The 70,927-nt window shown below is 29.8% G+C and overlaps 10 protein-coding genes across 10 annotated transcripts; 4 read left to right on the top strand and 6 right to left on the bottom strand.

Moving 5' to 3' along the window:
• The first annotated feature begins 4,372 nt into the window (after nucleotides 1–4,372).
• LOC101488294 (uncharacterized) lies at nucleotides 4,373–6,773 on the top strand. The gene is made up of 2 exons (XM_004496391.4): nucleotides 4,373–5,290; nucleotides 5,818–6,773. Exons 1-2 carry the CDS (start codon nucleotides 4,966–4,968, stop codon nucleotides 6,537–6,539), a joined length of 1,047 nt encoding a protein of 348 aa, XP_004496448.1. The 5' UTR covers nucleotides 4,373–4,965; the 3' UTR covers nucleotides 6,540–6,773.
• An 11,085-nt stretch (nucleotides 6,774–17,858) lies between these two features.
• LOC101494272 (uncharacterized) lies at nucleotides 17,859–18,461 on the bottom strand. Its single transcript, XM_004496764.1, has one exon. The coding sequence runs from the start codon at nucleotides 18,459–18,461 to the stop codon at nucleotides 17,859–17,861; it is 603 nt and encodes a 200-aa protein (XP_004496821.1).
• Nucleotides 18,462–19,137: 676 nt separating this feature from the next.
• On the bottom strand, nucleotides 19,138–19,898 carry LOC101515541 (uncharacterized). The gene has a single exon (XM_004496390.4). It carries the CDS (start codon nucleotides 19,831–19,833, stop codon nucleotides 19,309–19,311), a length of 525 nt encoding a protein of 174 aa, XP_004496447.1. The 5' UTR covers nucleotides 19,834–19,898; the 3' UTR covers nucleotides 19,138–19,308.
• Nucleotides 19,899–22,666: 2,768 nt separating this feature from the next.
• On the bottom strand, nucleotides 22,667–26,936 carry LOC101515218 (protein S-acyltransferase 8-like). The gene is made up of 5 exons (XM_004496389.4): nucleotides 26,597–26,936; nucleotides 24,623–24,808; nucleotides 24,153–24,449; nucleotides 23,811–24,047; nucleotides 22,667–23,562 (listed from the first exon to the last, which is right to left on the bottom strand). The coding sequence occupies exons 1-5, from the start codon at nucleotides 26,636–26,638 to the stop codon at nucleotides 23,056–23,058; spliced, it is 1,269 nt and encodes a 422-aa protein (XP_004496446.1). The 5' UTR covers nucleotides 26,639–26,936; the 3' UTR covers nucleotides 22,667–23,055.
• Nucleotides 26,937–31,150: 4,214 nt separating this feature from the next.
• LOC101514893 (histone-lysine N-methyltransferase ASHH1) lies at nucleotides 31,151–36,194 on the top strand. The gene is made up of 10 exons (XM_004496388.4): nucleotides 31,151–31,400; nucleotides 31,545–31,609; nucleotides 32,559–32,715; nucleotides 33,271–33,357; nucleotides 33,508–33,592; nucleotides 33,676–33,769; nucleotides 33,908–34,106; nucleotides 34,544–34,578; nucleotides 35,013–35,463; nucleotides 35,874–36,194. Exons 1-10 carry the CDS (start codon nucleotides 31,398–31,400, stop codon nucleotides 36,141–36,143), a joined length of 1,446 nt encoding a protein of 481 aa, XP_004496445.1. The 5' UTR covers nucleotides 31,151–31,397; the 3' UTR covers nucleotides 36,144–36,194.
• A 1,713-nt stretch (nucleotides 36,195–37,907) lies between these two features.
• LOC101514570 (phytosulfokine receptor 2) lies at nucleotides 37,908–39,361 on the top strand. Its single transcript, XM_004496387.4, has one exon. The coding sequence runs from the start codon at nucleotides 38,049–38,051 to the stop codon at nucleotides 39,177–39,179; it is 1,131 nt and encodes a 376-aa protein (XP_004496444.1). The 5' UTR covers nucleotides 37,908–38,048; the 3' UTR covers nucleotides 39,180–39,361.
• Nucleotides 39,362–42,272: 2,911 nt separating this feature from the next.
• LOC101514256 (peroxidase 12) lies at nucleotides 42,273–43,954 on the top strand. Its single transcript, XM_004496386.4, has 3 exons — nucleotides 42,273–42,566; nucleotides 42,831–43,025; nucleotides 43,100–43,954. The coding sequence occupies exons 1-3, from the start codon at nucleotides 42,309–42,311 to the stop codon at nucleotides 43,718–43,720; spliced, it is 1,074 nt and encodes a 357-aa protein (XP_004496443.1). The 5' UTR covers nucleotides 42,273–42,308; the 3' UTR covers nucleotides 43,721–43,954.
• Nucleotides 43,955–53,055: 9,101 nt separating this feature from the next.
• Nucleotides 53,056–58,135, bottom strand: LOC101513918 (probable serine/threonine-protein kinase At1g54610). Its single transcript, XM_012714645.3, has 7 exons — nucleotides 57,416–58,135; nucleotides 56,331–56,615; nucleotides 55,929–56,246; nucleotides 55,263–55,484; nucleotides 54,894–54,988; nucleotides 54,584–54,683; nucleotides 53,056–53,593 (listed from the first exon to the last, which is right to left on the bottom strand). Exons 1-7 carry the CDS (start codon nucleotides 57,824–57,826, stop codon nucleotides 53,243–53,245), a joined length of 1,782 nt encoding a protein of 593 aa, XP_012570099.1. The 5' UTR covers nucleotides 57,827–58,135; the 3' UTR covers nucleotides 53,056–53,242.
• A 1,044-nt stretch (nucleotides 58,136–59,179) lies between these two features.
• On the bottom strand, nucleotides 59,180–61,955 carry LOC101513041 (light-harvesting complex-like protein OHP2, chloroplastic). Its single transcript, XM_004496382.4, has 2 exons — nucleotides 61,349–61,955; nucleotides 59,180–59,442 (listed from the first exon to the last, which is right to left on the bottom strand). Exons 1-2 carry the CDS (start codon nucleotides 61,759–61,761, stop codon nucleotides 59,328–59,330), a joined length of 528 nt encoding a protein of 175 aa, XP_004496439.1. The 5' UTR covers nucleotides 61,762–61,955; the 3' UTR covers nucleotides 59,180–59,327.
• Nucleotides 61,956–63,238: 1,283 nt separating this feature from the next.
• On the bottom strand, nucleotides 63,239–67,766 carry LOC101512715 (uncharacterized). The gene is given in 4 exon segments (XM_012714735.3): nucleotides 63,239–63,662; nucleotides 63,665–63,710; nucleotides 66,135–66,756; nucleotides 67,618–67,766. Coding segments are annotated over 3 exon segments (708 nt in total). The 5' UTR covers nucleotides 66,689–66,756; nucleotides 67,618–67,766; the 3' UTR covers nucleotides 63,239–63,554.
• Between the last annotated feature and the right edge of the window lie 3,161 nt (nucleotides 67,767–70,927).

Genomic DNA, 70,927 nt, shown 5'->3' with positions numbered 1-70,927 from the left:
ATTTAATATATATATATATATATATATATATATATATATATATATATATATGTTAAAATAATATCAAAAAATTTTAAATATTTCGTTGATTTTTTTTAAATAAAATTATTTTAATATGTTATATTAAAATATTAGTTGATTATAGACCATTGGATACAAAAGGATGAAGCATATTTTTTTGGTTGTGGTTATAACCTATAGTTATCTTGTTGATCACCTTAAAGTTTTAGTCTGTAGTCTGAGGCTTGTTAGTTTAGGATTTTCTATAGATAAATCCCACATTCACACAATTAAAAATATAAATTTCATTTTGATTTTGTTTATTTAAAATATCAAATATAAATATAGACAGATTAACAAACTAAGTAATCTATCTTCTTATAATGAATTAGAGTACAAAGTACTTTTATATACTAATAATTCATTTAATTTTGCTTACTAAAAAAAGGCCAGCGCTAGCTTACCCATCTACCGGATTCATATGCCATTGTTACTCAATTAAAACTCCCAAGGTCAATTAGGCAGTAATTACCAAACTTATAGGTTTACTAGTGTACGTAGTTGTTATACTTCCTTATTATATGATGAAACGCATTTTGATTGGTGAATGAAAATTCATCATTTGACAACGAAATAAGTTAAACTTAAGTGATTAATAAAATTTAGGTAAATGTAAATCATTATGAAGAATCTGAATTTAAATTGTGATTAGATTTTATAATCACATGCTAGATTTTATTTATTTTGTGACCTTTTGCTTAGTAATTAGATAAATAAACCAAATAAACAATCCAATCTTTAGCTTATATCAACCCTTTAATTTATATATCAATCATTTGGAATAAAACACTTTAGATATCAATTTGACAATTGTGTATCATCTTTAAGATATATTTTTTAAATGATTATTTGTCAATCTAAATATGGATAGTACTCATAGATTGATCATATATTTTTAATTTAATTAATATTATTGATTTTATTAATATTAAATTTTTTAGTCTCATGCATGTAATAAATGTGACTCACTAATTTTGCCACTTAATTATTTTTTTATAAAACTAATCAATCATGAATACTTTTAATATTTATAACTAGTTGCACAGATCCAATCGATAACAAGTTAATAATTGTTGTGAACAAAATCAATAATTGAATATTTATTTTTATTTTAATTATAGTTTTGGTTCTCTTATTTTGGTCCTCTTATTTTATTTTTCTTTAATTTTGATCTCCAAACAAAATCTTAATCTAAAATTTGTTGAAGTGTCATTTTTTAAAACCGCACTACACAATTTATAATTATAAATTTTAAATACAATTGTTCCACTATAAAATTTGAGATACAATTACTTAAGAGTTTTCCGGAGGGTAGATAACTAGCATAGCAAGCGAACATGATTTTTTTGTTTTTTCCAACAAAATACACGTGCATGATTTCAATGTTATCTGGCTACGTCCACGTTACATTTTCATTCATCATTCTTTTTCTGCATTCATCTTCATTCATTATCTGGGAATATTAGAGTTTGGATGGGTATAATATCTAATAATCAATAATAAAAAGTTTAATACTATTATTTTATATCTAATCATTTGTAAATAATTACTAATAATTTGCTTTTATCTTGAAATGTTGGAAATTTTTTACATTTATATTTATTTTGACGGATTATCGGATTATCAATATTTTATATTAAGTATACGATTGTGAGATTTTAATTTGAAATTGTAAACATCCAACTTAAATATTTATCAATTAAGATAAAATTTAAGAATATATCAAATAATATCAAAATACAAGCATTCAAAAACTTTTTATCGAATATAACACACACAAATATATATATACGCAAATAAATTTTACACCGTCAATTAATTAAAAATATCATATAATTGAAAATATAATTCTTTTTAAGATTGTACATGGGTCAGTTATTTAATTACCCACTTTTGAAAAATATATATAATTGTCTAAGATGGACCATCATATTTTTTCTAAAAAATAAAAAACAACTTTAATTATTTCAAAAAGAAAAATAGTGTAATCTATTTTCACTATCTTTTTTAGCAGCTAATATATAGAAATAAACAATTAATGAGAATATCAAAATCATAAAATTGATCATAATATACTTTCATCACAAACATCAACATACTAAAGTTGTAAGGTTCTTAAAAATATAAAAAATAGTTGTAAGTATCAACATAACTAAAAGCCAACATCTTAAAGTAATCAAATAATTTCTAAGAATTGTCACCTAAATAAAATAGATTGAATCTAATTTTACCTCGTATTTAATTTTTGAGTAATTTGCTATTTTATAAAACTATGATCAACCTATTCAAAATCACTTACTCGATCCAAACCATTTTTTGAGATCAATCCGAGTTGAGTTGACCCAACCCATATACCTAATTTCATTACAATAACTTCGTCATCTCACAAAAGATTGATTGTAATTTATTTTTGAATTTTTTAACTAATAATATATCAAATTAAAATTAAACATATAAATGTATGGAAGGCAAAGTCGAAGGTGAGGACTAAGTAAGGATGGGTCGGGGACCGTCCTTTTCTTGTTCAATGATGGGTATGGTAAGAACCGGCCCCACCGATTACAAATAATTCCAAGCAAAAACTAAAAATAAAATATAGTATGTTATTTAATCTAGTATTTTTAATTTATTCTGTCAAAAATAGTTTAATATTTTGTATACTAACATCGTTTCTAAAGGAATTATTGTTTTGAAGGAAAATGAATTTTTTATTGTGACCCTCTATACTTATTATTTGTACTACCAATTAAAAATTAAAAACTTCAGTTAAAATAGAAATATAAAATTATTGATCACTTCATACTATTAGATGCATAATTTTTTTGTCAGGAAAATATCAATGGATTTAATCAATGATAAATGCATAATCTATATATTGAATAGGATCGAAGGACAATAAAAACAGCACATAAAGAAACATGATTGCGGTAAGTATACCAAAAAAACTTGAGATAACTTTTGTCATTTTTTAATTAACTTACTCTGCTGTATTTTAAATTTTCTACCTAGTGCTAATGCTGAGTCACGTTAATTTTATAAAAAAAAATAGGTGATGTGTTATATATATACAAAAACCGTATATATGTTAGAAAATGAATGAACAATGTAAATTGAGATCATGCCTAACTCACCATGTGTAGTGTTTAGATTTAACACTTACCCTCCCCTTTCTCTTATTCTAGTCACAAGTGGTAGCACTTATAGTAGAGACACTAGGTCAAATACTATACTATATTTTGTTTTGTTTAAATTTAACAAAACAGTATTGTTGATCAACTACATGAATTTGCCCTCCCACTCTTAGAGCCGTGTATTGACCTCCAAGCTTTTCCGTTTGATATAAGTACTAATCTTAACTAAATATTTTAATTTCAGTAAAATTAATTGAATTTCAAACGATTCTTTCGCCTTTTTTAAATGCAATTTGCTTTGACAAAGACAAACTCAACATGAACACTTCAGCAAAGATTATTATTCCCAACCTAATCCACAACTTTTTACGGCTTAAGCCTTATCTTTTATTTTTAATATTTAGTTATTCGGTAAAAAAAATTGATTATTAATAAATTGTTCTTATTTAATGAAATATAAGTAAAATATAAAATAATTTGTATTTAAATGTATTTATGTGATACTCGTTGAACAATTCAATTTTTAAATCAAAAAATTTCTGATTTTGAATTAAAATCATTTTAATTTATTAAAGTGAATGTTTAAAAAATATCAAAATGATGATACAAAATCACAATAAACTAGAAATTATACTTCGAAACTTCAAAAAAAATAATAATGAAAAGATTCTAAATTCATGGTGACGATTGTGCACTGCTAAATTAAATATATACTAAAATAAATAAAATAATTAAAGATTATTCCATTTAAAATCAATTTTACAAACCTAAAGAATAAAATCGAAAATAAACTTAGGGATATTTTTAATCTGAACTCACTCGTCACATATATATTATGGCTTACTTTTGGTCTTTTTATGTAATTTAATTTTTCACCGTACCTCTATTAAATATGAAGAAAAAAAAAGGGTGGACACTTAAACACTATTTGACATTATAAGATAAACAAATAAATACAATAATATAATGAATACGAATATTAATAACGTGTAATAAAAGAGAGAGATATAGAAAAACTTAATAAAATATTAAATGAACGTATACAATTAAATATCTTCAAATATAGATTATTTGTTTATGTGCTAACTCTAAAACAATTAAACCCAGTCAAAATCAACATATTAGTACGTGTGTGTGCACATATTATATCTATTTATATAAATGCTTGTTTTTGACTCTTTATGGGTGTAGAATTCAATTCAAAAACGATCACTGTTTCTCTTTCTCTCTTTCTTTGTCCACTATTTTAGAAAAGAAAAAACGACAATAGTAAAGGATTTGCAGAGAGGGTGGTACTAGTTAGTTCCAACTTTGCCTCCACCATTAATTTTCATTAGAAACGTCTTTAGGTGTGTGAATAATAATTTACACACTCACGCCAAAATCATCAAACACTTTGAAACCTTATATATGTATATTTATTTGTTTAGATATTTTGACTTAGATATTTTTGGTGGAAGCTAGGAAAAAAATTATTTGGGGGTATAACAAGAATATTATTTGTGGTGAGTCTATTTAATTATACGATCTTGTTTCTCAATTAATTTCTCAAAAATTCGGAGTTGATAGAGTTTGTTACACATTAAAAAAAAAAAAAAAACAGAGTTTAGGTTACATGTGTTTGTTGATATAAAAAAAAAAGTTTATAACGGTGGCGCATCAAAGGGATTCAGGAAAGTTGGTGAGGTTGAAGGAGGAGTATGATGGTGGTGACGTGGAAGAAGAAGGTTCGAGATCACATGGATTGAATCAACGGCAACATGGGAAGGTGGCAATGTCTTATCCTCTGGTTTCGGCACCGACTCATGATGGATTGGGCCAGGCCCAAAATGAGTGGGTCCAAGTCCAACAAGGTTATGTCCCTGTCTCTACTTCTTCTAATTATTCTCCTCGTTTGTATTCTTCTACTTCTATTACTTCTAGTTCTAGTCCTAGTTCTAGTTCAAGTTCTTGGGTAGTTGGACATAAAAGAGGGCGTGAAGATGATTTTCATAACACTCGTCAAGTTGCTGCTTCTTCTCATCATCAAGATTTTACCTCAATTCATACAAACGTTGCTGATTTTAGATTACCTTCTTCTCAAGGACCCTCATCATCAGGTTCAATTGCTTTTATTTTCCTTCCTCTTACTTACTCTATTGCATTTTCATCTTCAATTCCATCCATTTTCTGTAATTCAATGCTACTAGAAAATAACTAATTATTCTTTCTAAATTTCTATCACCTAATTTATGTTTTTTTAGTATATTCATGCAACTTATTATTTTTTTAAATATAAATAATACTTACAATCTATAAAAGGTATTATCAATAATAATCCCTTAAATTTCACAAAACCAAAACATGATATTTTAAGTGTAACAATAATCTATATGAAATTATCAACTAAATTCTTAATTCCTTTCTTAAGGTATTAGCTCAACTACCTAAACAACAAATTATGTAAAGTTTTAATTAAATTAGGTTCGCATTGCATATCTATTATTGCAAATCATGAACTCAAAGCACAAAAATTGATCTCATCTTATATTGCATACACATCTTACAAATTTGATTAACAATATAAGAATGAAAATGAAAAGATATAATAGTAACATTTGTACAATTGAAAAAAAAACATTGACAGAAGCAAGAAGAAGAGAGTCAAATGAAGAAGAAAGTGGAGAGAGAAGAAGAAGATACAGAGGAGTGAGACAGAGACCATGGGGAAAATGGGCAGCAGAGATTAGAGATCCACACAAAGCAGCAAGAGTATGGCTTGGTACATTCGAAACTGCTGAAGCTGCAGCAAGAGCTTACGATGAAGCTGCTTTGAAATTCAGAGGTAGCAGAGCAAAACTCAACTTCCCTGAAAATGTTACTACAACAATTAGCCCCACTTTTCCGCCGAATACTTCTTCAACCGTTTCTGTTAATCCGGCAACTCATTATTCACCTGCACCACCACTTCAGATGCAACAACCACCGTTTACACAGTTTCAAGGTTCTTCTGATTTGTTGAGAGATTATTATCAATATTCTCAGATTTTGAAAGGTTCTGCTGATTTTCAAGGACTTGAACAATGGTTCTATGAATCTCAAATGGCAGCTATTCATTCATCTTCTTCAATGTTATCACCATCGCCACCGTTGCTTTCTTTTTCTTCTTCTTCTTCTTCATTGCCAACCACTGCATTTTCACCGGCTACTCAATTATCCTCTGCTTCGCTTCCTCTGTTTCCTGGTCAGCAAATAGAGTTTTTCCGGCCGCCGGAAGATCACTCTCACGGCGAAGATGTTGGTGGTGGGTCTGGTTTACCACCTTCAACATGGTCAGATACCAGTGGCTATCCTCCTCCTTCGAGTTGATAATGAAAATATACAGGCTTTGAATTATACACAATATTGCAGCTCAATTATTCGGATAAAATTCATCGTGTAATCTGAATCGTTTGATTTTGAATCAACGGACTAGATCATTTACGGTATGAAATTGCATGCTGCTGGAACTACATAACTTCTTTATTTTTTTTAAATACTATTTTTTTATTTATTTTAATATATATTTACAAAGAACAAATAAAAAACAAGGTCTTTCTTTTCTATAGGCTTCTGCATTTTGAATTCGGTATGTAGTTTTGGTTATTTGTTTCTGTTATTGGGGTTAAATAATGAAGGTTGGGTGATGATAAAATGTAGTAGGATTGAAGGGTAGAAGAACTAAGTTAGGTAACCTGTTTCCTGGTCTAGGTTTGGGACTAGTTAGAATTATTAGCTCAATAAATAAATTCGATCAAAGTTTTGGACTTGGATCGAAGTTTTTGAAAGTCTTTTTAATTAAATGTATTAGGTTCTAAACTATTCAAAAGTCTTTAGTTTAGACTTTGAACCTTTTCTTTTGTATACATCAATCTATTCCTTAAATACGGAGTATATTACAAGACCATAAAAATCTAAGATATAATAGACATCTTGTCAACAACAAAAAAGATAAAATAGACATTGTATGTCTATGTTTTAATGGTCAATTTTTTATTTTTATGATGTACTAGTATTTTTTTTTCTCAAACCTTTTTCATGTATATATTATGGTGAAGTCTAAATTAAATTGCCTTTAGAAAAGTATATTAAATTATCTACGATGAATTAAAGTCAACTACATATTAAATTATCTACTATGAATTAAAATCAACTACATATATTTTACTAACTATGTCATACTTATGCGTAAAATAAAGTTAGATTTATTTAATTAAGTATTTACAACTTTTAGATTTTCCGAAAATTAGATTTTTATTAATGATTTAATTAGTAAATTTAATCTTGACAATTGTTGAATAGAGTAACCCCATATTGAGCTCCATCCAATTATTATTGTTATTTTGATATATTAATTTATTGGTATATTGCCTTAAAGTCATCTATATTTACTAACTTGTTTAAAAAACAAAACATGTTAAACTTATATAAAAACTCGAGTCAATGAACCATTTAAATATAAATTGTATGGTCTGCGTAGAGTTTAATTTAGTACAAAATACACTTCTAAATAGTTTTTTGAGTGAGCATTTATAGACTTGACTGGTTTTTTAAAAGTGATCTTATAGTTAACTTGAATTTAAAGTAAATTGATTTAAAAATAAGTTTATGAAGAAATTTAAGATTCTTATTTCATAAAAAGAGGATTCTTAACAAAATAGATAAATAAAAATTTAACACGAATATATAACCTATCAAGTTAATTCGGATCACAAACGCTATTTGCTTTAGAACTAAAAAATAAAATTTTTTTATTAACAAATAAGCAAAATTCCTATTTGCAACTAATCCAAATATATTTAAGTTTATCTTTTCTTCATCATCTATTACAGAGGAGGTTGGTTTAAGACTATTATTTTATTTTAAAAATCACTCACTTAAGTTATTTTATCTAAATAAATGATTTTTTTTTTTACAATTTTTGTTTTTTTTTTTTTCTTTCTAATTTCGTCATATGAGTGTGTCCTCATGTTAGTGGGTCAATTCTTTGAATATTTTCTCATCTCATTATGAGATTCACTTGATTCAAATCAATAAAGTAATTTTGATTAAAATTTCAATAAATAATTTATGTGTCGTCAATATTACAGATCTTGAAATATATATATATATATATATATATATATATATATATATATATATTTTAAATACTTCAATTTTGTCATATTTATAGGTATATTGTCTTTTTTGTATTATATTTTCGTTTTATGCTATTAAACTTGATGTTGTGATTTTTATTTGCAGATTCATATATTTTTTTTTATTTTAGTAATTTTGATTTTGTATTGTATCAATATATTTTATCATTTTGAATGCATGATATCATATTGTTTTAGTCAAAAAAAATTATTTAATAAAAACCTCATATTCTATTATTTTTAAAATTGAAAATAATAAAAATTTATATAAAATTAATATTATCTCATCAAATATTTAATCGATCGACTTATTATCAATCGAAAAAGAAACGCTACACAAAATCAGTTACATTAACTTAATAAATTATTTTATATTCTAAATTTTTTTAAGTTGTTTTTGATTTTTTTATTTTAAAAATCAATAATTTTATTAAAATGTTTTAATTTTCAAATTCGGTTAGACTATTTTTATTTTTGGATTGGCTTTATTCTTAAGCAAGTACTGACATTGGGGGATTCATTTATTATTTAAAGAAAAATTATAACAGGTGCCGCCGCAATGTTAAATATTAAATATTTAAATTTTATATAAAAAGTATATTAAAAATTATGTAATTAATTTTTTAAAAATCAAAATTTATTTTTTCATTATAAAATTTTTATTTAAGTGTTTTTGACAAGGGTTATTGGAGTATATATTAGGCATCCATTGACCCTAATTAAATTGTAAAATAAATCAGAATGTTCATATCAATCAACTTTAAAACCTCCAAACCTAGTTTAACCTATTCACACTCCCAACTAGATAGGGTTAGATAAAAAGTTAGGTGTGAACTAAGCAGCATCTAAGTTTGAAGCTGAAGACATAGTTAAAGACAAAACATCATTTATGTTTTAAAGTTACTTTTCTCCAATATCTTTTAGAAAATTGTCCGTTGGACACCATACAACCGCAACATAATTAAACGTTATCTAATCACCGGTTCATATTTTCGACGATATAGGTCATATATAGTTATATTTATTAAATACAGATAGTAACTTTTATTACATGTTTTATTTAATTAAGTAATATATAAATATACTTTTTAGTTGGAACAAGTGTTCTACAAAATGACACTAACTTCAGAGTTTTTGTGTGAAACAGTTTGATTTAAGTAGTGAGTTTAACTATTTGAATTGGATAAATGTGTAACGATGGACAAAATTAGATAATATTTTATTACGAATCATTATAAGAATTTTGTTATATACTAACGATTTTTTAGTGATACACATAAATATTGTATTGTAGGTATAGATATAATATATGCTAAATTACATTCGTGATCCTTTAACTTAATTTCAGGTAATGTTTTAGTCCTTTATCTTTTTTTTTTTCCGACTTGGTCCTTTATTTTAATTTTAAGTGACAATTTGATATTTTATGTTTTAAAATTTCAACAATGATATCCTTTTTTATACAAAAATTCAAAAAGAATTTCAATCAAAACTCATAAAATTAATTATATTCTTCAATATAATACAAATTTCATCAAATTCGTAATGTAAATCTTCAAATAAACTCATATTTTCATACTTTATTTGATATTTTTAGGAATAAAGGACTAAATCAAAAAAAAAAAGATAAAGGATTAAAACGTTACCTGAAATTAAGTTAAAGGACTACAGATGTAACTTAGCCTATAATATATTAACAAACATCAATCAAGTCGTAGTTATAGATAAGTATCTAGCGATAGAGTTAAATGGGTAGTATAAACATTAAACAATACTTACTTTATTTTACTTGAAAATAAAAAATTTCTCAAAACTATTCTATTTCATTTCATAGTCCCGCCTCAAAACAATAATTTTTCATTTTCGCTGCAAAATCCTTCAAACCCTCAATTTGTTTGCGAGAGTTGCTTCAAATACTCCATTTGTTGTCAACCCCTTTGTCTAACGCCGACACGTCTATCCGCAAACCGCGAGCAACCTTGTCGTCCATCGTTTGCAATTAGCTCCACCACTAACTCCTTCCTTCAACGAGCAACCTCATCGACCGCCGCCAACAATCTCATTCACATGCAATCTTCACGATACCACCCTCCATTTATCTCTTGAATCAAGGTATACATCTTTCTTGTTATTGATCTTACTTAATGTTTATCAACTTTTTTCTTCAATTTCTTTCTCTCTAGTGGGGGGTTTGTGTTTTTTGTGTAACAATTTTCAGATTGGAGAATGATCCATTTACAACATATATTTTTGCTTAAAAATCTCCAATTTTTGTTTAAAACCCTAACTTCTTCTATCATTTTTTATTTGGAAAACTGCTCATTTGGTGAAAATATTTTCTTCCTTCCTCTTGTTTATTGTGCGACTCTCTTCATTTAATTATGTTATTTGTTCAGTTCATGTAAGTGATTTTCCTTCTTAATATTTATTCGTTTTATTTATCGTCTTCTCTAACATATGTTTCTAATACTTTCATTGATTTAGTTGTTCTTGTTCTTGGTATGGTTATTTTATTTTTATTTTTAATTTGAACATTTGTTGTTCTAATTTTTTTCATTTGAACTTTTCTGAATTTGACTTAGAGGTTTGTGTGGATAATTCTTTTAAAAAAAAGATTAATAAATATTTTTATCACTTCCAAATAGCAGGAATAATGTCAAAATATAAATTAAAGAAATAAAATATTAGGAAAAATAAAGACTAAGCTGACAATTTTATATTTTTCTATAAAAAAAATCGATTTGAATCGAAATGTTATATTCAAATATAATTTTATTCAGACTAATGTAATGTTGATTTTTTATAATTTATTTTAATATTACATAGTTATTAAACTAATATAATCTTAAAATTAAAACTAAAACTAATAAAGGACAAATTTTATATTATTATTTTTTCTTCTTAATCATAAAAATCAGATCAACATTTATAAAATAAAATAAAACACAGGAAAAAAATCCTAATTGTTAATTTTATTGATTTATTAAGCATGCTATTTGTTTTTATTATTATAAAAGCAGCGTTTTCTTTATGCCTTATATGGCATGGACGTAGGCTAGAGCCATGGGGTGCCTTCCCATGTGTCCATCAGTTCATCGCTGTATAGATCTATCTAAATAAAACACAAACATAAAATTATTTAATTTGTCTATTAAAATTTGTGAAAATTAATGATTTTATATAAATATAAAATTATTTAATTTATTATTGAGATATAATAAAAAAACATTATATGCATTTTTATTAAACATCATCAATCTTATGAATCTTAATAACATATCAAATGATTTTATATTTGTGTAAAATTTTATATATATGATCTATATAATATAAACTTTTAGTTTAACGATTTTTTTTAAATAAAAGTAAAATTTGAACTCTATAATTTTTATTGTGAAATTTTTTTTAAATTATTTGAATATAAATCTCCTTCAATCATGTTTATTTTTTTTTATTTTTTTCAGATAAAAATTATATAAATTTAAAATTATACGATAGTTATTAAGACTTATAACAATTAATAATCTTCAATAAAAATGTATAAGACGTTAACTTTGATATATCTTAATAATATATAAAATGATTTTAAATTTGTATAAAATTATATATATATATATATAATTTATATAATATAAACTTTTAAATAAATTAAAAAATTAAAAAAATTATTAAAAAATAGATAAAATCACAAGAAAAGAAAATGATAAAATCTACTGGAAAAAAATGAAAATCTTATCCAAAGTATTTTTTGGTAGAAAAATGTCATCCAAAAGTTGAGTGGTCCTACGCGTGAGTTTTCGGGGCGTGGGTGTTTGGTCGTTTACCTTCTATTTTGGGTAATCAACGAGGCAAAGTTTGGATGCACTAATGGTTGGATTTGCAAGTGTCATTTACCAAGTGTAATAATAAAATAAGTGTTTATTGTAACGAGCTAAAAGGATAAGTATTGTCAGCACAAAAAAGGGATAAGTACAGAATATGATGTGCATCTCAAATTCTCAATTAGATGTTACGTGAGAATATGTGTTGATTTTTTTGTTGGTATAATAGAAATGAATATGTGTCAAAATGCTTAGGTTCAATGACATCAATAATTGGAATATAATGAAAGATTTGCCAAGTCAGCAATAGTGCTCTTTCGAAAAATATTTATATTTGAGTGTGCATATAGAATACTAAATTTACCAAAGAATACAATTAATTTTAAAGTGTAAAATTAATACATTTAATTTTATTTAAAAGATTAGAATAGCTAGGGTACTATAAATGTAAGAAAGGGAGTATCAATAATAAAGAATTATCTAAAAGGCTTTTAGGAGGCCCTCCCGTCGAACGAGATTTATTCCTTGCTCTCTTTACTTTGTGCATTGTATTATCTTACACAATTAAGTTAATTTTAGAATGCATTTTCATATAAACGAAAAAAGACATTTCATTTTTTTTTGAAACATAGCCATAAATTTTAAATTGCAAATTACTCATTTGAAAATATTATATTTTTGCAATCAAACTGACATTAATCATGTAAATGAATATCAATGTTATTAAATATATTTAATTGAATATTTAATAAAATTTAAATTAATCCCAATATTATTTAGTGTATTAGATTTAACTATATTTAATATTACTTAACAACTTTAAATTAAAACTCAATATATAAACTCGATATTTTTTGTAAATAGGAAATTTATACATTTAGTTTCTATCATACTTATTATAATTTTACTTAACTATTTAACCAAATATTTACTTTTATCTCATCATAAAAAAATTATCTTACGGAAGAAAATTATTATCTTAAATATTAATAAAATTTAAATATATATTTTATTTTTTATTTAATATTCATTTTGATTATTTATCTTTTTTTTGTCATTTATCTTTTATAAGTGATGTATTTTAAATATTTTTACCATAACTATTTAAAAAATATATATAATTATTGTCATAAATTATAGCGATAAAAAATGAAATCAATTATAAAATAAAGTGTGCAATTTTAATAAGAATAGATTAAAATTACAATAAACTCTAATAAACAATTATTAAATAAAAAATAAATAATTAAAATTATAATTAACTCTGTTAATATTTATAGAGAACAACTTAAATGATAAATTATAACGATAGATTAAACATTTTGGATTAAAATCTACAATTATGATTTAATTTTTGTTTACTCACTTGATCTGGAACCACATGTCATCCATCACCCATATCCTATAATAGATAGGTAATGTATTAATACAGAATACTAAATACGACATTTTATTGATAAAAAAATTAAGTTCGGGTACATCAATAAAAACATGAATTTTTATTTATTTAACTTAACTAAGACAATTAAATTTACAATTCATGATGCATGAATATAAATATAATATCAGGGTATTAGTCCGAGAATACCTTATTTCAAAAAAAATCAAGGTACAAGTAAGTATATAGAAACATAATATTTTTTTTATATAATTTAATTAAAAGAGTTAAATTATTTAATTTACAATATAAAATCACACGAAAAATTTAAAAAATAAAATATTGTATTCGATTACGATAATAAATAAATTCAAATAGACAAATAAATTTTTTATTATTATATTAAAAAGGAAAGCTAATTTCGTTCGTAATTAAATAATAGGAAAAAAAAAGTGAGTACCCACAAGTACAATCAGAGACAAATTCAGGGTGGGCGGTGGGGCAGACATGGGCCTCGGCCCTTCCCTCATTATATTTTAGCTAATAGTTTAATTATTTATTTATTTTTTTGTTTTTGATTTGATCTTAATTTAATTTTAAATAATAATTTGACTATTTATATTTTAAAATATCAATAATAATTTTTTTTTACATAAATCCAAAAAATTTATAATATTTTTCAAACAAAACTAAGAAAATTAATTACCATCTTTAACACAACTCAAATTTTCATCAAATAATTAATTCAAATCTTAAAAAAAACTCATATTTTCATCTCCAACAACAACATCAAATCAATCAAATAAAGAATTCACATTTTAAATGATTAAAAAAAATAAAGATATTAATTATCTTAATGATTTGTAAATTAAATCTAAAAGTATAAATTTTTTATTTGGTGTTATTGTTATTGTTATTGTTATTGTTGAAGATAAAGATATAAATTTATTTAAAAATATAAATTATAGATATTTCTATGTGAATGTTAGTTTTTAGTATGACTAATCTATCGATAAAAAAATTGTAAGAAAATACAATAAAAAGTAATAGAACTTCTTTGATTCATGTGACATTCAATTTAATTTAATAAATTAAAAATGATGCATGTGGTAGGAAGTTTATTAGGAGAAAAGATAGAAATAAAATAGTGAGGGAGTGAGGAAATTGAGAGAAGTTATGGGGCAAAGGAACATCAAATCTTTACATGGCTATGGAAAAATTATCTGGTGGAGGAAATTACCTCTGATATTGGATCCCTTTGTTTAAAAAATATTTATAATATTTTTATAATATTTTATTTATTTTCACATTAAAGAAAAACAAATAGATATAAAATTTCAAATAAAAAATTAGTTTAGATTGTTTATCTTAAAATATAATTTTAAGTATTTAATTTATTTTCTATAATTTTATTTGCTTTGACATGGTGCTGAGTTCGTAGTTGCTGCTGTTTGGATTAGCAGAGTAGAAAGGTCAAGGTGGTGTAGTTCAAAATTTCAACGTCCCTAGGGTTTCTTTTTTTGCACAAATGGGTCTAGTTTCAGACCAAACAAAGAAAGTAATGAAAATATAAAAAGTGGATGATGCGGGAGAAGCGGAATGGTGTCCGAGAATAATAAAACAAGGCCCGAGTCAGATATAAATTAGTTATTTTAAAATAAAAATTATAAATAAATAAATTTAAACAATTGAGTTAACTTAAATTTATTTAATTCCTTTAAATGAGTTGATTATTACAATTAATTTGTTTATTAGATATTTTTGTCATTTTAAAAATAATCTTAATTCTCTTTTTACTTTCGATTCTTTCTCTTTTATTTGATCTATTTTTCTCGTATACCAAATGGTTAAAATAATAGGGTTTCTAACAAGAATTGATCAGTAAAGATCATATCAAAAGAATAGCAACGAAGCTGTAAAAATAGAATTGTTATGAGGCAGTTTTGATACTTCACAAAAGAAATCAGCGTAAAGAAAATTAAAGAAAAATAAGACAAAAGTTGCCCACTTACAATCTAATAAAACATAGTCAATAACATTGAAACAACCTGCAATAGAACTCAAGAGAAGGAATTGAAGAATCGAGATCAATGAAACAAATAAAACATTGTCAATAACATTGAAGCAACCTGCAATAGAACTAGAGATCAGTGAAACTAACGAAGCAACCTACAATTAAGCGTGTAAAAATAGAACGAAAACTATACAATTTCTAATTAGATAACAAAGAAGCAAAAACAAAGTGTTGCGGGCACGGATCATAACTCCAAATTCAAAAGGATCCAAAACCTAAACCATCAAATATGGATACTTCAATCATACACCACACTACTGCAAGATTTGTAACACGATAGAATCCAATGAAAAATCTAAATAATACTTTTAAATCATATAGTAGCAAAACAATGTCGTTTATGAACCAAAACTCATTAAGAGTCATTATCTAAACATCACAGTATCACACACGTCACAATATTACATGTAACAACGAAGACAAGAAGGTCGAGCCGTGACGATGGCGAAAAACAATGAAGTTTAGATTGTGAAAAATTGAAAACATAAAATGGGCCATGAGGCCCTTTGGCCCAGGTCCACAAAAAACTAAAAAATAGTGGGTTGGGGCCACAACAAAAACACTTGTTAAGAGAAGCTTAAAATTTGGGGCTCTTAAATTTGTTTAATAAATGAGGTCTTTGTGATTTGAGATTATTTTGACAACTCTCTCTCTCTTTCTCTTTCTTTCTCTCTCTCTCTCTCTCTTTCTCTTTCTCTTTCTCTCTCTCTCTCTCTCTCTCTTTCTTTCTCTCTCTCTCTCCCTCTCTCTCTCTCTCTCGGTTTTCAATTTTGAATGTTATTATTATTATCCAAGAATTAATGTTGAAACGTGACATTATAAAGTTTTAACTTTGATGATGTATATGAGTTGAAGTTTTGATTTTTATGTGTATGGTGAAAATTATAATTTTTATGATTATAAGGATGTGTGGTATATGATCTTAGTGATCTGTGAATAAGATGATGATTTAAAAAAGTGATTTTTTTTAATGCATATGATATGATCTTAGTGAGTTGTGTAGGAATATACTTTTTTGATAATATATCATTATGTCACCTGTTTATTTTTCCAATTGGTATTGGTGATTTTTGTGTGGAAGTTGTCTTCATAGCAGATTTATATACGGATCATATAGTTTTAGAAGCATAAATTACGTATAAGTACATTTTGACATTATGTATAAGTGCATTATATGTTTTGAGATTATTTTGACATCTCTCTCTCTCTCTCTTTCTCTAAGAATGATAAATATAAAAAAAAATCATCTGGACTTGCAGCTATCTCATAAGAAATTGTCTGAGCAACAAAATATTTTGAACAAGAGAAATGTCAATATTCATCCTCCAGAAGAGGAAACTGAAAATGAGCACTTAAAATTAGTGGTTGAAGAACTTAAAAACGACATTACCATTTTTGTCAAATCCACTGAGACTTTTCAAAAAATTATAGGATCTCAATCTGTAATATTTGACAAGGCTGATATTGGATTCAAAAGCTCTCAAAAGCAAAAATTATACGAAAATTTTTTCTACCTAAAAAACAGGAGGATATACCAAAATGTACTTATTGCAAAAAACCAAGACACATCATCAATCATGTCAAGAAAAGAAATGACAATATCAAAAGAGGATGCTCGTTTTGTGGTAAACATGGGCATCGTGACTCTACGTGCTATCACCAAAAGAAAATTCTTACAAAAGGAAAAACTAACTAACAAGGATCCAATTCTATATGAGTACCTAAGTCACTTTTAAACTCTAACACATGTACATCCTCTGATCAACAAAAGAAAGCATTGGTTCTTGGAGAGTGCATGCTGAAGACATATGACATGAGATAAACATTGATTTATTTCCTTGGTGATAAAGGATGAAGGATCAATCACTTTTGAAAATAATGATAAAGCACAAATTAAAGAAACATATATTATTGGAAAAAATAATTATGCCAAGATTGAAAATGTTCAATATGTGGATGATTTAAAACATAACTTGTTGAATATTAGCCAACTATGTGATGGTGGATTCGAAGTAATTTTTAAACACACTTTGTGCGAGGTTAAATATTCATCCTCTAGAAAAGTATTTTTCTCATGAATTAGAAAGAAAAAAAAGTTATATGAATTATATCTGAATGATTTGCCTATTGAATCTTGTTTTATGACTATTGAAAATGATAAATGGATTTGACACAAAAGGACTGGTTATACAAGCTTAAGCACGATTTCTAAAAATTATAATTGGTTAAGCACGATTTCTAAGTTATCTCACCAATGCCCTCTTTCATTCTTTGTTCATGTGCTTCAAGGGATCCTTGCAGTTCTTGAATGCTCATGTATGCAAGATTCTTTGATTTTTCAATGGCCACCATCACATGATCAAACTTTGGCAATAAAGATCTCAAAATCTTCTCTACTACAGATTGGTCAGTAACACTCTCGCCACAATTTTTGATTTGATTCACCAATGTCATCACTCTTGTGAAAAAATCACCAACTTCCTCCTTTTCTTTCATTTGAAGTAATTCATATTGTCGCTTTTGAGTTTGTAACCTCACCTTTCCATCTTCGGCATAAGGTTTCTCTAAATTTTCCCAAGCAACTTTTGATGATTCAACTTCACCAACTATTTCAAAGTTCGCAGCATCAACATACTGATAGATAATGAACAATGCCTTGATATATTTCTTCTTGGATTCCTTACGTGCAGTCTTTTGCACTTCTAAAGGATTTTCAACGAGAGAATCAACACTTGACTTCACTATCTCCCACACATCTTGATATCCAAACACCACTTTCATTTGTTTGCACCACTTATCATAATACTTTCCATCAAGAATTGGAAGATTTCCATTTGACATGAACGAAACCTTGCTCCTTGCTCTTGATACCACCGTTGAAAAATGATTTTAGATCACAATGATATTGTACTCACACACACCTTTTAATGATGAAGATGGAAGAATGAATGACTATATTGAGAGAACTTTATAGATGAGATAAAATTGATGATGTAAAAAATGCACACACTTTATTTCATTGTATCATTGGTATTTATACACACTCTAACTCATGGCTTGTATCATTTAGTTAGTTACAACAAACAAAACGGTAAACTAATCATTACTAATAAACTATAATTAAATTAACCACTTCAACAGGATCTAATACCCGATTCATCGCTAGGTGTTTGAAATTATAAATATTTCAAAAATTCATTATTCTATTAAATATTACTCATAACACTTATCTTGTCAAATGTCATATTTAACTATTTAATATCTAAAATTAATTTTAAAGTTGCAATTGAAACGGCATGAAATTACTATTAAATTATTATTCATAATCTAAGGATTATAAGTTACGTTTTCATGGTTTGTATTCGTGCTGAAAATCATAATAAAAATGACCTTTTATTCCGATTATTGTTAAGCTCATTTTAGAATATTTTTAGCATTTATTTGACAGCCTCCTTCAAAATCTTTAATACGTGGGAACACATAAAATAATAATAAAAAAGAAAGAAAGAAGTAAATATTTAATATGCGGAACACATAAAATAGCAATAAATTGCTATTATATTTTATTATTGACTCTCCCTCCATATATATACATCAACACACCAAATTAAGGAGACCCCAAAGAACATAACAAATTAGCCATGCCCAAAATAACCACCATGTTATATATGCATACAAAGAATGCAATTTAATTAGAAGAAAGTTGACTTGTGGCTAGGAATGCAAATTCACTAAGCAAAAGGATTTGACGGTTAAGAGCAGTAACTTCAGGGTTAACAATTTGTGCTGATGCCAATCCTCTATCACATTGGGAAGGTCCATCACCGGCAACTTTGGCATCATAGTTAGCAGTTTGAGGATCCTCTGTCAATTCAGCAAGGGCACTCTTAAAAGACATAACCGCACCATCATAGTCAAAATGTGCACATTGTGTAAGTGCTGGACAATTGTTTGCCTGTGCCAATCCTTTAAGGAAATTTTGTCCTTCAACGGCTTGGTTATAGGCAAATTCTAGGACCTCCTTGGAGAGTTGAGAAAAGGACTTGGCATGGGAGATTTCAGAATTCGATCCGAGGATGTTTTCGCACGCGGCCCTGTCCGTCGCACCTTTGCAAATTGTAACAACTAGTCCTCCTCCATGACCTTTGGCATTTGCGGATTGAGAAATAAGGATTAAACCAAGGAACAAGGAACATATTGTTGAAGAATTCATTTTCTTTTCTTTTGTAAGGGTTCCTTGGTTTGAGGGAGAGTGTGTTCCTACTTTCTTCTCATAGGTTTATGTGTCTTTTATAGTAACTCAAATTATCTAATTTTTGGGTAATCAACTTGTTTTTAGGAATGTATAGCTATTGTTATGCATAGGATATGGTGATCCTATTTTTTCTAGTTTTTTGGTTAAACTTAGATGGACTTTCAATGTAACAAACTCATACACTACAATTCTTTTCTATTTTTTAGCTTTGAATTTATCTCAAATTAAAAAATTACCAACTACCGCTAACAAACTAGAATTGTATTTTTTTTTTGTTGGCATCGCTTATTGGAACAATTATCACTTATTATGTTGATAAATGATTCAAAATTTAAATATCACATTATTGACTATTTTGACTAACATTTTATCTCCAACAATACTGTCACCGTATTAACTCATTTTTATTATAAAATAAAACAATTTATGTAATTTGATTATTTAATTTCAAAATAAATTAATGTTTTTGCCAGTTCGAATTTCTAAATTTCCAATTAATATTGTTAGCTACCTTTTCACATTATTCCACTAAATACATACCAGTATAATGTTGGTCTTTGTATTGCAAATCAATTTAATGTGTCATTTAATTTGAATCTAGTTATATTCTTAATTTCTCCATATTTCATTCTTCTACTTTCATAAACATAATGAGTATTGCCATATTTTTTATTTCTATATTCTTTCTTTGAGTTCTTGCAAACAATTTGCTTCCTTATAATATTTTTCATCGAGAACATCAAGAAAAAAAAAATCATCAATTGGCTGCACCAATGACACAATTAGATATAAAGATTATCTTTTGTGATATTCAGACTACGTTAACTTTTTGTGTGCGGAAGATGCATGGAAATTGGGCAACTTTTTTAAAAATTGCATTTAGTGTTTTTGATTTCTTAGACTTTTTTCACTTCAATAACGATTGATATTTTTTTTTTGGACATAAATAACTAGAATTTTAAAGAAATCATAATGTTAAGTAAAAAAAATGTCACAATTTCAAATTTTAGTTTAGACTCGCAATTTACATGTGTCGAATGAGTTCATGTTCTAGTTGTCTAATAATTTATAGGCTAAAAATAATGTAGTGGTTGTAATTTTTAGGGGTGGACAAAGTTCGGTTCTAAAATAAAACCGTTTGAAAATTGAACCAAATTGGTTTTCAGTTTAAAAAGATCAAACCGAACCGGTTATTAATTTAAAAACTCGAACCAAACTGTTTTATAAACTGGTGAACCGATTTATTACTTTGAATCGAACTGAACCAGTTTAACTTAGTTTTTCTATTTATATAAGCCAAATTTTACATAATTACCTCTAATTACTTCTATAAAAAAAACCAGTTCAAGTTTTTTGAAATAAAAACCGGTTTTGTTCAGTTTTTTCGAACAAAAACCGGTTCGATTCGGTTTTTTCAAATTAAAAATCGATTCGGTTCAGTTCTAGTTTTAAAAAATCAGTTTGAAAACAATTCGGTTCTTAATTTTTATAAATCATTTCAGTTCAAAAATAGTTCGGTTCAATTCTACTGTTTGGTTCAGTTTTTGATTTTTTTGAATACCCCTAATAATTTTTAGCTCTAACATTAAGATAAAATAAAGACATTTAAAAAAAATGAAAATGGGAAACATTTTTACAAAGTAATAGGGCTACTTAATTGGTAATCTCATTCTTGACTTGTGAAGGCTCATTCGGATTTTGTTACCAAGTTATCTTAATTTATAAGTTGGTTCTTCTTGCATACAATTTGTTGCTTTGAACAAACTGATTTATGTGACACCTTTAGTAAATGCATCTAATAAATAATAATAATTTGTAAAAGTCATTATATTTATGGACAGTTTTTTTTTAAATAGTGCTTATAATTAAAAACAGATGGAGTAATTTAACGGCTATATAAATAAATGATTTAATGATTTTGTTTTCTATAAAGCATTTTAATTGTTGTCTAAAAAGACTTTCGATCACAAAGAGTCTGAAAAAACTAAATCAAGTTTTTGTGAAGCCAATATGGATGAAAAATGGTTCACTTTGAGCAATTCTATGAGGTTACTTTAGCTAATGAAGTTTTAAGACTGGCTTTGACAATTGCAATGACTCCCATTACGAAGAGAATCAAATGTAAAATGATTGGAAAAAAACAAAAAAAACATCAAATACCATTCAGACCAAGAAACTCAAGTTTTATTAGCTTTAATGATTGGACTCTACTATGCAAAATGAACAGCTTATGTAAGTTTCATTTGCTCGAGAAAAGGAAAGCAACAAATCCAACACAAAATGAATCATATAAATCCTAGTTCTGCAATATGACCATAATATCCATCCAGACTGCAGATAGCAAAGTGCAGAGGTAACTATAAATATCCATTTCATGATAAATTCAAAATTACGCATGCAATCTTTTCTGTTTAACCATTTCCTCAGATTGGTCATCTTTAAGTTTTTTTTTGGATTAGTTTTTTATGTTATATTCAATTTGCATCATTAGCTTTTTAAACTATATTAAACTACACATGCGGTCCTTTATATTTGACATTTTCTCAAATTATTGTTATAAAAGGTTAATATCTAATCCAAATTCCAGTGAGTTGAATGTCCAAATTACTTTGCAAGTGTAGGAAGTTAATTGCAAAATGAAATATAACTTACAGGACCGATTCGAGAAGAAAAAAAATTAAAGGACAAATTCTGGAAGAAAAAAAGCTTAAAGGGCCAATTAAAAAAAATAAGTAAAAATAAAAGAACCACAAACATAACTTTGCCAAAAATAAAATAAATACTAAGTCACTAAAAAATCAACAAAACTGTTATCACACTAATAGCAAGGATAATCCACTTTTTACTGTGCCTAAAACCCAATATATGTAGGGAAGGTATTTCAGTATCATAACTAGTTATTTACACAAAGAATAAAGGCAAGTAAAGATAAGATCCACATATTGGACAGTTAAAAAATGGGGAAAACAGAACCAAGTCATTACTTGGTCTCTTAAACAACTACAAACACACATTTATACGCTATTACCACAAAAGGTAAGCTAAGATTTTATACCAATAGTTCAACTCCTATTCAAAATCTGATCAAGGAGCCTTTTCTTTTCCATCATTAGTATCCAAGTAATCCCAAATCGATTATGTTTGACGCCATTAAAATATCATAAGGACAAACCATACCCGTCATTGGCGCATTTCCTTTGATGTGACATAACTCCTGCTTTCGGTGACATTTGAATTGGCAAAGACATCCTGTGCAATTTCCCAGTTTCCACTCCTATCCCAACTCGAGTGCCTAGCGTTGGATTGTATTGTGGTAGCTCGATGATCTGATGACAAAATTGAATCAGGTTCAGTTGTATTATGTGGTGCACCATTGCTCCCTCTGCTGCGAATCTCCTCGTCGAGTTCTTCAATGTTCTTACGTTGTGATATCTTCAATAGATCTTCACCGATATCTAGATCAGCTTCAACCTTAGGACGGCGATCTCCACCTAAGTCATCTGGTTCACGGCCCCGGGCAAAGACTGGAGCCAATGGCCTTTGTACCTCCTCTTGAACAAAACCCCTGAAATTGTTCCTCGAGGGATTTATTTCTTTGCAAAACACTTCCAGAAAATTATTTAAACAACCCTGATTAAAAACATTGATCCTGCCATCAGCTCTGTACCGGAAGTTTTCATAGGTAGTCTGCAAAACAACGGGAACTAATGTAGGTGATGAAGATATTCATGTACCATGAACTTCTGAGAATCAATTTCCAAAGAACAAAATTGTACAGTTAACTAATGTGGTTTGGAGTGAATTCCATGAAAATCACCCTTTCGAATTTTTTTGATTTACATAGTTACAAACTACTCTGAAAGTATACCGGTCAATGAGATATAAAAAATGATATAGAAATTAGAAACAAGAAATGTAAAAAGAAATTGACTGACCTGGTTTGTGCCTATAAGGTACAAATGAAAACCGGTTAGTCCACCCACAAACCACAGAGAGATGAAACAATAAGCCATTAATATCACAGACGCAGGGGATTCTTTAATCGCCTTCCACACTGTGCCGTTATCATTATTATCCATCAGAACCTTGATGTAAAATGCTGAGAGGGAAAACACATAGATGCACAGAATAGTTGCAGAAGAAACAAACAGAAAGAAGTAACGGTAGTTCCTCTGCACATTGAAAAGCCCAAAAACAAATTAGAACAAAGCAAACGAGTAACAACCGAAGAACATCAATGAAGAAGAAAAGGCGTGTCATGACTGTGACTATCATACCAGGCCGATGCATTGCCCTACCCAAGGGCAATGATGATCAAAACGCTCAACACAGTTGTTGCAGATGGAGCAATGCGAGCAACGAGGAGGACGATACAGCATACAAGTTTCACAATATTTCACCCTTACAGGAAGGCCATTGACCATTACTTCTTTTGTTCGAGGAAACTGAAGGGTCGGGGTTTGTTGTCCAGCTCCCCCAGAAGACTCATAACGAAACTCTTCTTCTGGTGGATGCGAATTCCTCGGAATGATGCCCGGATCACGTGCAGAAGTAAGACAGAGGAGCACCAGGACCTAGAAATATATACTTTGGGATTATACTGTGTCTATTGAAGACAATAACGGAACATTGAAGAAAATCAATAACAAAAACAGTTCTCAACCTAACTTTAGTAAGTTCAAACAAAATTTGCCAAATAAATGGATAAAAACATGAAATAATGAAAGAAACAATTGACAAAACTTACAATGATAGTAAAGAGAATCGCCACTACTAAAATAGCATATCCTGAATAATATGAAGAAAATTCATGCCGAAGGTGCCTTGCTACAAATACACAAAAGATGATAACTGGAACAATAATCAGCGACAAAGTAATAAGCAGGGACCTTGCATCAGGCCCAAATACCAACCTCCCTCCAAATATGAATTTCTGTAAAAGATTTAGGAGAAAAGTATGAGCTAAGATAAGAGATAACAACTAGCAGAAATTTTTTCATGAGAAACAAAAAGTCAAAAACACTTCTGAAATTAGCCAACAGAATAAAGCATTAACAGATTGCTACAACATTCAAAAAACACAGTATCAGAGATTGAAAATAAAGCTGAAAAATATACATTCTTTCATTAACATCTATTATGGGCGCATGTGAAAATTGTATTTGAATGAATGTAGAACAGTTACAACTGGTGGAGGATAATAAATCCTCCTCTCCAAAACTGAAACAACCCGAGGAGCTAAACTAATAGCTAATCTCTATGCATAAATATGATAGAAGATTCCTTGAAGTGGTCATTAACCAATCATCAAAAGAGTGGTCAAAAACATAAACCAGAGAACTGTTTTAACTGCACAGTGCCATAAAACTTCACATTGTTCCTTCGAAAACCTATAAAGAGACAAAAATCCGAAGCATAATAGTACAAACCCAATGTTGACTTGAAAACCATAACACTTCAGCAGGTGCAACACAAAAGAGGCCTATCTATAGTATTAATGTCAACTTATTTTAGCCTGTTTATGCATATACTTCTATAAAAACTTCAACAATTCAACTACAATTTAATGAATGTGTTCATAATCATATCATGCATTATATCATTCAGACTTCGGAAGTTATTATCTCTTTGGGTTCTCATCCTGTTGTATATCAATGAGGTCTAACAAACACAGAACACCAAACAAAACCTGAACTGTGCAGCATCAATCATCCAACCAACAACACTGGCACATTACTAGCCACATCAATCTAAAATAAAAACTCACTGTAACAAGGGGCAAATGCAAATTGATACTTATATGAGTATCAAGTTACAAAAGATCAAAATTAATTATGTGGCGGTCACAGTGCGGATTATAATATCTTCGAGAGTAACTTATTCATATGCTTAACATTTCTCATCCTTCGAGAGTTGATTCTAACACAAGCCACTTGGCATCATGCAGAACATAGCAATAGCATAGACCCGTCTATGCTGCTCAACTCCTCCACACCATCTTAAATCAATATAATCTAACCAATAGCCAAACATACATCATATCTTACTCATTTAATAATCTATTCGCAAACTTTACAATTCATGTTTACTTAGAACTTAGAAGCCATTCACTAGGAGAATGCAAATAGCCTCCATGATAGCTCCACTAAAAGCACAGAATCACCAAAAAAACACCTGGCATGAATGCCATCCTTCTTCAACAATCAACAAACATTGAAAACATAAATGAAGGAAAAAGATACAAAATTGAAAATCAATCAAAACCTTAAACTTACTCTACTGCTCAATTCAACCTTTCTTATCAACCAAATCTAAAAATACACCTCAATCAAAAGATTCGGCAAAATTAGAAAAGAAAACAAAAAATGACAAATCTGGAATCTGCATACTACCTTATTTTCCCAAAAGACAAAGCAATTCAGTTAAGCCTAATAATTCTTCAAATAAGTTAAGAACACACGAGATTAAAGTATTGCTTCAGATATCTTTCAAAAATTCAATACACACTTAACAAGTAATTTAAAGAAGAAAACACACTTGAGGTAAAAAAAGTTCCCATTTCACATCCACATTCAAGCACACACACAAAAAAAACACCTTTAGAAATTCAAAGCTTCAAGTATGAAGCATAACAAATCACAGACCCAGAAATCCAGAGCAAACCCAAATGAAATATGAAGTGAAAATGGAAGTAAGAAGAGGGAAAAGAAGAGAACTTTACATTACTTCCTTTCCAAACTTGGTACACGCGCTTTGCTGCCATGAAAACTCCTCCTGCTGGTTTACACTAAACAAGAAGAGAGAAAGAAGGTAAAACCCAGAAGTGAAAAACTGTTCATTTCAACCTCATTCGCATTGGAATTGAGGGTCAAAATTTGTGGGCTTTGTTTGGAAAGCGATGCAAAACCTTCACATAAGAAGGAAAACAAATAGAGAAGAGAGAGGAAAAACAAATCCAAGAGGTATGATATGGCGGTTTTCTGAATTTGGAATTGAGAAACTGTGGTATTTGAGCTGAGGAAAATAAAAATCTTACGTGTGTAGTGAAATAATGCAAAAAAAAAAAACGATTTTTTTTTTGTTGAAGAAGAGAAGGAATTAACCTTCTTTCATTTCATCTTACTCGTGTCGCTCTCTGTCTTTGTCACAGTGAAAATTGTTCTGATATTCCATTTTACTACCTGCCACGTCAGCTTATCACTGGGGTCCATGGTACAGTGCCATTGATTTGTTTTCACCGGGTTAGGTTGCTCATCACAAAAAACAAAATTGAATACACACATTTGAGTTCAAACCAGATACATTAATTTAATAATTTTAATATTTTATTAATTCAATTAAGTTTTATGATGGAAGAATTTGTTTTATTGAAATGGAAGTGACAAATTATTTTATTTTTCTAACAATTGAAAAAGGAATGTTTTAAATTCCGCATGATTTTTAGATAAACCGTATCAAACTGAATATTTATTAAGACCAAAAAAGAATTTAAATTCTTTTGAATCTATCATATTATTTTAGCAAAATTATTGTTTTTTTTTTCAATTTTAATTTTCAAGATGTTTTAGAATACAAAATTATTTATCAAAATAAATATAATAAATTTTGTTTTAATATATATATATATATATATATTCAAATGTCTTAATATATAATATATTTTGTTTTAAATGAATTTAAAGATTAAACATCACTAACACGTATAAGAAATGTGTTCTATGATGTTTGAGAAATTGAAATTTTTATGGTAGAGTTGATTGACTTTCAAATTATTATCTAATTCATATTTACATAAATATATTTTAAGTATAAATTATTTTTATAAAACTCACTTTTAATTAAAATTAATTTTCACCTCTGCATAATTAAACACACCTAATATCATATATTTGTATTGGTATCATTTTATCTTTACATCAAATATTATACTTTTTTTGAAAATAAAGAAAAAAACAGTTTGAGAAGGCAATGCATGGGTTGAAAAAAGCAGAGGAGGCAAATGGACAAAAGAGAAGTTCCAACCTGGCTTTGCTGGTCTTAACTTGACTGTGCCAGATTAAGATGCTTTAACGTTCCTTCCGTTGCCAAAAACTGTTGCTTTTTTCCTCATAATAATAATGATAAATACTCCTTGCCCAATTTGTTGTTTAAAGCATTACCGAAACCAATGTATTCTCGTAGCAAAGTCAGCTTTTTAAAGCATAGCAGATCTTTTATTCTTAATTATGCCTTTCTTGTTCTGTAATTTGGACGACACAACACACCTACAATGCTTTTCCTTTTATTTACGCTACATTACATGTTTGCACCAAGTTAAATAGTTCTATGTGCAAATTAAAGTGAACAAAAATTAAGTAGCTCTTCTTTTCTTTCATTTAATAAATAACTATGCAGATAAAGTGTAAACTTGGACTAGGATTCATATTGAAGACACATTTCATTGAAATTGGACGGTGATGATTTAAACCTCAATAAATATTAAAAAGTATTATGAGTTATTGATTAAAATTGGATGACTAAGGTCTTCCTGCAGTCAAATAGTGCCAACAGATGATTCATTTCTGTAACATTGGGTTCATTAATTTTGTACTCTTTTTATAGATAAAATAATCTTGAATTGGACATGTTTATAATTTTCCTTATATCACGAATGTAGCCTCTTCCTCCTTAATTTTGTTTACTTTCGATAATAATTTGAGAAAATAAAATATTTAAATATAATTATACATATTAGTATTGGATACAAGTGCATTGTCAAATAATATACATATTTTTTATGTTAAAATGTCGGTGATGTCAATTAAGTCAACATTTTTAATAAAATGACTGAATTAAAAATGATCATCTAATACTCTAAAGGACTATAAAAAATGAAAATGTTGACTGTAAGTAGTATGATATAAAAAAAAATGTCTAGATTACAAATATTATTGTTTCATAACAATTTATTAAAATTAACCAACTTTAATTAGTCTTTTATAATATTTTTTGAGGTGGGAGTTATTAGTAAGCACCACACTTATAATCTGTTTTGATTGGATAATAATATTTTTTAAAGTTCATTCTCAGTAAATTGAGAAACACTAAAGGATTATTAATTAGAAATTCTAGAGTTTATATTTTAAAAACTAACATAATTCACTAGTTTACTAATATGCTGACATTTGTCAATCAAAAAAGAAAATTAAAAGTTCAATTAGTAGACTCTATTTAATCGTTATTATGAATATGAAACATAATATTATCCTCGTGTATTAATAAGCTATCATCTATTTTCTACCAATAATATTATAATAATATTATTAATATTATGTGATTGTTAAAATGATCTATGATATTTTAAATGGTGTTAATGATATCAGTGGTATTAATAACACTTGTATTCGTCTTTTTCCTAAAATCAAACATCCTAATGGTCCATATGATTTTTGACCAACTGTTTTATATAAACATCCTTTATAAAATTGAAGCTAAAATTGTGGCTAAGTGACCTAAGAGCATTTTACCTTTTATATTGAGTCCTTGAAGTGCATTTGTAGCTAATCGAGTTATTGCTCGTAATGTTATTGTTGCTTTTGAAAGTTTTCATGTTATGAAGCAACTCAAAGGGTAGATCGTATATGGTTTATTTTAAGTCTGATATGTTTAGCCATGATAAAAGTGAGTGGGTTTGCTTCCTTAGTTTGCTTATGTAATTACTAGAGGCAGTTAAAATTACTTATGGTTAGGTGAAAGTTTGTTAAGTTAGTTATATTAATAACATTATATAAAAGTGCATCATACTCTAATCGTAAAAATAATTATTTAAATAATCATTTCAAGTTTATTTTTCTCTTTAATTATTTATCTATTTCTTAGTCTCAATCATGATTCTTAACGTGGTATTAGAGCAATAATTATTATTCCACTATATTTTTTCTCCAAATTTTCTTTATCTTTTCTTCCTCATTTTGAATTCAAATTTGTGATTTTTCATTCTTTTTCAACTTGATTGTATAATATTTGTAGATTCAAGATTAAAGATGTTTTAGTGATATATTTCACTATGATTTTATTCTTTTTAGTTACAGTCGGCTTTCTCTTTGTGCTTCTACCATATGATAGTAAAACAATTATCATTTTTTTTTTTTTTATCCTATGGTATTAAACATTTCCCATTCTCTTTCTGCTTCCATCATATTATGGTTAAGTTTTGTTGGTCACATTTGACATTTAAATATCTAAGATTGGAGTTCTTGATTCTATATTGGTGTGAGTGCTGTGGAGACACAAAAAAAATTTCAAGTTAGCCCAAAGAGGTCGAAAACTTCGACAAGAGTCGTGCACCTTAGCCCACTACCACTTTCTACATGAATTTTGTTGTTTAGCTGAAGTGATTACAACTTCTATTTTTTTCTTATAATTTTCTTTCATTGTATTATTTTTTGTATTGTTCTTTCCAAGTTGAAAATGTTGTTACATACTTTCAACTTTAGAAGACTATTAGAGGTAGTTAAAATTACTTATAATTAAGTGAAAATTGTTAGATTAGTTACATTAATAACACTATATAAAAGTGCATCATACTCTAATTGAAAAAATATTAATATATTTCTCTTATCATAAAACGTGTTATTATTGTGTTTTTTCTGTTTTACTTAATAGTTTCCATCTTTTATTTTTAAGTCTTAAGGGAGAGTTAAACAAGGCCATCATTTGTCCCTCTACCTATCTATCTTTTGTGGTGAGGTTTTTTTTTTTCTTACTCATTGAATTTCAAAAAATAATGACTATTAAGGGTATTCAATATTTTAACGTTGATAACAACCTTTTATTTTTAAAGTAAATATTGAAGAGATCATTGAAATTTAAAACACCGTGAACCTTTATAAAAAAAGTCTAACCCATAATCTGAAAGTGAAAATTCTACATCACACCTTTAAGGATTATTCATGGGGCTAAATAATTTAGTTTGGGTCCCCAATTAGAATTAGGTTTAAAGATATTAGAGATAGGAAGTTTTTAAATACAAAATTTTTATGGAGTTTCTTACTTATGAATTAAAGTTCAATGGGCATTTTATCCGTCTTTAAATAATTTGAAAAAATAATTTAATATTCTATTGTATGATGTTCACACAAGTTTACAATTTAAAAACTCAAAATAATGGTATGCTGAATGATCAATATGTCTGATTTCTTACTTATGATAGAAAAATTGTTATCTTTTTGTCCTACCTGACCAAAATTGATTCTTTCTAAAGATAAAGAAAACTGGGAGGCAAGTGCCGCATGCCAGTGCAGTTCGAAAAGTTTAGTTTCCAACGGAAAATCAATCACTGCAATTGAAATTTGTTCGATCATTTCCCGTTTAAGCTGCTCAGGTTTCACTCTCTCAAACCTTTTGTTCGATTCGTTGCCATTTTCTGATTCCCTTCACTGGAGCCCAATCTAACCCCGTCCGTGTTATTCCTCGATCACTTTCTCCGCTTCCGTCGTTATATTAACAACTTTTTCTTAAATTATACGCAACCCAACCGTTTCATGGTAATTTTATTTGCCCCTTTCATTCTGTTTTTTTTTTTCCTCCATATCTCAGTTTTTACAATCTTTATTCATGTTAGTATTATTTTATTGAAAATGCCTATCTTCATATGTTTGACTACTAACATGGATATTATTGATTTGAAGGATCCTCATGCTGAAGATTTGCCTCGATACATTCATATAAATCAGAATGATTTTTTTATGCGAAGGTTAGCTATTTTCTTATTTATTAATTTAGGTCATTCAATTCAACTTGCTATTTTCTGCTTATTGGTCTTATCATCATTGGAATATAATTTGATTCTAAGTTAGTTATCAGTTGCATTTCCGTTATGAGTTTGTTAGCTTTGTATAAGTTAGTTAGGTAGCTTGCCCTTTGTGTATAATTTTTGTACACAATCAGGATTCGTTTGAGGGAAATAAAGAGTTTCAGAGCAAATTGCTCTGAAACCTCCTTTGATGGTCTCAGGCAGTCACTAATTAGGGTTTACAGAAGAAGAGAGGAAGAAGACAACCAAAAATTGACGCTGGAGATTGTCAATTTAAAACTCTCTATTCTTGTATCAATTTAGTCTTGGAATTTTGCATTAATGAGCTAGCTTAGGTGACCCATACATGTACTAGGATTTAATGTGACACATCACCACTTAGTAGACTGAGACCAACAGTGGGACTAACTTGATCAACATTTTGATTAGTTAGAGACTATTTTAGAATATCAATAAAATAAGGAACTAGGTTGATACAAGTACCTAATCTGAGGGACCAAATTGGGTATTTACTCTTGATTGTTGGTGACAACATCACGCAGCAGCAGAAAGTTTATTGTATATAAAGATAAATTTATAACTTTATTAATAAAAAGAGTTTAAACCCAACCTTTACCCTCTGATTCGAGGGGAGAAATGGTTAAGTATGGAGTGGAAAGGAGTCCTATCCAATCCAACTGCATTACATTCTATTTAAATCCAATCAATGATATACAAGCCCATTGGATCCTTATCACCAATTCAAACAAAGCCTATGGTACAACGACCAGGCCAGAGAGGACTGTAAAATCAAATGACTATTTTATAAGAATGACTCTTGTATCAGAATTCTTGACAAATCTTAACTAGTTATATTAATGCATTTTCACTTCTCTTTATTTCTGTACAGACATAAGAAGCAGAAGGAGGAAGATATTGCTGTATGTGAATGCAGGTATAATGCTGATGACCCTGATAGTGCATGTGCAGATGGGTGCCTAAATGTATTAACCAGCACTGAATGCACCCCTGGTCATTGCAATTGTGGTATCTTATGCAAAAATCAGGTGGGTTCACGTGTCAGTCTGTATGTAATGATACATGTTAGTCTTTCTTACTATAAATAACCATCCTGCAGGTAGTTAAAAGTGGATCAAGAAAAGTTATTACTATTTGCATATTTATATTCTGCTCTCCGCTGTATTTTTTAAAATTAGTTCTTCAGTAGCATTCAAGTTTGCCTCGTCATGAGCTTTTCATATCATATTTTGTTGGACCTCTGACCTACTTAAATTGTACTTCGGATGAAGATTTGAAACTAACATTAGTTCATATTCATATATGATATACTCTGATAGAGTTTGTGACTGTGGTTACAAAGGTTTCTAGTCAGTTTACTTAGCTGGCATAACTAACATTCATTTATCAACAAACTAATGTGTCAATAGTAGTTGGTAGTTACAATTCGGTTACTTTGTACAGCTTTTCTTCCAAGCTGGAGTGACTATAAATATTGTTGTTATTTGAAGATGAATTAAATATTAACAGCTTTTACCTAAAAAATATTATCGTTTTCTCTCTCTATTCTCTAGACTTAATACATCCATATCTCATACTTGCAGAAATTTCAGAAGTGTGAATATGCAAAAACAAAGCTGTTTAAAACTGAAGGCCGAGGGTGGGGTCTTTTGGCTGATGAGGAAATTAAGGTGATCATATAATGAATCCTATGAAATTTGGAGAAAAGGAACTTGCTAAAATTTATGAATGTCATTGCATTTTCTTCCTTAACATGGCTATTTTTCTACTCATTTCTGTACTGCAGTAGCGCCACACTTTAATTTATTTATTATATACAGGCAGGACAATTTATAATTGAGTACTGTGGAGAAGTAATATCATCTAAAGAAGCCAAGCGTAGATCCCAGGCTTATGAAATTCAAGGTCAAATGTCAATATAATCAATGTTTCTATTTGTTTAGTATTTAATTTTATGTTTTTTGTAAAAAAAATTGTTTGCTTTGCAGGTCTTAAGGATGCATTTATCATTTGTCTTAATGCGTCTGAGTCTATTGATGCAACTAGAAAAGGAAGCCTTGCCAGATTTATAAATCATTCCTGGTAAATCACTTCAAACAAAAATCCTAAGATTAAGTGAAAGGGACCTGCTAATATGCAAATTATGTAGACCTGCTTTGTTATCCTCCTGTTTCCCACTGCCCAAGGTTTGACATCAACTAATTGCTTTTATGTTTGCAGTCAACCAAACTGTGAGACAAGAAAATGGAATGTCTTGGGAGAAATAAGAGTTGGAATATTTGCAAGGGAAGACATTCCTATTGGAACTGAATTGGCATATGACTATAATTTTGAATGGTTTGGAGGGGCAAAAGTTCGCTGCCTCTGTGGTGCGCTCAAATGTTCTGGATTCCTGGGAGCAAAATCTCGTGGTTTTCAAGTGAGTTTTAACTAGTTGTACTAGTAACCACAAAAAGTCTAAGTGCTTGAATGCAACTTTTTATTGGTTTAGACTTTCGAATGCATGGGGATTGTTGTAGACCACGATTTTTCAAGACCCACCAATAGCTTGAGCCTTGAAGAAAGGCGATGACTTGGTGTTCTTAATTATTTTGATATGTTACGATTGAAATTAACTGAAAAATGGAAATTCAGTGTTAATAGATAAAAATGCAGGCTCTTCTCTTCGCTTTGATTATAGAAGTTTTGATATAGTGGAATGCATGTTCAAATGATCCTTTTTTTTGTGGAAAAAATTTAGCAGTTGTAGCAATTGAAATAGCTTGCAGCACTGTGTTCTGCTTTTACCCTCTCTTTCATTGATTATTATTGGTTTTAATCATCTATTCTTTATCGTGTTGGGAAAAATCTGAGCAGGAGGATACTTATCTATGGGAAGATGATGATGACAGGTAATTTATAATTTACTCTTTTCTGTGATGTATTCATCTCTAAAAGACAGCTTTCATTTTATCTGTTACGGACCCCACTTGCTATAAGCAGCATCAAATGATTCAGTATTGAATACCTGGACCATGTTACAAGTCTTATCATTTCAGATATCTATGTATATATCGTCCTTCCCCTATCCTAGACCCCACAGTGACAAGATCCTTGTGCAGGAACTTCTGCTTTATTGATTTGTTCCCATTTTTGTGCTTAGTTTTTTTTGTATCAGATAATTATATCAAACGTAAAAGCAATTCAAAGTCTTTTATGAAGTCATACAACTTCAGAAATATCAAAGCCTTACCATAATTTATTTGGTCTTTTTGCATAGTTACTTCAATTCCTATTTCTTGTGATCACTTGGTTTATAAATTTTTGTTTATGTTGTTGACTACAGATACTCAGTTGAGAAAATTCCTGTATATGACTCTGCGGAGGATGAACTGACTTCAAATGTTGATGGACAAAGTGAACACTCCATGGATATTGTACTTAAAGCTGAGGAACTATCGGAGTCCACTGTTTTGGATGTTCAACCACTTAATTCAGTTCTGATTAAGGATTTAGGTATCAAGAAAATTAAAACTGAACTAGTAAGCGAGGACATGAAGTTGTATTCCCAAGATACTGAACAGGACCTTCCACCAAAGAATGCAATGATATCACGCATTCGAAGTAACACTGCAGGAAGAAACTATCGCATTGGACCTAGATCCATGTCTAAGAAAAGATCAAAGGCATACTCTGGGGGAAGGTTTAAAAATCTCATACAGAAGAAAATTGATGCAAAGTATGCAGCTAGCCTTTTAGCATCAAAGGAAGCACAAGAGGAGATCTTAGATTATGAGGTATGATGTTGTTATGTATTTCTCTTACGTGCCGATTGCTGAATCATCACCTAGCTTTCAATTGTGTTATTATTAGTGGACTGAATCTTAGTTACCTTGGTATTTTAACTATGTAGTTCCAAAGAAGATCGTTTCATAATGCAGTTATTATTTCATAGTTCAATTTGGAGGGTCTTGTAAGAATATAGAACTTTTGTGATTTTGGCATAAGGCACACTTCGTTGTACCATATCTGTCGCAAATAACAGAAGAGCATCAGGCATAGCTTGGATAAGAATTGTCTCGAATCACAGTTGGTGTTGCTTTATCCGAAAATGCTTAATTGTCGTTTAGTTATGTGGTGCACATGATTGTCATTTATATCTCCATGTCTGGTTGTGTTTATTTCTCCTTTGAAAATTTCCATGCAGAAAAGAAAAGATGATGCCACAGAGGCTCTTGATTCTTTATACAATGAAATACGGCCTGCCATTGAAGAACACGAGAGGGATAGCCAAGACAGTGTATCTACGACAGTAGCAGAGAAGTGGATACAGGCTTGCTGCCTAAAACTGAAGGCAGAGTTTGATCTTTACTCGTCAATTGTTAAAAATGTTGCTTGTACCGCTCAAAGGGCACCTGGCCAATCAAAACCTACTGAAGGAGATATCGAAAACAAAATTAAGCTTTTAACAAATTGAAATTCCTATCACATTTCACCCTCATCTAATCTGAATTGATGATTCACAAAATACATGGGCAACTTTGAGAAGATTTCTTTTTCGAAATAAGACTTATTTAAAAATCCATAATCTATGTTTATTATTTTACCATGTTCATCTAGTAAAAAAAAGATGCTACCTTGAAAATAGGTGGAAAAAATATTACCTAGAGAAACTTCTCATAAGAACTTATGCTTTATGAAGAATTTTGTTACCAATTTTAACCGAGTAATTGGTCTGGTTCCAAGACCTTTATGTAAGAAAACTATATACACAATAAATACACACTTGGTCTGATCCTCTGGCTAAAAAAACAAGTAATATTTCACTAGACTAAATTGGGATATGTTTGTATCCGTAGGAGTTTTTGTGTGGTTGTTTATCTGATAGTAAAATTTTAACATTTTTGCATATTTTTTGCTCTCTAGTAGAACAGATTATGTAAACTTCATGGTTTATATTTATAACATTTTTTTACACTTGTCTTGTAAGTATTTGTATTATGAATCTTTTTGAAAAAATGACTAATCATTTCAGTGTGCTATCAAGCACGGCCATGCACCTTCCAATGAATTTCTTCAGCAGTACAGAAAAAAGTTATTTTTATATGCATCAATGATAATTTATTTAAATAAGGAATTTAAAGATTTTGAATTGATAGTGTAATCCAATCAAATCTTATCATCGCATAGATGACTGTTGAAATATTTTAGAAAATAATATAATAAATTGACACAATGTAAATCTGATTGGACGATTGTATGGAAGATTTTACATTATCAATTCATAATCCTGATACTCCTAAAACAAGATACTTATTATTAATGAAGAATCTGACAATTGAAAAAAAGATTTTATGGTCATGCTTTTGCTTTAGGAAAATCCTGGAAGAAAGAAGTTTGAACTATCTTAATAGCCAAATTTACAGCTATGAAGTCATTTGAGAAAATGACTTCATGATCTCAAATGACTTAATGATCGTGCTTTTACTACTGTAATTTACAATGAAAACTCTTGAAGAAAACATCATACAGAATTAAACTTATCCCACGACCATAATGGCAACAACCACATTTGCTCAACTACTTCTATTAGTGACTCCATGATTCCATTTTTTCGCCATTCTCTTCTCGCCCCAGTTTACGAACTAAATCAAGCTTATTTAGCACATGATTTTGGAGCTGAATGCGTCTAATGGATGGAGAGATTGCCATCATGTACCAATAGGTTTAAGATTTCAGTAGCACTTACAGCTTGGCAACTCTAGTGGTTATCCAAGTTCACAATTTACAATTTACGAACCTATTTTTACCAAAAAAAAAAAAAAAAAACTATTTACGAACCTATAACTATGTTAGAGAATATTAATTCTATTAGGAAGCAATGCTCCATAACAAAATATAAACAAAATTTAACACATTTAAATTGTAACAAAATACAAAAGGTTATTTAAAAAAAATCTATTTAATGATAAGTATTTAAAAATTGTCCTTCATTTAATGTTTACTTTTTATTCAATTAAATGAAATGAGGGGTAATTTATATTATGAAAGTTAAAGTTTAAAATGGAGTAGTAAGATTATATGTAAATAACTAATTATAAAAAAAGTTAGTTAGTTGAGTGGTTCTTGGATGATGTACAAGACAGATCAACATTGGTACAAGTCAGCATTCCAAAGGCTTTTTCAAAAAAGAAACGTAAAAGAGTGTAGAGGATGGAATGTATGATGTACAAGTAGAAACAAACCCAGTTGACTGGTCTAGTCAACTCTCCCACAAACATCACCTTCCCCGAAAAACCACTCTTTATTCCTTCCACTCAAATTACTCCATTGTTCAATTCCATTCAACCCCTTTTTCCCTCTCTCTCAAACACACTCACTCATGTATCACGGCGCCGAAGCCGTCGTGGCCGCAATCGGCAGCTTTATCATCGTCACAGTTATACTCGCCGCCATCATTCTCATCTTCAAACTCCGCAAACAAACCCAAACCCGCCGCAACAACCAGATCCGAACCCGAGCCTTTCGAAACACTAACCCGAACAGCTCCAATTCCCTCCCTGTTGACGCCAGCTGGTCATGGGATCCCAATCTCAAGATCTCCATGGAAGAACTCACACGCGCCACCAATAACTTCTCCTCTCACCTCATCGTCGGCGACGGAAGCTTCGGCCTCGTCTACAAAGCTCATCTCTCCACCGGCGTAACCGTCGCCGTAAAAAAACTCTCCCCCGACGCCTTCCAAGGATTCCGCGAATTCGCGGCGGAGATGGAAACCCTAAGCAAACTCCGCCACCACAACATCGTCAAAATCCTCGGTTACTGGGCTTCTGGACCTGAGCGGTTACTCGTTTACGAGTTCATCGAGAAAGGAAACCTCGATCAATGGCTTCACGAACCTTCTTCTCCAACTCACCAAAACGACGACGTTTCAACCGATCTAATTCCTTCTCCTTTGTCTTGGGAAACAAGGGTTAACGTCATTCGGGGTGTTGCTCATGGGCTTTGCTATTTACACGGACTCGAGAAGCCCATTATTCACCGAGACATCAAAGCTAGCAATGTGTTATTGGACTCTAATTTTGAGGCCCATATTGCTGATTTTGGGCTTGCTCGTAGAATGGACAAGTCGCATTCCCACGTGTCAACGCAGTTCGCAGGTACAATTGGTTACATGCCTCCGGAGTATAGAGATGGGTCTAATGTGGCTAACCCGAAAGTGGATGTGTACAGTTTTGGAGTGTTGATGATGGAAACTGTATCAGGCCACAGGCCCAATTTGTCGGTGAAATTGGATGGAGTTGATATTGGGCTTGTTAATTGGGCTAGGATGATGAAGGAAAGAAACACTGAGGTGGAGATGCTCGATGTAAATATTCCAAGAGAAGAAGCGTTGAAGGAGGAAAGTGTTGGGGAGTATGTGCGCATTGCTTGTATGTGTACTGGTGAGTTACAGAAGGATAGGCCTGAAATGTCTGAGGTTGTCAAATTATTGGACTCGATGTCCCTTTGAACCGTGCTTTCTTAACCTCATTATTCAGAATTGATTATCAACGTATATAGATACATACATTCATTGCAATACTATTGTTAGTAGGATTAGTTTTATGTAATTATATTAGTATTATTATCAAATTTATTGTTTTGGTTTTCATTCGGTTGATAAATGCAATATATATCGTAAGTAACTGAGCACCCTCTTGTTGTTGCTGCAAAATTACTTGTCTGAATTTAATGAATAGACAAAGTTACCACTAATAAATTAGTTGTATGAATGTAAAATACAACAATTTTTTTATCACTAGATAAAAGGACAAAGAAACTCGCATACAAGTGCACGATCTCGAATTCTAATTCGTGAAGTGAAATGATATTGCTTAATAATTTTAATATACAGATCGAATTACAACATATTTTAATTATACAAAAAATAATGAATGGTGTATTTTGACTGATAGATAGCTTATGAGATTAAGTGTGTAATGATTGGTGGTGAACTACTTTTATTTTCGTCTAGGTCTACAACCATTTTTTTTCTTTCCGTTTAGGTTTACAACAACTTAATCTTCACGATTAAATACCTATAAACAGTTGAGATATATAATCTATTTGTCGCGATCTATTCATAGACAATACTTAATATGCAATTTTTTTTCTCTCTCTTTCTATAGATAGATTATTCATCATCATCTTCAACATAAAAAAATAAAAAATCAAATTAACCAATCTCACTTCCTAACATTCATTTCTAATAATTAATCTTTGAAGCACCAAAACTTTAAAATCCCTAAATTAAAAAGCAAGATAATCCACAAATGTTATGGTTTCATGTCACAACTACCAAAATTTTAAAGTTAACATAAATTTTTAGTAAATAATATATATATTTATAAAGTAAATGATCCTATAAAAATTATTTTTTTAATCTAAAATTTCTATTTTGCGATTTCTTTTTTGTCGGACATCTCTTATATTCTTTCTATCGAAAATAGTCCTAACAAAAATGTAAAATTGATTTTACCATTAAAAAAAATTAAGTTCATCATATTAATATTAAAGTTCAATCCATTCAAATCTCATTTGTCTGATTTGTAGAGTTATATTCATCATCTCACTATTAAAATAAATTAAATTCTACTTATAATTTTTTAAATTATAAACCTAAATACATTTTAATGAGAAAATAGCAAATATAACTTATTCATAGTTGATTCAAATACAAGACATAATAAAATAAATGAAAATTATTAAGATTGATTGTATTTTTTATTTAGTTAATTCAGTTAAGTAATTATATTATACCCATCCAAATTATTATTCATGAAGCATCTTCCCTAATTGACGCGTACTGTTATACGAGTCGGTGGTGGAATGATGACTCCCCAGCGGCAGTACCATGCCTACAGTCTGTCCTTTCTTTATTAATCTGCTGCATAAGTGTCTCTTGAGTGATGTGTTGTCAAAAAACATGATAAAAAGTCCCACATCGTTGGATTCAAAAAGTATGTCAAAGTTTATATCTGAGAAGTGAGAAGGCAGTGAATACCGGGCTTGGTTGCGCGAGCTTGTTACCCGAGTGGGGGTAATAAGATGTTGGGAGAGTCGGCGAGACATGGGTTTGGGTTGGATTCGGTCGGCAACGTAGCAGTGTTGAAGGGAGTGCCCTGAGTTGGGTTATAAGAAATTCGGACTCGAGGCTTGGGGTGTATTGACTTGGAGAAATTTCAGGTTAACGTTGGCTTAACAGAGCAGCGCTCTCAATAAGTGGATGTGATCCAGTTGCTACATTACGATTGTAATCCCTCTCAAACCCCGTCACAGATAATATTCGACCCTCATTTTTCAAACTTTAATAGAATCTAACAAAGTCTAACCCTCTTCTTAATTAGGGGGCGTGCTCGCCACGAGACCTTTAATTTTGGACTTTTCGTTATTACCCTCCACACTGAATTCTATTTGTACAACAATGACCAATCTTCATAGAAGGATCTCATAAAATTATAATTAAACTTTTGGGCATCTCATATTCTCATTGTCTAAATAATCTGTGTGCTTCAGAGACGTCCTTGAATCGACCACACGGCGGCTGAGAATTTATATGCAACAACAATAATGTTTGCCAAACACAATTTAAATTACTCGCACCATCCCAAATAATTAACCTATTTACAAAAGTAAATAAATAAAAAGAATTGACCCTTCAATTTTTTAAATGATACTAATTATATTTTTTCAATTGTATCATCTCACATGACACTATATACATCACATTAAATTAAATTTGGTGAGAGATAAAGTATTTATTTATACGTTTGTTATTGTTCAAGGGTGTAGGCATGACAAGTCTTCTTATCATCTCTTCTTGAAGTGTTTGTTATTAGAGAAAGTTTGACAATATATTTTTCAGTGGTTCGAAGTTTTGTGACGTGCTAATAATGTTGTTTTATGAATTAGTATTGAGAGACAAAATGATGCGCATCATATTTATAATTATCTGAATTGCATGTATTTGGTCTATTTGGTGTGCTAGAAATAATGTTATTTTTAAGAATTGTAACTTTGACAAGTGTGAGGTGATACGAAGAGTTAAAATTTTGTCTTTGTGGTTGATGAAAGGAAAAATAAATTTTTTTAGTGTGGAATTAGACCAATAGACCAATAGTGATAAGTGATTCTTTGATTTGTTTTGGGTGTAAGGGATAGGGATGTGTAGCTGACTACTTACCCCTTAATGAAAACTTTTAAATTTAGGATTTCTTTTTTATTGTGATGGCTGTATTTTTTTACCTTTGTTTCTATTTTTAGCATTATTTGTGATAAGAATAAGGTCTTAATTTATATATCGTTTTTGGCTTTTTCAAAAAATAAAACATCGCTTTCTATTCAATATTATTATTACTATTATTATTTTTTTAATTTATATAAAATGACCAAATTTATCGTACGTTTCTTTGGAATAAGTCGAAGTAGTATGCTAAAATTCCAAAGATAGATACCATGAACATGTGTAATTCACAAATCGTCCATATTGGCATGCACAAAATTCGTGTACTCAAACCTACCCCATGCTACATTATAAATACTTGAGTGCCTACTACATTTGAAAGTCATTACATTACATTACATTTTTCTACATTGGACAATGGCTTATGCTTTTAGTAAGAGTCATTTTTTCACCTTTCTTGTGATACTCACCTTTCTTTCTTTTTCCCTCATCAAAGAATCTGAAGCACAAGCCAAACCTCCTCCTATAGTAAAGGGACTATCATGGAACTTCTACGATTCAAGTTGTCCTAAGCTTGAATCTATCATCAGAAATGAGCTCAAGAAAATCTTTGATGATGATATTGGTCAAGCTGCTGGCTTGCTTCGTCTTCACTTCCATGATTGCTTTGTTCAGGTAAACACAATATACATAATTTAGCCAAGCTAGGAGCATCTATATAATCGTTGCCATAAAAACATTGTACAGCTTCTATAATGTTTATGATTACTAGCGTGTATATATGTTCGCTTTTTTACTACATCAAAGTATGTGTATATTTTACTATGCGCCTTTTAAAAAAAATTAGTGCTTCATTATAGATAAATACAAAGCACACAAACAATCCAGGTGTGAGGCTTGTTTAACTAAGTTAATTTATAAATGGGTTTGAAAATGCAGGGTTGCGATGGGTCAGTATTATTGGATGGATCAGCAAGTGGGCCTAGTGAGAAAGATGCACCACCGAACTTAAGTCTAAGGGCTTCGGCCTTCAAGATAATTGAAAAACTTCGTGGTCGTGTACAGAAGCAGTGTGGAAGAATCGTCTCATGTGCTGACATCACTGCCATTGCCGCACGTGACGCTGTTTTCCTTGTAAGTAAACTATTCCATGAAATTAACGCTGCATTTACATTCTCTATTTTAACCTTCAATGATTTGATTTACAGTCAGGAGGAGCAGATTACAAAGTTCCCTTAGGAAGAAGAGATGGACTAACATTTGCAACAAGGAATGTGACATTGGATAACCTTCCATCACCATCAAGCAACACAACAACAATTCTAAACTCACTTGCAACCAAAAACCTTAACCCAACAGATGTTGTTGCTCTCTCAGGTGGCCACACAATTGGCATAAGCCACTGTTCTTCTTTCACTAACAGACTCTACCCTAAACAAGACCCTGTCATGGACAAAACCTATGGAAATAACCTTAAACTCACTTGTCCTACTAACAACACAGATAACACAACTGTTCTTGATATTCGTAGTCCAAACAAATTTGATAATAAATACTATGTTGATCTTATGAACCGTCAGGGTTTATTCACCTCGGATCAAGATTTGTACACTGATAAAAGGACTAAGGATATTGTTACTAATTTTGCTGTTAATCAATCTCTGTTCTTTGAGAAATTTGTTGCTGCTATGATTAAAATGGGTCAGCTTAATGTTTTGACTGGAACTCAAGGTGAGATTCGTGCTAATTGCTCTGCTAGGAATAAGGCTACTAAATCCTTCCTTGGTTCTGTTGTGGAAGATGTGGTCGAAGGATTTTTGGAAATTTAATTTAATAAATAAATCATTACAAATCATAGTTTCTTATTTCAATAGTAATGGAAAAATAAAAGCTTGTATTGCTTATCTAATTTTCTCCATCAGAACCATAAATATTACATGTAAGATGTCTGTGTGACTCTGTGTATTGTGTAATTAATGTGTACCCTGACTCATGTATTTGTTTAAGCCCTCTTTTGTTAATTAATTATGGTTTGATATTTTAATCTTAGAATTTACTCATTATTTGACGGTGTAACAAAATGTTTTTGCATCAATTATATTGCACAATTTAAATATGACCTCGTGATATTATTGCTTAAAATACATATACAAACATCTAAATGGTTAAAGTGATTGAATTGAATGTATCTCTAACATTGTTTTACACTCTCATGCCTATAAATTAAATTTTTAATCCTATGGATTACACACATGTAATCACATAATTTCATTGGTGCATGATTATGAATATACTTACAGATATGTATATATTGTACAAGTAAAGATGAGCAGCTTAAATGTACAAATGAAAAACCATAACAAACACACGATCTGATCAAATCATGTTACAAGCTAGGCGTGATCTGATGGGATATAACATTGTATCTTATTACCAAACACTAAGATTTTGTAGGAAAGATGTATTTGTTTTTTTTAATCATGAGTAAGTTTTTATTCAAATATCAAGTGCTAGCAAGTTCTGTTTTGTGAAAAGGTCCAAAAATTAGAAATATAGTGAACGAGACTCTACCCATCTTTCATAAAGAGTTTTAAAGAGTCCATAAACCAAGTACAGACAACTATTTTTGTAGGCAAGATGTTATTCAAGATTTGCTATTAAGCTAATTATTTGAGTTTATCAATGATCGTTAGAAACCAGTCAGCTTTTTTGGTCTCTGAGATACAATTCAGCCCAATCCACAAAACAGAAAAGCCCATTTAATAATCATACCTTCACACACAAACAGAAATTTTGAGTAAGTGTGGGCCGTTGATTTGTTCTGTTTCTGTAATAGGAAAAATTTATGACGATTGTTCATCCACTATTTCTTTTTAATGTATTTTACTCAATAATTTATAGACTGCATTGCCCTTTTAATTTTGAATGTTTGATTTATTTTTTAGATAAACCATTTATAACGTTAACCTTTATGTTATTATCTATTTATAAAAATATTTGTTTGTGTTAGTTCGTTAAAAAGAATGTAGGTTAACCTTTATGTTATTATCTATTTATAAAAATATTTATTTATGTTAGTTTCGTTAAAAAGAATGTAGGTGTTCATTAAAATGCTTACATGTTCATAATGGTGTTGATGTGACAAATTATAAAATTAATTGATTCACAAATTGATCCTTTAAATTTTTGAGAAATAAATTTATGGTCCTATATATTTAAACCAATTTTCTTTGAGACTCAATCTTCATCTCTTATCTTTTTACTATATTTCTCTTTCACTTTATCTTGAAAAAACCTAAAAACTAAAATTTATAAATCTAATAGAAAAACTCAAAATGTGTGAATTAGAGAAAAATCAAAACAAGAAATCCATCATTTCAACCAAAATTAAAAAAAAATGAATTGTTGTAAATAAAGACAAATTCACCATAAAACCACTAAAAATAAATGAATTATTCGTACATCCAAGAATTGGATCAAAAATAAAAGATTAAAAGTGCAATTTAGTTTAAATTTGTTATAAAGTGTTATAGTATGTGTACTCTCAGATTTAAAAATATTTGTATATTTGAGAGTAGTAATTTTAATCTTTGTATTCATAATCATAGATTAAATCACATAAAAACCCATTTATTTATCTCACTAATTTAATTGTTGAGTAATTTTGATTCTCTTAGCTTTAATTATTTCAATTGAGTCCCTGTAGTTTTCAATTTTGAATTAAATATAAACTTCTTTTTACGGTTTACTTTAGATCTCAATAAATATTGGGTCAACTTTAGTCATCTATCTTGATATTCTTTTAACATACATAAAATTTCAAATATATTTCAAAATTAGAGTTTCTATCCTCTAAAACATTCATCTCCAAACTATATAAGACTTTGTTTGATAATTTAAGAGGATTGGAGATAGGAGAGCTTTATAAAATGGAAGGAAAAAAGTGAAAGAAAAAAAATGACATTAAGAGAGAAGGGATTTTAGGGTATATTTTTTCTCATTATACAAAATCTCTCTAATTTTTGAGAACTTAAAAAATATATTGGAAGAGGAGCTTTTAGAAGGTTTAGATAAAAATTAAAAATTCTATTATAATTCTCTAAAAAACCACTCTATTGTAGAAAATTTCTCTATATTTCCTCTTTTCCCCTTTAAACTTTATAAAGCTTAAAAGTAAAAACTCAACTCTTTTTACCTTTAGATTGAACAGTCTTAGTTAAAAGTAAATATAGAAGATCAAGTCCAAAGTAACAATCATCATGCCATCGAAATAAAAAAAAAATCACGCCTGTCGTAAAAGAAGTGTGTCAACGAAATTAAGTAATGCATTGATCGAGAAGAATTGAAGGGGAGGAGAAGATAACAAAGAAGAAACTCTGCTAGACTTTTATTATAATATATAGTATTGCAATTCATATAACACAAAAAATACAAAGAGACCCAATAAGTAAATAACTAATTAACCTTTTTTTTAATCTTAAAATAACTAATTAACTTTTAAGAGAGAAATTAATTCTAACTGTGTGGCCTCAATATTACTAACAATTAAAATTAGGAAATCAAAATCACTCAAATGAACTCTAAGTAAGGAGGATAAAAATGTAATTAAATTTACACTACAGAGCGAAATTCGGTATTAATTAAAATACTGTCTGATTGTTGATTTAACAGAGCATAATGATTGTAACTATGTTAAGAAAAACGGCATTAGTACTGTAAGACATGATCATTGCAGTTTGCATTCCTCACAACAATATATGAACAGGAACGTGTGTCGTGTCAAATCTTTATCTGCATGCCTTGCGTTAAAAGGGAAAAAATTAATAATACATAATTACACATATCATTAATTATTGAACTATAAACTTAAACTTAATTAACAACAGAATAGGAAGTTGATGATCCTTAGATTAGTCCTATGATTACCGACTAGACAATAGCGATTTTTTACCGTCAGATGTACACACGGTAATTCATCTTACCTATTAAATTTAAATCTACGATTTAAATAATATAATTAACTTTATTGTGTGAAATAATCTCAATTGTAGATCTAAATGAGATGGATGAGAGTTACACACAATTAATGCAGAGAATCCGACTCCGAAAAATACCCCAAGTCCTTTTCCAAGATTAGTAAAAATCGTAGTAATAATTATCAATTGAGTAATCGAATGTGGATTAATGATTGTTTTTTACCAGCACGAGTCACTATTTAAATTGAAGGGTACATACTATATCTATCCTTTATTATAACCAAATTTTAATGTGACACTTGTTATGAATTTATTAAAAAAATTATTTCTGAATTACCCTTTAATTTTTATAACCAACTATAAGATTCCAAGCAAATTAGTAATATAAGTAAGAAGCATACTTAAAGTAAGGGTTGTTAGCCACATGTTAAGGAATTTAACGGTATAATTTAAAAAGAAAATTAAACTTCTTAAATTTTCAAGACAAAGTGTATGGCTTTTTGATTATTTAACATGTTTTCATAGGACATTAAAATAACTTTTATTTTAAAATAATAATAAAATGTTTTGGATCCATATTTTAGTGGTTAATTGAAACGGTGAAGTTTAAGTACGACAATACAACACACAACTATAAGAATTTTTTGAATGTGTCTTAATTTTGACATAATAAACTTATTTTGAATCAGTTAAGTTTTTTTAAAATTAAAACTAGAAAACAGAGGATTTGAGATATTGATGATAACTTCTCCTCTCTAAATCTAGCAGCTAATAAGGTTATTAATATTTTTAGATTTTTATATTTATATACTTATTCATTTGATATAATATTATATATATATATATTATAAATTCTAATTTTTTTATATTAAAAATATGATTTGAATATTTTATAAAATATAATTTTAATATTTAATTTTTTATTTTATATAAGAATTATTGTGGAAAAAAAATCCAAACTTCATTGGAGATAAAAAATTAAACAGAGACGAATTCAAGTTTTATAATATATGCTACTAACATATACTCAGCCCTCTAATAAGAAGCTAATTTGCGTATAAATGACAAGTGCCAAAGAATATTGGTTGCGGTAGCATCATCATCATCATGTCTCTGGCCTTGCCAACTGTCCAGCATGAAAATATTCATACTTTGTCTTAATTTTGTGGTCCACAGCAATAATTGCAAAGCTTGTTTTACAATTTCTACCGGTGAAAAAAACAATATTTAACTCTTTCTTTTAATCTCCACCTAAACAACCTCTCTAACTACAAATTAGAAAAGTGTAGTAACTTACATGAATAACTTTTTTTTACGATGATAATATATATACGTCTCAAATTTTTTACATTTATTTATTGTTTTTTTTATATATAATCAATATATTATATTTATTATATAATTATGTATTATTTTTTTCTTTTTCAAAATATATATTCTTTATGGAATGTGGCATTTTTCTTTCAAATAAAATAATTTATACAAAGATTTAGCTTAATCTACATCTTGTGATGTTATTCACGTTTTATTCTCCCACCAACCCATGATTCGATCTTCTTTTATAAAAAACGTTAGTCATACATAATGTTAGTAATGTAAGTTAAAACATTTTTTTGACAAAAGGTAAAACATTTTTTATACTAATTAATGTTAACTACTTATTTTTAAAATATTTACAATGTTTTTCAACAATTAATAATATTTAAATAAGAATATTGGTAATTTTGTAAACTCATGTTATTGAGTTTAAATACTTGATATGAGTTATAAAATATTTTGATTAACAAAAAATTTCTAAATTTTTTTATTTTATTAAAACACACTAACAAGTGTAATTAAATTAAGCATGATAATGGATATCTACACAGATAGCCATATATATATACATCTGACACATGCTCTCAAATAAGGAGGTCTTAATTTTTTTTATAGTATATCTTAATTAAAAAAATTATATTTATAATATTTAATTTTGTATACTGTCCTCCAGGGGCCAGCGATATATCTATGCAGTCCGAATATTGACATATGTCCTCAATTAGAAAAGTCTCAAATGTTTTTTTTTTTTAATATATTTGAATTTTGAAAAATTAAATTTATATCTTTAATTTTGTAAATCGACTACTCTAAAATCCAAAATAAATATCTATTTTCTATAGTGAGACTATTTCTCTGAGACTAAACATAATTTCTCTCGGTTATCATCTTCTCTCCACACTTATCACTGTGAGTCTGTAATAGCTGCTGCAACTGTCAAGCACCACCACCAAAGTCCAAAGTTATAATTTTGAATCTTGATGTTAGGGTATTCTTGATGTTCAGGTTTTGTGATTTACTTATTTAAGAACTCAATTTGTTTGAAATAACTAATTTATTGATTTTAAGTACTCGTTATATATTAGAATTTAATTGTTTAAGATTTTAGGAACTCGTTTCTTGATTTTGTAATTTACAATGGTACTGATGGATCGACCGATAAATACTGCAGGATAATCATTAGAAAATATAATTATGAATTGAGAAACGTGAAAAAAAAAAACTTATAAATTTAACTCAATCTCAAACAGAAACTCTAGATAAATATTTCATAAAAGAACCATTAATAAAAGAACCATTAAAGTTGGTAATATTGTTGATAATATTATTGTTAAATTTTTTCATTGTGTCAAAATATGACACACGCACACAGACGCAATACTTCTATGCTAACCTACCCATTGATATCCATAAATTCCATTAAACTACTCCCTCCGTGTCGTTGCAAACTTTATCTACGTATATCCACGAGAATAGATTTTTTTTACCATTTAGATGTGTGAGTAAAACTTCTTACGCAGTTATTGTACAATAAACATTTTTTTTAGTTTATATGTTATTTTTATTTTTTTTGGGTTTTATATGTCTAAAATATAAATTGTAAAAACAGAGCATCTAGATTTTAGAATATTCAGCAGCATTGCAGAAAGTGAACAAAAGGGCAGGAAAAAGGTCATAAACTTTCATCTTCATATAATTTTTATGTTTAGGTTCAATTGATCCATAAACCACGATGGTATTCATGAATCTGCATGTTGCTTTCTTAGCATCTTTTTGGTAGCTAGAAGATTTCAAAATTTTCGAGTCTTGGAGCTTGAACATCAATCATATTGATATGAATATGATGCTTATTCTTAAAGAATTTTAACCATATTAAGAATATAGGAGTATGATCTAGTGGAGCTTATGCTGCAACTTACATTTTTTATACATTTATAGAACCTATTTCTCACTGTTTTTTCCATTTGCATTTTTCTATTCGTATCCTTTTAATTATTTTTCAACTTGATAATATTCATTAAGTTGTTGATTGCGTAATGGACCAATTCAAATCAACTGATCCATTTAGAAGCTATAAATAAATATATGAATTTATAGGATAATGAGAACCAATGCTTTCATAAGCCACTTGAATTGGTACCTCATACTACCAAACATAGGGGTCTACATGTGACCAAAAATAATTTTCGTTTTCTAGCTTTTGTAATCACTATGGAATGAATTAAAATCCAATTCAAACACTATCTACTCTTTGTATTTTATTAATTATTAATAAATTAAATTTCATCGATGAAAGTTAAGATCTTATCATTTAGATGCTTAATTATGTGAGAGGAAAAACAAATTAAGTTAGATAAGATTTTGAAAGGAAATGGATTTTCTGATATTCATAAATAATTGGTAAAAAATTCATTTATTCAAAAAAACATTTAAATATGAAATTTAGTAGAAATATATTTTTTGACGGATCAAAATTCTGATTCCTAATATCACTTTCCTCGAAAATTAAAGGATTAAAGAAAAAAAAATTATTTCCATTTTCACAACTAATACCGATATGAATTTGGTAAATAAGAGTTTGGCAGATGATAATTGCATTACATAATTTGTCTCAAACCAAAATTAAAAATCAAGGTAATCTTTTAATAAATTAAAAACCAAAATTAACTGCACGAGAGTCCAACAAGGTCCACAAAGCACTACTAAGCCACTGATTTTGACATTAGGTGGAAGATGAGTCTAATTTTCATGTTTGGGGACACTAGAAGTTCCCTATGACCAAACAACATAAAATAAATGTGAATGAATCATAGCCAGCAAATAGCAATTTAGCATTTGTATAGTAGTGCCTTATCTCTCAGTATCAAAAACTAAATAAAGCAACCAACTTTTGTCCCCTCCACTATAAAGGGTAGGTCCCAATCCCTTGCCATGAGAATTCACATTGTGTCATCACTAAGACATAGTGGCATGTGCCCCACTTCCCACACTTCCAATTATCCTCATCATTCTCAGAAACCAAAAAGAGGCAGCTATGTATCCAACACAATATTTTAAAAATAAACTATATTTATGAGATATCAGAGTTATGGTATAATTGGTTCAACCGACTCAATCATAGTTTTTTTTTTAATAACCTGGTTCAACCATAGTTAAACTAGATAATAACCGATTGAACCAGATAACAACCATAATTAAAAAAGTAACAAAATAAAAGATAAGATTAAAACCGGTTGAACCAATTGGTCGGTTTCTGGTTTAACTGGTTGAACCGGTCTGTCCGATTCTTAAAACATGGATCCAACATGACACATGGGGTGCCACCACACATGATCATGACTTAAACCTTCCCTTCTTAATATCCCAAAACCAGCTTGTCTCATTTTCTCTTCATGTAATACAAACATTTCCTGTTTCATGCAGTGAGAGAGAGAGAGAGATAATAAAGAGAAGGTTTCTTTGTGAAACAAGTGTGTTTTTGGTCATGGAAAAAAGCAAGTCATTTCCTGAATATTCTTGTTCTTACACTGAATTTGGATTCAGAGAAAGGTCCAACTCATATAATTTTAATGGTCCAAGTGATAAGGGAAGTGGTTTTGTTGCATCAAATGATCCAGAGCTTAAGAGGAAGAAGAGAATCAAGTCTTATAATGTTTTGGCAGTGGAAGGAAAGCTTAAAACAAGTGTGAGAAACAGCTTCAAGTGGATCAAGAACAAATTCAGCGATGTGACAAGCTTTTAGATTGAAGCACATGTTCAGTAATCTTAGCGTTCAAGGTAAGAAAATGAAGAAAACTAAAGACTAAAGAGCTTTCCTTTTATAAGGGAAAAATATTTCTGATATATGTATTTGTAAGATAAGATGTTTTACATTAAGAAAAAAAATTAATTAGTGGTATTTGGAATATATGTTCTGTAATCAAAATGTCAACAAAGAAGTAAAAATTAGCATGCTTTGATTATCAAACAAGGAAGTCTTTGAAATTTAGTTCTTTTCTTATTGATGCATGCTCTATGGTCTTAATATCCACATAAAATATGATCTTTTATAAATCTTAATATGGTTTTCTCCTATTTTGAAAGTAATTTAGGGACTAACTTTGACGGATTGAAAATAGTTTCAAGACTACTATATTTTTATAGTTTAAGAATCAGATTGAAGTTTTACTCAATCTATTTTCATTCTAGTAAACATGGTAAGGAATGTGAACCTGACTGTCACGGTATGGAATTTTGTTCTTGGAACTTCCCCATTTGAGTTTCATTGTTCAACAGATGGTACCAAGGCTGGTGATAATAACTTAATAGTTCCTTATTCATCATTATATCTTTGTTCTGCATACCTTAATCCAAAACTTAATTGGTCCACTCTATCAATTGATTGTGAAGCTATAAAAGACAGAAGTAAAACAAACAAATTGGAAGGAGTAGAGATTTTGACTAGGCTATCGTTGAAAGTGACAACTCAACTAACTGCACACAACGTATGATGTGAACAATTAAATTATCTAGCATTATATATATATATATATATTATAATAAATACTTTGATTATAGGTACCTAAGCAGAGAATAATCAATTACAAGTTTTAATTGTGCCAAGTGGATTTCTTAGCTCTATGTTACTCTAGTCATTCTTTTCTTGGTTCTTCCTAGTTGCAATATTTTAAAGGGCAATAGTTGATAATATAGTAACTAATTTGGAACGAATTCCCTTATTTTTTTCTTATGTTCATGTTTTATGATCTCCATCCTTAAATCTTCTATCGTCCTTTATTTCATTATAAACTCTATTTCTGACTAACTAATTGCATAATAATATTCTAACACATACTACAGATTGTAGAAAAAAAAAAAATTTCAGACGTGTGAACAATTTAGTTCTGGTATATTCAAAAGAATTAACTAACTATATTTTTCTTTAATTCTTTCATTGAACATGACCCTTTTTGTTCAATAACACAAATATTGCTAGAATATGTATAGAAACTTTCATAATACATCAAATCAAATGATATAATGAAAATAACCATTTTTTGGTACATAATATTTGATTGCCTAGTCATCAATATCAAAGAGTAAATTTTGTTCTGTTTTTAACTTTCTAAATTCTCTTGTGGAAGTGGACCTGAAAATCTGGTCTGTTTTATATCTGCTATCATCTTTCTTGGTTACATTTGGCTTTGACTTGGATAATGGAGGAAGGTTCTTGATGTTTTTTTCACCAATATTAGCATGCCTATAGATTTTGTGGGGCAGCTTTTGATCGGAAGCCAGAAATGGAGAGAGAAAGAGGGGTGAGTGGTCCCTAACTCCAGCTTGGTTTACACTAGATGAGGTACTACTTGTTGCACTACCTGGTTCTTCACTTGGAGCATAAGTTTCAGCCTCGGCATTATTTCTCAAGACCTGAAATAATATATGTGAATAAAATACTAATGTACTAAGATAATGAACCATAATGTTATAGCATCATTTGCATAACAAAAATGATAATAAAAAAATAAAAAACATGAATGAATAGCACCCTTTATCCTTAAAGGAAGACATCTAACACAGTATTAGTATACAACTGTTATTTTGAACTATTGATGCATTTATCTTTTCTGCTTTTTTCAGTGTTGTGTTCCTAGAGACACAACAGCTTTATTTTATAATATGGTCTACTGTAATGTAATGAGCAAAAATTCTAACTGTAACAAGAGTGGGCCAGATAGATACTTTAACCAAAATGAAAGCGAAAAAAAAAAAGCATGAATTAATATCACCCTTACCCCTTCTAAAGGAGGCTATTTAACACAATACAACTTCGGTAATTTAAATTAAGGTTAAATGCGTTCTTAGTCTCTGTAAAATATCTATTTTTTTTTGTTTAGTTCCTGTAATTTTTGTATATAATAATCTCATTTTATAAAAATATGGTGCTTTTAATATGTGGGGAAAGACTAAAAGCATCTTCTTTTTATAAAAGGTGAGGACTAAAAATTGATAAAAAAAAATTTAGTGACCAAACTTGAAAGGTCTGTAATTTTATAGATACAACAAACATATTTAACCCTTTAAATTATTGATTTACTTATCTATTTTCTTCATTTTGGTGTTGTGTTCCTGGAAACACAAGAAAAAATTTGTTCAATAATGTGGGATACAGTTATTCCAATGTTAACCAAGAAAAGGAGTATCAACCAATAACACTTTCTCTGGCACAAAGTGAAACAAGTTAACACAACCACAAGAACTGTTGGAAACCATATAGAACAAACTTAATAGGGAAGCACTTGGTTCTACTTCAATCTCAAGGCTGACAAACCAAAAATTGAATCTAACCCAGTCGAGCATGTAAAAGGGAAACTTTTCTTCAGTCACACGATGCTCTAAAGCATAAGTTATAATACTGACCTCTTTAGAGGATACAGTATGTTCTAGTGGCCTATTAGATGCTAAATTCTTGCGACGCTCCAGATATGTACGAGAACGCCTGATTTTAGAGTTAATATACCTGTAAACAATTGCAACAAAATTTGAGATGTTTGCTGATTTTGCACATGGCACAATTCTCGTTAAGAAAATAAGATACATACAATTAATCAAATTCACATTAGACGTATTAATAAAATACGATGTATTATGTGTCTGAGCAATTATGTATATACAAGTTAACTGAAGCGAGTATCAAAAGCCGAAACCTTTATAGCTAAGGTTAACTTACTTGATCTGTTCTTTGGCTTGAATATGCTTATCATCTACTTTGAAGATTGCAGGAAGACCAGACAGATCACAAGCCAATGGGCTTGTAAAGAAAAACTGCAGGAAAAAGATAATTAATTGTAACTTGGAAATCTGGAATAACTTATGCATGTAATTATTTACTAGCAGTTCATTAGGAATCACAAGCTAAACTATACACATGCTTGTGTATGATTTTCTAAATCTACTAGTGCTACATGATCAGCAAGCCAATGAGCCAATACTGAGTCATTGTGAGAACATAAAATCTATATGATGTATTTTTCATCATGAAAATGTTTTGTGAAATTAAATTGCACAAATTTGTTAGAGCCAAATTATTTCCACTCACCTGATTTTGAAGAGCCTTAGATGCACTGCCGCGGAATGCAGGATCCAAAGCAAGAAGAGTACATAAAAGACCTAAAGAAGATGAGGGTAGATCCTTGAAAGTTTCTACCAGGCTAGGTCTATAAGACTTTGGAGGTCTAAAAGTTGTAGAAAGTTTTAACTTTCTCCAATAGTCTTCCGACGGTGTGCCACATAGCCTGAAAATTCTATGAAGTTGCTCAACCTGGAAACAAGGAAATTTTGTGATTACAAGATGTATATGCAGAAAACATCTCGCAAAACTATACATAGCAAACCTAGAGATATGGCCAAAGTAGTCCTTATAATGCTTGCGCAATTTTCACCTCTCGAACTAGCTTCTAAGATTGAGTTAGGCCTAAAGCACAAAGTCTAGGAGCAGAAAGAAATAAAAGATAAAAACTAGTATAAACATAATATCTTAAAGAATTTAATTTTGATACACTGTCAATGTAACACTTTTTACACTATCAAGTAATCACATCCAATTGAATATGTGACTTTTCAAATAAATTTAATTAAATTCAAATATTTTTAATGATCCAACAATTATAATTTATTGACACCGTGAAAGATCGTTATATTAATAGGGTGTACATATCCTTTCATAAATACCCGACTATAATTATCATCGGAGCATTATTATTACCTCTGTTCTTCCAGGCATGATTGGAATTCCTTTAAACATTTCTGCAAGGAGACATCCAGCACTCCATAGATCAATACCAACTCCATAATATGTGGAACCTAACAACAGCTCAGGAGCTCTGTACCATAGTGTCACAACCCGGTTTGTGAGAGGCTGGTCTTGATTAGTGCTATAATAGTTGGCAAGTCCAAAATCCGCAATCTGAAGCATCCCATTTTTATCAATCAAAAGATTCGATCCCTTTATATCTCGATGCAAAATTCCCCTATCATGGCAATGCTGAAGACCTGAAAGCAATTGATGCATATAGCACTTGACCTACATTAACTTTTCAAGATTATTAAGGAGAATAAAGGAATCCAAATGCTAACATGTTCAAGGTACCATAGAAAATCTTCTAACCTGTGGTTCGGTAAGTCTTTCTTCGGGCCGAGCAATAATTCTTGACAAATCTGTTGGCATGAAATCAAAAACCAGATATATACTGTACTGCATTCTTGAAGTGGCTAACCCTTTAAGTTTTACTACATTGGGATGATCCAATCTCTGTAATATTGTGATTTCTCTTGCCATAAACTTAATGCTTCCGGGCTCTGATGTATTGAATCGGACCTTTTTTAGAGCCACAATATCGCCCGTGTCTCGATCTAGAGCTTTATAGACATTGCTGTAGGTTCCTTGTCCTACCTGCAAAATGTAAATAACATAGGCCAAGTCAACTAAAGCTTGCTCCCTTATGCCATGATGTGTTAGTATAATCTTCCAATTTTGGTTTTCCCTAAACAACCTTTAAATTAATGAATTCCATTAAACTTGCATCATAATTCTTCAATTCTATTCCTAGATAGAAAGCAATATCATGACTCCATGATTGCTTGAATTTTCCTGATATAACAAATTGATCCTTCATTACACTTAGTACATACTTTTGAGTTATGACTAACTTACAAGGCTTTTGATACAATCCTGCATTACATGAACAATAGATGTATCTATCTGCTTGTACCTTACTTGGCAAAATAATAATAATTGCTAAATTCAAATCACCTTTCTTAATTTGGATCCAAATGAAAATATAGTTAACTTTGGAACTCCTTAATTGAAGCAGAGAAAAATATAAATTGCTGAAGACTGATGCCACATCATGAAAAATATTTGGAAACATTATTAAATAAATAACCAAATTATCCACACTATCAATAGCAATTGAATAACCAAATCATTTTGTACTTAGAATTTTTCACAACCCCTCATCATATATCCTTCCTTAATCCACTACCCCTGTCTCCCCTTAGTTGAACTAAATGGACCCTAAATGATTTAATTCATATACCTTGTCAGTATAAAGATTGTTTACAATGTCAATCCATCATAAACGTCATATTATAAACATAAACATGTTTGACTTTATTATAACTATTTCTGAAATCACACATATCAAAATTGAAAATAGAAATGAGAAATGAATAAGAGTTCCTAAACCTAACCTTATCAATCATTTTGTAAGATTCAGCACTCTTGGGAACCAAAGCAGCCAAAATATGAGTTGGAACATTATCAACTAACCATTTAGGCCAACCATCAACCATATCATCTTCAAAACACTTGTTCGACTGCTTCTTCTTACTAATATATTTGAAATCAGAATCTTTCTTTTCCCTTCCACTAGAATCAACTACTTGTACTTTATGCTTTGTGGGGTGTTGTCTATTATGAAGATAGTCAGAATCCTCCTCCCTACTAATAGTGTGAAGATGAACATGTTTTTGACCAGTGGATCTTCTATTAGCAAGAAAATCAGAAGTTGGAACATAACCATTTTCCATTTTGAATCTATCAAGAGCACTTGTTGTGTTTTCAGATTCAAATTCAAATGGTTTGGCTTGAACACAGCCCATAATAATAATAATAATAATGGTAATAGTAATGGACTCTTGATGATATTGTAAGTAAGGTTATAATAAGAGAATAATGGTAATAGCAGACGAGGGACGGCACATAAACATAACAACCAATAATTTAATTGCTTTCTCCAAAGAGAGAAAATGACTGCGTGATTCTTATTTGGTAGAAAAAGAATAAGAATGAATCTATGAGTTGAGAGAGAATTGAAGAGAAGAGAAGAGAAAGACATCAACATAAGACACACTCACTGTCACTGTCAGACTATCCTCTGTACGCTCTACTGCACACGTGCTTTCGATGGTGGGTCCCTAGGCCGGCCTCCTTCTCACACATAATATTCCTTTATTCAACTTCACACCATCAATAACTTAATAATATTTACATTTTGTAGTTGAATTAAAATTTAAAGAATAAGCGTAATTATTTTTAATCATTAAATAAATTGAATATACAACTTTTTTAAGAGCATCTATAATATAGTTTTCTTTATTTGAATCTCTAAACGACATTAAATCTCTCCAATTCTAATTTTGTATCTAAAAAAATATCATTAGTGTTTTTTAGAGAGTCACCCATCTATATAAAAAGTGTCTATTTAATATAATGTTAAATAGAAGAATGAACTTCACCGTGGATGTTCTCGTAACAATTGTTGATATTTATCATCAATATAAAATCATCATTAAAAAGATACATATAAACATGTTAATGTATGTATGCAAGATTGTCAATTCTAAAAAAATCTCTAATTATATGTAACAAAATTTCACATCGATGATTCTCATAACCTTTTTTTACATGTGAACAATCATGCATATTCACGTGTTCCCCAATCAAGATACACAACTAAAAAATATGTAAAATCAATGTCCCATGTCATAGCTGTAATATCATATTTCAACACTTTTATCTTATTTTCGATAACATCTCCCCTGTTTTCATGAACTTCACTCGAATGGTTGCAAATTAGTATCATTTCTCTCATGATGATTCAGAGATTCAATATAGTGTCACTAGAAAGGGGTAGTCTTTCAATATTGGTATCATAATTTGTGCATGCTAGATTAGATAACATCTTATAGATTTTAAGCAGTAAAATTCATTTTTTTTTAGTTCCTGTTAAATTTGTTCCCATGATTGTCACATATGATATGTCCATTCTCTAAGTTTTAAAGATTGCCTTGTGTGTCTGATAATAAGTTTTATGTCAGTGGAATAAAAATCAGTTTCTAAACGAGAACAGTTGATTCTTACAGTATTACACATTTAATATTCTAGTATGTGATGTTAATTGTAATAATGCACTTAAAAAAGCTTACCATATCTATATTAAGAGTTTTGAACCATAGAAAAGGAAAATCACATTATTGTAATTTCATAATAAAGCAAGCAAGCTTGCTTGCTACATATGAAGATGAAACAAATTGATAAACGTTGTTTACATATTGAAAAGCAACAAGAAACTATTGACAGTGTATCTATATATAAAGTTATTCATTCCAAATCTAGTATCCCAAAATTCGAGAGAAGGATCTTCATTTGATCGACAAAGTCTGAGCCGGTTGCAAACTCGGTTAACAACCCAACAGCAAAACCAAACATTGCCCATCTGTAGAAACAAAATTCAGATTTAGATTCCACACAAGAGTAAATATAATCATCACAAAAAGAATACATATCATTAAACACAAATAGTCAAGTAGCTGCAAAGATGCTTCTTTGATTTGAGCTTAGGCTTGGAATATCACATAATCAACAGCTCCATTACCATTGAAGAAGAAAAGAATGTGATAGGTATCTAAGCACTTGGGAAGAGCAAATCCACTTTACTGAGTCCCTATCATAACACCAGCCCAAAAAGCCGACGTCCTAACAATTGCACTCTACAACACTGTACTAGGTCTTTCCGGTTAGGCCCTCCGTAGGTAGCTCTTTCCGAGGAACCGGCAACTAGCTTTGATACCAACTGATAAGTATCTAAACACTTGGAAATCCTCCTTTTCAAGAGAAAATGAGAAGAACTAAGACACTTAAATACTCCACAGAGAGACCCATATTACTTGATGTGGGACTTGGGCACCCCAAGTCCCTATACTTTCTTCAAATTTCATATACAAAAGCACATTAGAACAATGATAGCTTCCGCTTCATACCATTTTCTTAAAAGGGAGGTGGACAAGATTTAATATCATTCACCATAATTCTTCAAGAATCCATTTTGAACAAAATATAATACAGAAATTAAAAAGTACTAGAAGTAAGATCACAGAATTCAGAAACAATACCAATAATTCCATATGTACTTATTTCTCATATTGTTCAGATTTACAATTACGGAAATGATCTTTCTATTAGTTACCGACCGCTGAAAAAAGTCTTAAATTAGTTTGCCTTTCATTCAGAATTCAATAGGACGTGCCTTGACGATATCTTCGTTATGATAATATAAGTAAGAAAGATTTAAGGTTCAAGAGACAAAATTGAATTTCCTGTGGAGCATCCTAGACATTTCAAATGGAATTAGTTTCCATCTTCTCTTCACTTGGGAGCTGATACAGTACAGAGTGGCATTTAGTCTTAAGTGCTGAAATTGGACTGCCGTCCCTAGCTAATGAGTATTAGCGATTCTACTTTGTTTTGTCAGATATATTAAACCACTACTAAGGGAAAACTTATGGTACATGAGTCTTTAAGACTTGGTGTTATATTGGTGTTGAGTGTTCAATCCTCCATCAAGCCCCCTTTTGGTTCCTATTTAACCCTCCTCCTCCTAAAAAATGTGGAGCAAGTTTTACATACATTCAAACAACTTGATTAAATGAAACACAAGGAACATGTCAATAGATTCAGGTAGTTTATGCTTTTTTGCTTCTATATGAACCCAAATGAAAATAGTCTGTAACTTTCAATTTATTTTTTGAAATTGGGGAAGGGAGAAATTATTATTAACTAAATTTCAATAATAGCTCTCTTCAAAAGATTTGAATTTTGTCCCTTGAAGTTACAAGGTTAAACTCTCATGGCTGAGGTCACACCCCTCGTGGTCAGCTTCTGACTTTTGATTCACATTACAGTCTAGTCTTACATTGTTGCAATAACTTTAAATTTTAATTCTACGTCTAAAACTCTACATAAAACACTTTGTCATTCCAATTAAGTGAAGGCAGGGACTAAAGGGCTAGAACTCCAAGTTTTCAAAACTAGAAATCAAAGATTATCATCATAATCATAAAGGAGACATAAAAAGTATTAAATTTGTAATTAGTACCCCTTAAAATTTGCTAGCCTATCACCACAACACAACTGATACAGATTTAAGGTTCAATTCAATCAATATTTTGATGAATAGCACATCTTCACAGAAACTCAAAATTAACTAACTAGTTCTACTAACACAAAGAAAAACACAATCAACATAAATTCACAATAAAAAAGGCTCCAACTTTAATTAGCCCCAATAGGCTTATCAAAAAAATAAAATTATCCCCAATAGAAAAGGAAAAAAAAAACTTTACCTTCCATTGCTAATCTCATTTTTGGCAATGAATCCAAAAAAGGGACCCTGATTTGCATCTTCAAGCTTCTTCTTTTTGAAGTATTCTTGCAATTCCTTAGCCTTTTGCCTCTGAAACTCTAAAGTAACAACACTTTTATCATTTCCAACAACAGAAGCCACATTCTGAGGCTGTGGTGGAGGCTGAGAAGGAGGTGAGGGTTTCAAAGGCTGAGGAACATTAGATGGTTCTTTCACAGAAGGAGCCATTGGTCTTCTCAAAGGCCCTTCACTCTTAGAATTCCTTACAGTAACAGCATAAAGCTTGGAAGAAGAGAATCTAAAAGAATAGGTTGAAGTTGATGAAGATGCACATGAAGATGAAGAGGAATGAGTTGGGATTTTGATGCATGGGAATGAAGATGTTACAGACATGTTTTTTAGGGGGGATTGATGATGATACTAAAATCTTCAATTTTGATTTATTTTAATTTTTTGTTGGTTTGAAAATGGAATATGAACATGTCTTATCAAAATCAAAGGAAAGGTGTGTGGACAAGGTGTGGACAAGTTTCAACTGGAAGAGTTCAATGGAGTGGAGATGCAAGTGCAACGTCAACCATTGGATTTTGGCTACTGTTTGACTCTACACAATAATATTTGTATTTCTTTTTCTCTTCAAAATTTCCCTCATCATGTTACCATCATTATCCAAAAATGGATAATAGATAAATGTTAATATTAATATGCTCTATATTATTTTACTCCAATATTGCAAATCGCATAAAAGCTTCAGTTTAACTCCGGTTGTTATTATGATAACCTCGTCAGTGAATTATACGTAAATACTTTTGTTGTAAATCTGTCTTGACTTTAATGAAATTTTATGATCCAATTTATCTAAGGTTTACTTATCAAAATTGAAGAAAAAATAAATAAAATTATAAAAACTATTATCTAATTTTATCATCCAAACATATATTTCATTATTAATTTAAGATTTTGTTGTTTTATTTATATGTCGAAATGTAGCTTGGTATTGGCAATGGCACTCGTCACCTTATGGTATTTGTCCGAAATTACATACTTAGCAAGCTCGTTTAATTTTATCAAAAATTACAAGCTTAGGAAGCTCTTTCATCTTTTTCTACTCAGACTGTTAGACATCCAAAAGGTGCACCATGGAATCAATCACATTGCTTTTTAACTTTTATTGGGCCAACCTTAGCAAAAAAAAATCTGAAACCAAATACATCCTTAAGCAGTATATGCATCTCATGACCTACCTGACATTGGTAAATCTCAAAACCTAACTCAACTGAAAACGAAACACTTTTTTTGGCAAGAAAACATTTTTTTTCAAACTTGCAGTTTTTTTAAACTCATGAACTCCTACTATACACATGAACCCAATAAAAACAACTACTACAGTGTACCAACCAGAAAGAAAAAGATATTATTTTACATATTTCCTTAATCACCTTTCAAGTATCACTGAAGAAGACAAAACAGCTCTAAAGAACAAGATGGTGCAAAGAATATATTTTAATCATCTCTTAACCTATATACGGCAATAGAATTCTAACTTTTTATTAGAGAAAAACATTCACGTGACACTTAACAAAATTATAGCTCCTCAAATCTGCAACATTGAAGACTTTACACCATATACAAGAAATCAATCGCCCCAGTAATTTTATTAGCAGCTTGCTTTAATCTAGAATAGCAAGTAACAAATCAATCAAAAAAAATTACGACACATCTGATCCTCTCCAATCCAATAAACATCATTCATCCTTTAGACATTATGAATGATCTCTCATTTTTCCTCGTAAATAATCCCAAACAATCTCACAGCAGCCTATAAAGCAACTGCACAAACATAGGCTTTTATCTATACCTGCAACAGATAGACCTCAAAAAAATCTTAGTCTTATAACAAGTTTGTTAACAGACAGCCACAATGATACTTTACAAAATCTTACATTTGTATTATCTTTTGATAAAACCAGAGCAAAGAACTAAAGCTTTGTTAATACATATAAATAAGAACATAAAGTAGCATAAAAATGATGAATAAAAGCAAATAATTCACACAAGAATTATACAACAAATTGATGAGGGGTATTAGGAGCAAAACTTGAAGCCGCAGCAAGCAATGGTAGAGACACAAACAATCACTCAAGCAAAATGTTGGTGTGTATATCTCCAAAGGTGCAAAAAAATCTTTACTCTTTGCCTTCAATGGAGTGATGGATTGTGTTCGCAGTGAATGTCCCAATGAATGACCCAATCATCCTATCAAAATTCCAATTTACATTATGGCACAGGAACAAGTTCTGTCATTTCCATTATCAAATTCATCGTCTGAACCATCCACTTCACTGCAGTTGAATGACAAAGTCCATCGTATAGAATCAGTTACAGGTAGGTAATAAAACACGAAAACAAAAATATGAAAAGAAAAATGCCAAGAAACTTTTATCACAACCAACTCATACAATAACAGGAATGACAGCATTATACATAAAATTAATGGTTGTGAACCAATCATGGCAAAGGAAAGGTTACTGACAAACTAACTAACTGCTTGTGCTATACTTGTTTAAACAAAGATATGTCGAATTACTACAATGCTTGCACAATGTTGAGAGAAAAATATAGACTTAAACTAGTTTCAATTAAGTGTTGGTCCTTAGTTTTATTCCACTTTCAATTGGATCCCTAACGTAAGTAAAAGTAATAACACTCCCATAATTTGCTGATTTAGCAGATAGACTGTCCACAGCAACAAGCTATGGTTTGAGCAGTGTGAATCATGTCATCTCTGAGTAGTTTGGCTCTGGGATTACAAGGGATCACTTCTGTATATTTCTTGTTTTTCCCATTAATAATAACAATTTCTACATTTTCTGTAATTCGGGTTCCTATCAGTTATCCACCATTAACGCATTATTTTCCACATCCAGTCTTACAGACAGATTCCATCAAGCATTCAGCCGCAAAGCTTCAGTGACTAGAAGCAGTTGTTAACATTGAATTTTAAATTCTGATTGGTCTGTTGAGTTGCAAGGACGACCGGTGAAGAGCTTCCCAGGAGAGGGAGAGAAAATAATGAAAAAAAAAATACTGGGTGCTATTAGATGTGGTATCAATATGGAAAAAGCTTAGCCCTATGCTATGCTGCTTTAATCTCCATGAACAAGGTATGAACTATTTACAATTCTGTTAAACCAGTAGTATACAAGATGCCTAAAGATCGACCAAAGAGTAAATATCTATTCCAGATATAAAAAAGTTCCTTCCATTTTTCTTTTCGCTTCTTAATATTCTTAGAATTTGAATTGAATCTGACTCAAGCCTACAAAATGGACTTGTAAGATAAATGATGTCTCCCACTTATAATCACTTTTTAAGGTCGTCATATCTTATCCAATGTCACAATGTGGGACTTTTAACACACTCCTCGCACTCAGGACTCGATATCTAGAGTGTTACTTGAGTGGCCCGATAACGGTGGCACAATAGATCTTAGATATGCTCTAATACCATGTAAAAAGTAATGAGGAAAATACTTCCATATTCATGATTACAGTCTGGGGCTGTTTCTATAGAAGAAATTACAATAAATGATGTCGCAATAATCAGGACTATTAAAGGACCGAAATTAATACAAATCAAGTCAGACTAAAATCAAATAGGACTAAATAAGATCAAATATAATTAGGGAGAATAGCTATTAAGTGATAGCACACCCAGAAAAAAAAAATATGAATCTCTTTTGTTTATAAACTTCTTGAGGACACGAAAAAAAATTGATCATAATGGAATAGGAACAACGATAGAGGGTACGGCACCCTCTAATAAGAGGTGAAAAATAAAAACCAAACAAATGAAGAAAAAAAAAATAACAATTCCTTCCAAGTTCCAACTCCAGTTCACATCATATCAAGAAACCACATCAAAATAGCCACACAGACACAAAAAGAAATCATATAAAAGCATGCAAGAAATGCAGAAATTCCCCAGCAGCATATTTGTTATTCATCTCCAATCAGACACCCAAAAAACTTCAGGAAAGGCATAATGTGACAGAAGCATCACTCCTTGTTACATCACAAACTTCCGAAATAGATCCAAATTTGCAAGATAAAATTAAGTCATTCCAAATGTATCTATAATTATCTTCTAAGAATATATAGCAGATAAAGATCGTAAGAACAAATGGCTTTTATTAGTCTCAGATTTAGTAAAACAAATAGACAATAAATATCTAGCACTTATTCCTATTGACCACAGAAATCCAAAAATGAAAGACATCAAGGACTTAAAAGTTGTCTTTAACTTTCAAAGGGAACTCATAAGATGTGTTATGCAAAGACCGAATTAGATTAAGGACTCATCAATTTATTGGTCTGGCATCAATTGGACCTAATATGATTTGGAATGAACAAAATGTAAAATTTCTTAGGCCTTGTGAAAGCTGCATATACATATTCTCTAATCAGAATTCAGTTCACCCTTCATCTATCAGAAGTAAAACTAATATCACTCAACTCAGCGTCAAGCCAAATATGCTAGAAGTTACATACATCATGCATTATGATGAATACAAAGATTTAGGACGTATAATTGAAAAGAAGGAAATAGAAAAGGTCATCCTAGCTTATCTCGTACACTTATATATCAAATTATCAATCACACAAAATAAAGTCTGGTAAATAAGACCTCTAAAATTTATAATTGTACAAGGAGAATGATTCCTCCTTTTATTACAGCTGACATAGGAAATAAAAAACTCAAAATACCTGGGCTCAAATTCTCGTATTTCAACAAGCTCACTACCACAAGCATCTGTCCACTGCACTCTTCTTCTCTCTGCTTGATCACCAGGAAAACAAACCCTATGTCCACCTGATGCATCTTGTTCATTAGTAGCCTCATCAGGAACAGATTTATTAATTTGTGGCCTTTTAATGCTACTTTTAAGTGTGACCTTTCTACCATCATTATTATCATCTACATTAGCAGAGGGATCCTTTTCATCGTTTGAAACTGGTAGCCCAGGGGAAACATCATGCTGTTGGGCAGGGCCAACTTTAAGAGGAGATGGAGTATCAGGCCCTGCGGAAGTGCGACCAAAGCACACAAAGGAGGCACACCCGCGGGAGAGGCGATTCTTTGTAGAAGCCAGCTGGAGTTCAGGGTCAGATTCTTGGTCTACCAACTGGTACTGGTTCCACGGTGCAACTCTCATGGGTTTATCCTCATTTCTCTGACCCAATAGGAGAAGGCTCAGGCCCTTGCTATACCCTGAAGCCGAAGCAGAGAAGAATCCTCCACCTTCTACTGCAAATAACATCAGTTCTGCTCATTGGCACGCCATAAAATGATTTATATATATGACTTCCTCCTCTTAGAAGAACCAAGCTACAGCCATTTCAACCAAAAGAAATCAAAAATCAGATTGATTTTCCTTAGTTTCAAAATCCTTCATTTCATATCATTTTTATTTTAACTTTTTTAACAATACTTTCCTATGCACTCATACTCTTCAAAAATCAAAACACAATGCTCAATTGAACAAGTTCAATGTCAGTAGAATAACAAAAGCACATTTCACAGTAAATACACAAATTACCAAAGCCTTCAAATCAAAGCTAAGGCAAGGACAATCTAAAGAAAACAAAAAACCCTTTAAGACTTCCTCAAGTTTCTAGGTGCTGCAAAAAATGTTGAATTAGTAAAAAATAAAAATAAAAAATAAAGCTAAAAAAGGGGCCATAAAGTAATTAAGTTTTGTTCTTGTAAAAATTATCAAAATAAAATTGTTCAAAATATTTATCAATACTCCCAACCAAATGTTCTAAATCGTCGCTTTTTTTTTCTTACCAACCTAATGAACACGAACATAAACAAACCTATGGATTCATTCACTCAACAAAAAGGAAAAATACAGAGGAAAAAAAAAACAAGATCTCTGCTTCAATGCAACAACACACATGCACAAATTAGAAAGCAATTTCTCAAACACAATCACAACTCCGAAAAGAAAAACAACTAAATAGCAACAAAAAAGAAAATCGGCAAAGTTTCTCACTTACTCGCAAATGCATGAGAGATTAAATCAAAAAACACATACAAATCCCTGAACGAACACACACTCAAATCGAACAAAGCAAAGTAAGATTTCGAAGTGTCGGTTGTTACTCACTTCATCGATAAATAAAACATCAAATCTTAGATCGAAGAAAAAGAAGAAGTGATGAGTAAACAATAACGAAACAGTACCGTAAATCAAAAGCGGATGTCGCCGGCGCGTGGATCAACGGTGAAGATTAGTAGCTTCTGCGGCCGTACGTCGCCACCTGGACGAAAATCTCGGCGAGAAATTAAATTGAGGATGAATAACTAAGAAAGGATAAAAAAAAAGGTTCTGTGTGTATTTTTTTGTGTTTCCAATTATTTAAGAGGAAGATAGGATGGTGATTCACACGGCGCATTATAGCGACTTCACCCCCATTTCTTAATGTGCGCAATGGTTTTGGCTTGGCATGCAATTTTTTTTAATTTTTTTAAGTTTTGTTTTTCAATGTAGTAGTAATTTTAATTTTCATTAAATTATTTGCTTTGTTTAGAAACTTTTGTGATAAGAAATTTAGAATAAGAGTAATATTCTGTTATTAAAAATAGTTTAATTAAGTTGAATAAGTGGTGCATCAATTTAACATAGAAAAAACGAATGACAATACATAATATCTAATGAAATTGCTCTTTGATATCATTTTGTTGCATTATAGTTGCTTTAAAAATTAAAATATCTCAATAATCATCTGTATGAAAAAATTTGTTGATAATAGATATTAATATCAACAAATGTAATGAATTTCCTATTAAATTAAAAGTTTTATTTTGATGTTTGGGAAAATCTAGAAAAATAAGTAGATAAATACTAGTGACTAGGTGTCTTTTTTTTATAAATAAATAAAAATGCAATGAATCTTAGGGAGAAGATGAGACGTAAAGTAAAATGGTAGACATGATGAAATTGATATGTCAAGTTGTTTCATGCTGCTTTTTTACAACAAAAGAATGATAGATGAAATATGCCTTCCTTGATTGAGATAAGTCAATAATATTACGTGATTTATAAATCGAATTAAGAGAAGGGTACGTAAAGGAATCGATTTATTTATAAATCAGCTTTTTAAATAACAAAATCAACGGCGGAAGTAACACACATGAATCGCGCTTATCAAAATGAATATCGCGTGTTCAAAATCGCGGTTATCAGATGTTTTCACAACTTTTCTCATTTGAGTTGCAATTATGACATTTAAAAATCATTTCTTAATCTTAGACTTTTTAGTAAGGATTTTAAGGGATAATTTTTTGTGCGGTAACAATGTATAAATTAATAATATATAAAATCTAGCCGTAATAGTATATAATTTTTTTTACCATCTCTATCACTTAAGGAAAAAAAATATAAATTAATAATATAATTTATTTTATAAAGGAAAATAAATTAATATTCTTGTTTTAAAATATTTGTTGTCTTAAATATTTTTATTACTTTAAAATATTATTCTTTTGAGTATAATTTTAATAGATTCAGTATTAAAACTAGATTATAATTATTAAAATAATGAATTCTTTTTATATTTTAAAAATGAAAAGTAGAAATAGATTAATAACTATGAACAAAAAATGTATAAAAGTTTTAACATATATATTTATTTATATGACTATAAAATACTTCTACATTTGTATAGATCATACAATGTATAGTGCGGTGGTGATTATTATATAGAAAAAAATAATATATAAATAATTAAGATAACATAATAGTAAATTAGAAAGTATGAGAAAAAAATAAATGTGATTAATATAAATAATTAAAGTAATTAATCTTCAAAATCATCTTAATAATGAAAAATTCATAACGGTAAAACTATTTTATCAAATTAGTTGTTGTGTATAAGTTTTGCAATCATTATTTTATATAAGTGAGAAACATTTGTGGAGCGTATCGTTTGTATTCTGTACACTCAAGTTTGAATTGTGTATAATAATCTTTCAAATGTTTTTATCTATAAACTATTTAAGAGACGTATTAAAATTAAATATACATTTATGTTGTAAGTAATTTTCTTGTGAATGGACAATCTTTAAGCAATAAAATCAATATAAATAATTAGTTTATGAATGTTTATATACTAACTTACAATTAGAATATCGTAAGTTTTTACACTTTTTTATACATAGTTTGTACAGTAATTTTTTATAACTAATGTACTATGATTTCCCTTACAATTTTTTTTTTTCTCGAAAAAACAAAAGAATATAACACATTAATCTATTCATATGACAAGATGTGTCTAAAATCGAAAGAAAAAAACCAATTAAAATGAGTCACCCAAAGATGAATGCCTAAAAATATAAAACAAGGAAATACCTTCAAACAACCAAGAGATATAGACATTATATCGGAGAATAAAAGACATAGACAATACTCTAGTTGCATGCTCCATTAATGTGAATCATAATAGAAGTCTTTCGTTTCACCTTTGATTTAATCCAACCCCATAATAATAATTTGACGGATTCGACGGTCCAGCTAAAATTGAACACATTAAAACCAAAAAATAATAATTTTAACAATCTAAAGAAGTACGTAGCATAACACACGATAAAGTGAGACATATGATATCACACTGCCTTAAATCTTAGCTAATTAGGATCTCATAATTAGTTGATTTCCAACTACTAATTAAAACGTTTCAAAAGACGCAAGAATTTATTAGCAGAGATTAGCTTCTAAAAAAGCACATAAAATTGCCATTTTATAAGAAGCGGTTGGTAGGATGAGACATTTTGGTCAATTGAGAATATTTCTAATTTTGATACATTCGTTCCAAACCAATATTCTTATATTAACTACCACTTCCAAGCAAGGTTGCAAGTTGAGTGTATTCACAACCACTAGTCCCAATTAAAATGCCAGCAGTGGGAATATATTCTCAAAAGCAAAGTTTCCACATAAGGCACTCTAGTTATTTGAAATAAAAAGCAAGGGTCCAAATTAAATTGTCACTTTGAAATTCATGACGACGTTGAAATTCATAGAGTTTAACCTCGTGAAGAGCATGATCACACATGGGATCTTTCATCCACGAGGAGATCTCACCATACATAACTATTTGCCAATTTTAATGTAACATGCCACGAAAATTGTTACCACTTCTATGCTTTCTCATTATTCCTTTTTAATCCTACATTCTCAAAGTTTTGGGTCAATTATAAAAATTTAAATTAATTTGAAGTTTTGAAATTTAACTGAAAAAAAAAAAAGTATATTTATTTATCATATAATTTTATACTGAAATTTTGGTGTTTAGTTAAGCCAAAAATCTACTTAATCATCACTTAAGGTGTGTTTGTGCGTTGGTTTTTGGAGCATTTAAAAGAGAGAACTTTCAAAATTTATATCTATATTTTGATACATATTTAATATTTTTAAAAATTATATGAACAACATGATATTACATGTCCATTTATATATTGTTTTTTTAATATTTTTTTAAATATCAAATATATA

The sequence above is a fragment of the Cicer arietinum genome, chromosome 4 (assembly GCF_000331145.2).
Source record: "Cicer arietinum cultivar CDC Frontier isolate Library 1 chromosome 4, Cicar.CDCFrontier_v2.0, whole genome shotgun sequence".
NCBI classification, from domain to species: domain Eukaryota; kingdom Viridiplantae; phylum Streptophyta; class Magnoliopsida; order Fabales; family Fabaceae; genus Cicer; species Cicer arietinum.
This window is presented reverse-complemented; position numbering and strand designations above follow the sequence as displayed.

Bases quoted from the DNA above. Each gene is read 5' to 3' on its own strand.
- LOC101513041 (XM_004496382.4), bottom strand. From the start codon at position 61,761: ATGTCTGTAACATCTTCATTCCCATGCATCAAAATCCCAACTCATTCC. The intron at 59,443-61,348 runs GTAAAGTTTTTT...TTGTTTCTACAG, and splicing joins AATGAGATTAGCAATGGAAG to ATGGGCAATGTTTGGTTTTG.
- LOC101515218 (XM_004496389.4), bottom strand. From the start codon at position 26,638: ATGGCAGCAAAGCGCGTGTACCAAGTTTGGAAAGGAAGTAAT. The intron at 24,450-24,622 runs GTAAGTTTTGTC...ATATATTTCTAG, and splicing joins CGATTCTCTTTACTATCATT to GTCCTGGTGCTCCTCTGTCT. The intron at 24,048-24,152 runs GTATGATAGTCA...TTCAATGTGCAG, and splicing joins TAGGGCAATGCATCGGCCTG to AGGAACTACCGTTACTTCTT.
- LOC101515541 (XM_004496390.4), bottom strand. From the start codon at position 19,833: ATGAATTCTTCAACAATATGTTCCTTGTTCCTTGGTTTAATCCTTATT.
- LOC101514256 (XM_004496386.4), top strand. From the start codon at position 42,309: ATGGCTTATGCTTTTAGTAAGAGTCATTTTTTCACCTTTCTTGTGATA. The intron at 42,567-42,830 runs GTAAACACAATA...TTGAAAATGCAG, and splicing joins TCCATGATTGCTTTGTTCAG to GGTTGCGATGGGTCAGTATT. The intron at 43,026-43,099 runs GTAAGTAAACTA...TTTGATTTACAG, and splicing joins CACGTGACGCTGTTTTCCTT to TCAGGAGGAGCAGATTACAA.
- LOC101514893 (XM_004496388.4), top strand. The intron at 32,716-33,270 runs GTGGGTTCACGT...TCATACTTGCAG, and splicing joins GTATCTTATGCAAAAATCAG to AAATTTCAGAAGTGTGAATA. The intron at 33,358-33,507 runs GTGATCATATAA...TATTATATACAG, and splicing joins TGGCTGATGAGGAAATTAAG to GCAGGACAATTTATAATTGA.
- LOC101514570 (XM_004496387.4), top strand. From the start codon at position 38,049: ATGTATCACGGCGCCGAAGCCGTCGTGGCCGCAATCGGCAGCTTTATC.
- LOC101494272 (XM_004496764.1), bottom strand. From the start codon at position 18,461: ATGTCAAATGGAAATCTTCCAATTCTTGATGGAAAGTATTATGATAAG.
- LOC101513918 (XM_012714645.3), bottom strand. From the start codon at position 57,826: ATGGGCTGTGTTCAAGCCAAACCATTTGAATTTGAATCTGAAAACACA. The intron at 54,989-55,262 runs GTGAGTGGAAAT...TTTTTCCTGCAG, and splicing joins CTAAGGCTCTTCAAAATCAG to TTTTTCTTTACAAGCCCATT. The intron at 54,684-54,893 runs GTAAGTTAACCT...AATTGTTTACAG, and splicing joins CAAGCCAAAGAACAGATCAA to GTATATTAACTCTAAAATCA.
- LOC101488294 (XM_004496391.4), top strand. From the start codon at position 4,966: ATGTCTTATCCTCTGGTTTCGGCACCGACTCATGATGGATTGGGCCAG. The intron at 5,291-5,817 runs GTTCAATTGCTT...AAACATTGACAG, and splicing joins TCAAGGACCCTCATCATCAG to AAGCAAGAAGAAGAGAGTCA.